The sequence below is a fragment of the Nelumbo nucifera genome, chromosome 7 (assembly GCF_055504915.1).
Source record: "Nelumbo nucifera cultivar China Antique chromosome 7, China Antique-T2T, whole genome shotgun sequence".
Classification (NCBI taxonomy): domain Eukaryota; kingdom Viridiplantae; phylum Streptophyta; class Magnoliopsida; order Proteales; family Nelumbonaceae; genus Nelumbo; species Nelumbo nucifera.
The window spans coordinates 47100607-47172695 of record NC_142655.1 but is presented as its reverse complement, the minus strand read 5'-3'; the positions used below and the strand labels follow the sequence as shown (position 1 = coordinate 47172695).

Below are 72089 nucleotides of genomic sequence, written 5' to 3'. Positions count from 1 at the left end.
ATTGATTCGTCACCCTCCTACTCACCTTTAAGACAATCACCGAAACCTTACCTCTACTGCTCTTCACTATCCTATTTCTTTTATACTACTCTTTCTCCCTAGCACCTTGTTTTCACAATATGACATAAGGCAATGGAAACTAAAACTAAGGCTCTTAAACTTAATAATACTTGAACTATTGTGTCCCTCCCTCTTGGCAAAACCCTATTTACTTTCACAAGGTCAATAAGATTAAGTACAATATTGATGGTTCAATTAAGTGTTATGAGGCTCGTCTTGTTACTAAGGATTGTAATTAGGTTGAGGGTACTGATTATAATAAAACTTTCTCTCCTATTGCCAAAGTAATAGCTTTTCATTGATTACATTCTTTTGCTAATATTCAAGGTGTTTTTATTTTACATGGATGTTAACAATGCTTTTCTTCATTTGATCTTGATAAGAAGGTATGCATGAACTTGCTATTTGGTTTTTCACAAAATTAGGAAAATCTTGCATGTCATCTTCACAAGTCTATTTATTGAATCAACAAACAAGCCTCTTGAAATTAGTTTGACAAATTCTCTTTTTCCTTAAAATATGGTAGTTTCAAGCAATCCTATGTTAATTACTCCTTGTTAATTTTTCTTATCTTCTAGTTCAAGTATCACAATTATTCTTGTTTATGTGGATGATGTGCTCATTATTGAAAATGACATAAATGCCATTGATTCCTTAGAACAATTCCTCTACAACAGGTTTCACATTAAAGAGGAAAAGCGAAATATTTGTTGGGCATTGAAATTGCTAGACCACACAAAGGAACATTCTTGTCTCAAAGAAAGTATGCTTTGGAAATTATTAATGTTGCATGATTAATTGGTTCTAAACCAATTGAGACATTGATAGAATAGAACATGAAGTTGTATATCAAGAATGGGGAACTTCTTTTCAATCCTTTTGAATTTGGTAGCTTGATTGGATATCTAATATATACCCCAACATTGTTTATGATGCTCAAATTTTCAATTAGTTTAATGTTGCTTTTTGGGTTCAAAGGTATTTGAAGTCCAGTAGGAATGGCAACAGGGTGGGGGTCATTTTTCTCGTCTCCACCCCCGATTTTGAAATTAACCCCCATCCCCATCCTTGATCCCCGTCGGGGATAAAATTTGTCCTCCATCCCCGATCCTCGTCAAGGATAAAATTTGTCCTCCATCCCCGATCCCCGACGAGGATGGTTCCCCATGGAGACCCGAATCCCCGAAATTGTTTTAGATAATAGTATTTTTTTTGAAAATAAATTTACTTAAAATAGATAAAAAAATTAAATTATAATTAATGTTTTAAATATGTTTTGATATATATATATAAATAATATGCATTTAATATAAATAACACTTAAATATATATATATATATATATATATATATATAATCAGGATCGGGGTAGGGCAAGGACCTCAATCCCCATCCCCAACCCCGACCTCGATTAGGAATTCCTATTAATCCTCGTCCTTGTCCCCACCAAAACAATCCCCATCCCCGACCCCATCGGGTTGGGGAAGTCGGGTTCCCGTCGGGGATGGGGAAAACTGCCATCCCTAAAGTCCAGTCCAGGTAAAGAAATTCTTATGGCTGCTAATAGTAAACTTATGCATGTCAATGCTTATTGCGGTTTAGAATAGACCACTTACCCAAACTCTATAAGATCTCTCATGAGGTATTATACTTTTATTGGTCATAATCTTGTCTCTTGGAAAAGTAAGAAGCATACTACAGTTTCTCATTTACTTGCTGAAGTGGAATACAAATCCATAGTTATTGCCACCTGTGCATTGATTTAGTTGATGCATCTTTTGCAAGACTTATATATCTTTTATTCTCAAACAAGTAGCTCTTCACATTGTTATTAATCTTGTCTTCCATAAGAGAGCCAAGCATATTGAAATTGATTGCCATGTTGTTCGTGAAAAATGTTGGGCAAGACTCATTCGTACTACAATGTATTTTCAAAGAATCAATTAGTTGATATTTCTACTAAGGCCTTGGGTCGTGTGAAGTATAGATAAAGGCATTCATGATATTCATGCTCCAACATGAGGGAGAATGTTGTCATATACTCGAGTTGGGTTATACTCATAATGAAGGGATGAGAGATCCATCATATGGATAGCCAAACCCTATAGGTAGGTTGGGCAAAATTTCTAAAATTTCTCTCTCCCATGTTGGAATCACATTCCCTATTTTAGAAAACTACATTTTCAATGATCAATCTTGAACCCTAAACCAGACCAGATCTGAAACCAAAAGGTTAGAAGAGGGATATACCTGATACAGAGTAGTAGTAACTCCCAATGAAGGTGTTCACGCCCAAGGAGATCACCAAAGACTGCTCTCACTGAAGATGATACAACGTAGGGTGGAGCAGAATCAATAGGGTGGTTCTTCTGCAAGAACCTGATTCTTCACCAAGAATTTGATGGAGGGCAAGTGAGCAAAACTTCAGATCAGTTTTTCTCCAAAAACTAATATCAAGAACCTTTCTTGATCACTCCTACAAGTGGAGATCGAATTGGCTATGGCGGCAGCAACAGGAGAAGGCAAGAGCAGAAGATGGCGTCAGTCCAACTACAGTTGTCTTCTCTCTTGTATCAGTAATCTGATTGGGGTGAATTGGGGTTTGCCCTTCTCCTCTATTTGTAGCCTTAAAGAGAGGTTCTCCTAATCCCATTAGGAGTTTCGTAATCCAAATCTTGTATTTGGATATGGACTCTCTTTAAAAGATAAGGATAACCCCTTATCTTATCTATAGATAAAGATCAGCCCTCCTAATCTAATTAGGAGTTTCCTGATCCAAATCTCTATTTGGATCTGGACTCTCTGAGTGGATAGGGACAATCCCTTATCTTATCTATTGATCTAAATCCCAGAACCGCCCCTCTTTAATTAATCATATTAAACAAGTTCGAATTGGGCTTTAGGGCTATTAAGTCCATGTGCTCACTTATCCTCCAAATTGCTGCCCAGTTGGGTATCCTTGTATGACGTGGGACCCAAACATTGATCTACACATCAGCCACATGGGTTCAGCCCAGCCTCTGTTACAAGGCCTGGATGAATTCACTGTAGGAAATAGTGAATCCCTGAGTCCATCACCATAGGCTCTTAATGGGCCCAACATTTACACTAAATGGTCCTTGGGTCAAACCACCTTATAAAAATCCAAGGACTGTGGGCAGATGCAAGATTAGCCCATCAGGTATTACCCTCAATGGTCTTACACTTAACCTCTCAGTCCATAATGATCAAACACTGCTCGACAAAAGAGGACCTCTCCCTCGACTGCAAGGAACAATGTTGCACTCTCTACTCACATGGATTCCGAGAATTAAAACCTTTTGCAAACATTTTGAAACCATAATATATTTGTAAGATCTTTATATAAATATATTTTGCAAAAACAAATTTCAACGATTGAAATCGGCTTTCAGCAACTTTGGTTTCCATCAGAGAGAGTGCATCCTCGATCATTCACTTTGTTCGACAAAGGGGTTGATCCTGTCACTATGATCACCCACTCAAATGAATTCTTAGACTGTCCCAACATACCTAGGTTTTGACCCCCTTTAAGGATCTCACTGTTTGGCATATCAAAGACAACCCAATTCAACACCTAGTGTAGTATCATAATCGAGTCTAGGGGCCAGGTGTAACATTCCGCTTTTGCCCATCAATCTCCAAGGTCCAGGGCAATACTGGAATTCTGGTCCGGTTCAGGGTTTCAAGAAAACCCACACTGCATGTACCTCAGGTCTCACCCTGGCAGCTGAAACAAGGCACCCCAACCAACTTGGTAGCACATCAGTGTCAGCTTTGGCAGGATAAATCTCTCCAGATCTATCCAATAGCTATGAAGATTCTAAACTAACACGAATCTCATATGTGTCCAGTTTAAGGGTATTACACAGAAACACACCACAATAACATGAATCAAATATGTACTTTGCTCATTTACATTAAATGTCATAAGGTACATCATTCTGATTGGAGCTAAGGGCATACACTGTCTAACACATAATTATGACCGAAGTGTGTTTTTGAGATCAATTCTCTTTTCTCTCTTTTAGGTTATGTTTGGTTTGAAGTAAAAAATAGGGAGAAGAAGGAAAAGATAGAGAAACCTATATAAAGTTTGTAAAGAATTCCGTACATTTCCCTACTTTTTTCTTCAAACCAAACATAGCATTAGGGTTTTTTTACATTTAAGTTGTAAACTTGAGAATAATAGATTAATCACGAAAACAGCTTTTCACTACCATGAATGTCAAGATTCATGACTGAACCATGTAAATCTTGTCTCTCCTCTGTTCTCTTCTAGTTCTTGTTTCTTGTTTTCTTTGTTTACATCTCCAAACTATGAAACTTTGAGATTCATGGAATTGAAAATTCTAAATGACCTGGAAATATAACCGTTCTTGTCACCAGTTTTTGGGTTGATGGTTCAACCATCCAGTTCAAAAGGATGGCCCATTTCTGACAAAAAATAAAAAAAAAAATAATTAGAAATAAAAAGCAGCCAAAAACCATTAAATGGGTTGATAATTCGACTGCCCGAATCAATTGACCGTTAACTGTTGCCTGAACAATTTCTAGGCCAAATTGTCCGACTGTCTGGTTTAATGACGGTTCGAAAACCATGACTGTAGTAGTCAATTCCCTTTAGATCCTTATTGCATAAAACATAAAAGAAGGAAAGAAAAAAATGTAAGATGCGGCTAGATTCATATCAAATGTGATTATGACTAGCAAATTAATATCCTATTAAAATGGGTAAGATATGCTCTATACCTTTCCTAAAGATTAACTTAAGTATGCCAAGATCTGAGAATTAATTGCACCACTTCAGCATCTTCACGTAAGTTAGATATTTTCAACAGATCTTGTCTGGTTAATAGGTTGAATGTCCTTATCAACGGTGCCTTTCTCTTTTAATAAAGAAGTGATCCAATGAACACACTCTCATTGAGTAAACCATGAGTACCCTACAGTGGTTTTGTCTAGGAATTTTTGGAAAGTGATTAGGGCACATTCTACTTTTGATAAAGCAAGCACATTCCTATTGAAAAGACTAAAAGCCCTGATTTAAGAGGACAAAAAGTCAGGGCATAGGGGTGTTTTCGACTTTTACAACATGCACTCTTTCAATAATGATAATAATGATTTAAGGGTGCTCCCTCTTTATAAAAAATGGAGTTTTCTCAAATCACTGAACTTTACCTTTTGATATCTGAAACTTCAACCAACCGAGTGACAAAGGTACAGTTTGGTGCTCATGATTTAGTAAAAGCATGCTCACTCGGACTCAAGTCTTAATAAATATATGATATTCATAAGGGTCCCTTCACTTTCCCCTATTTCTCTTTACCCTGACCTTTTCAAAACCTCCAAAAACGGAGATTGGCTTCTATCAGAGAAAATCTGTACCCACACCAATCTAACAGACTTTTACATCTTGCATTGGGAATATCTCCTTATAAAATAATGTATACAAGTACGAAGATATTCTCAATGCAAGACAATAAAGGCTGCTTGAATGGGCTTTGCCCTGACTGAAACGGAACTCCCAAAAACCCCTCATTAAATAAATGAGTTTTTGCAAATTTGAGTTTGTGTGATGATAAAAATATTATATTATCTGAGATTTGGAGTTCTATCTCTTCATCCAAATGGATTTGGGACCTTTGGGTTGGAGGACAAAAGAAGAAATGTTTTTTCTTTTCCATTTTATTTTTTAATGATAATTTAACATTGAATCAAGGTTAGTTTGGTCATTAAAAATAATTAATGCCCTAAGTGAAAAATTAATATTTATTAATGGTCATTGACAATGACCTGACGGAAGGTAAGTTTTAGATAACATAAGTTCTATAACCGGGGGTTCAATGCGGACTTTTGAAAAGTCGGGGTAAGTTTAAGAAAAATAGGGAAAATGAAGGGGAGTTTTAGATAATATACAAAGGTGGTCTTTAAAACTTGGTTTGAGATAAAACGAAACTAGTTATTTGAATGGTTCCCGGTCCAAATGGTCGGACCGTCCAGTTCAATGAAAGTTCGAAAACATTGCTATTTACTAGTTTAAAATCCTTTCGTTTTATTGAATTTTTAACCTCTATTATTTTCAAACAAAAATGATAAACTTAAAAGGATGACTTTTTAAGTGAGAGTGGTCATGAAAATTTGCTCAAGAGCAAGACTGATTTACAGACATGAAATCCTATAGGTACACTATCTCAGCATGTGAGATATCAAATTCTTCTGTTAGGGAATGGGTTGCCATCTGCTAATAACATGTCATCTATATAATGGGTCTAAGATATCAAATAATATAGCTGGAAAATCTGTCCAGTTAGACTATTTGTATCATCGATAGTTTGACCATTATTGATTTGATATATAAGCATAAAATAAATCTCTATTTGTTGACTGATTAATAGGATATATATCTCCATCAAACTGCTTTATTCATATTGATGAAATGGCCCAATCATGGTCCAGAGCTCTGCCTGCAAGTGTTACAAGTGGGCAAATGGGTGATTCCTATATTGCGAAATAAACTAATCAAATGTTTCCCTTGTTCAACTTTATTCAACTAAAGAGGATCTAAGAACCATACTCAACCCTGTCTTGGATGGTTCCTGGAGTCAAAAGCACAAGGATCAATACACACTCAATTGAGTTAATAGTGTAAACTCTATAGAGAGAAACCATCAATGGATGTGTGAACTTTTATTACATAGTGAGAGGTCAAGCCAAGCCAAGCCAAGAAGCCTAATGCTCCTTTTTTTTTTTTCTAAAGTAGTAGCCAAGAATTGCCACAAAGATTTTTACTGAGGTGACAAAGAAGTAGCAAGCCAGTAGAATGCAGTTTCAATTTGGGTAAATTACAGTCATCCACCCTATACTTAGGTGGTAGTGACACTTAGCCACCCGAATAAAGACCCCTCTGAACTTTTGGATTCTACCACTTTGCCCCCACCACTAGCAATTTGTAAGTTAACTTCATAAAGTATTCTGTTAAACATTTCTAAAACCCCAGATCACCATATGTTATTTTATGAGACCATTTTATCCTTTTCAAATTAATTTTTCTAAAATTCCAGCTCTGAAACTTGTTTCTCTCAACTTTCCTTTAGTAAAGTTCATCCTGAAACCACTTTGAGAATGGTTGGTAAATCAACACCTTGAGAACAAATTTGTACTTTAAAATGGACAATTTATCAATTTTACTTTCATCTTCAACATGTTAACAGGTCAGAGGGCAAATTAAAAATGCTGAAATCCAGAAGTTATAGGGATAAACAAAGTTCAGGGAAGTTTTACCAATCCTCTTATGCATTAAAAGCTAAATAATATAAAAAGAGGTAAGTGATATATTATAATTGAGAAAAGTTAGATAAAAACGAAACAAATAAAAACAAAATAAAATGGTAGGGACAGTATGCAATGGTTTTGTCGAGGGAAATCTAATCAAGCCCTTTCCTTTAGGGTCCCACCGAGAGATATCACACACTCCCAATAGCTTTATATAACACCCACCACCACTCCCTTCCCCATCCTCAACTTTTCTCTGTCCAACCGTTCCTCTGCTTTTGTTATTCTGTGACTTTATTCTTTCTTTCTTCTTCTTCTTCTTCTTCTTCTTCTTCTTCTTCTTCTTCTTTCACTTGCTGCTGCTACTGTTGCTAGCAGTAGTACTGGTCTCTTTGTAAGCTAACGACAAAGCTGCCCTCCCCTGAAAGGGCAGACTGTCTCTGTAGTACTAGAGAGTACCCATACTTACAATAATGAAGGAGAGTGGCAGGAAACAAGGGGCCACATCTCCATGTGCAGCATGCAAGCTTCTACGTAGGCGGTGCGCGACGGATTGTGTCTTTGCACCTTATTTTCCGGCCGACGAGCCACAGAAGTTCGCTAACGTTCACAAGGTTTTTGGTGCCAGCAATGTCAACAAGATGTTACAGGTTCATTTCTCTCTCTCTCTCTCTCTCCAAGCATGGAGTATTTCTGATCTTCTCTGCAAGGGCATTCCGGTAAAGGCCTGAAGTCAGAATAAATACAGAGGACTAGACCCAATTCGCTCGTCCTCTGCAAAATTGTCTAAAATTCCAGGAGTTGCTAAGCAAATATTCATCCCTCATCGAATGCCTTTCGAATTCCCAATTCCCAGTTCCCAATTCCTAACTCCGACGGATTTGGGATTATGCTGGAAACTTATTCTACTCTGTTTATCTTATCGATTCAAGTACTTAAACAAGGGAAGTTTGGCAATTTTCTGTTACTCTTTCCAAACTGAACCTTAGGCTGTGTTTGTTTGCAATCTAAATTTATTTGCATTGATACAAAATCATGGTAGTACAAATGATTTTGGTGCCTAATTATGATTTAGTTTTATTTTAAAATTTACTTTATTTTATTTAATTACAGCACAAATAAAATATAGTAAAATATGATGCGGGATAAAGTAAAACCCAATATAAAATTAAAACAGAATTTACATTCTTTTCATTTGCACTCCCATGCATTTATACTAGTGCAAATAAAATTTCACTGCAACCAAACACAGCTTCCTTTAATATCAACCTATCACTCTAATTAAGTTGAATTGGCTGGTAGTGGATCTAATGATTAAACCAAGAAAATTACTGATAACTCCCTTGACATTGATTAATGCTACTTGTGCATTTAGTCATTTCAGAGCATTTTAAATATTTCTCACAATAACAAAATTTAAGAAATTGATTCCTCTTGAGAATTATATAGTTGCAGGAGTCTTCGAATTTCTTAGAAAAGCATTTTTTTTTAATTTAATAACTTTTTAATAACTTTCAGAAACTAAAGGATGCATTTATTGATTGGGGAAAAATAATTGCTTAATTTCTATTTTTCTACTTTCTATTTCGTGGGTGCTGATTTTAACCACCCCATTTCTTTAATAAATGGTTTCCTAGTTGCAAAAACAAAAAATAAAAAACAAATAAAACCCAATTTATTTAAAATAATAAAAATGTTTTTTTTTTTCCTGGCCAACAACTAAGATATGGCCCTTTATGAAAAACAGGATCTACCAAGATCACGACATTTTTTTGTAATAGTTAAAGGGTTTGTCGTCATGACCTTTGCTTCACAAGATAGCATATTTTCTATATTAATTCCAATAAAAAGAGTTGATGGATCAATTTGCACTTTTTTCTTTTTAAGAAACAGGACCTGTGGGTAGGGATTAGTACCCTATGATGGGTCAAAAGAAGGGTGGGTGGCAAGTAGTTCACACAAATATTAGCCATTTGAGTCTGCTTCCGACCTCACATAACGTTAATGATGCAATCGTGATGTCACTTTCCAAGTCATCCCTAAAGAGTCTATCCCTAGACTCTTAGCTTAGGGCTCAAATCCTACAACAAGTCTCCCTTCTATTCCACGACATATCATTCAGCTAGCTGTCAAGTACTTCATTCAGCCTAGCATCTTTATTTTGAGACTAGTGGTGAAATAGTTGAAACTGCTCAACAAATTTTGCTCATGCAAATCCTCAAATTGAATGAAGTTATTCTCTCATTTAGCAAAGCTCTTTGCATTTGTAACTTAGGGTCCGTTTGGTTTATTGGAATAGGGGTCTAAAATTGGAATTGGAATTGAAATTGGCTATTCTGATTCCAACTGTTTGGTTGGGCGGAATCAGAATCTTATTCTTATTCTTACTGGAATGGCATTCCTCCATTTGAGGGAATGGCCATTTCTTACCCTTCTCTTGGGAATAAAATCCCATTCATACTGATTTTAATTCTCATTTCCATTCATGTCTGAATCAAACAGAATATGAGAATGGACCATTCTGATTTCAATTCCAAAGAATTTTAATTCCAATTCCAACTAGAAACCAAATGGATCGTTAATTTGGATTACCCTTGTAGTATAAACAAATTAACATGTGAACAAGATTACAACTGTTTTAACTTTTAAACTACAAAGAACAGTGGTGGCTTGGTGGGGCTGGTTCATAATCTGTGGTTGTTTGAGTGTGAAGGTCAGAAGATCATTACAGGAACATGTTTTGGCCTTTATGGAATAAATGCATGGTGATCCTGTTTTGGTCGTATCCCCTGTCCATTAGCGAAAACTAATGCCAAGAGTGATCATGGGCTGGGCCTGAACCGGGTTTTGCACCTATTATAAGAGTTTATAAGGGTTATAATCTAGTCCTTGGTCCCGTTTATAAATAAAATAGCATATATACATATATATGTGGGCTGGGCTGGACTGAAAATGTTCAAAAATGTTCAGCACTACCCTAGATATAGTGGGGTAAAGAAAATTTTGAATTTCTGATGACTTTGAAAAACCTATGGGTAAGAAGAGCCTATCTCTATCGTTTTTCTGAAACATGCAGGAGTTACCAGTGCACCAGCGTGGAGATGCTGTGAGTAGCATGGTTTATGAAGCAAATGCAAGGGTTAGGGACCCAGTTTATGGGTGTGTTGGGGCCATATCATCTCTACAGCAACAGGTCGATGTCCTACAAACCCAACTGGCCCTGGCACAGGCGGAGGTAATCCACATGAGGATGCGCCAGGCGGCATCCACATCCAATCTCACAGTTGGCTCCAGTGATTGCACCTCACCATCACCCAACAAGCTTGTAATCCCTCATTCTAAGTCCTTCTTTGCCCTAGATATGGTGGTAGACCAGACCAGTTTCGGAGAATCCTTGTGGTCTTGCTAGCTTTAGCTTTTCATAATTCTGCTGTTCTGGACCTTTATTTTTATTTATTTTTGTCTTTTACCTTGGCTTTTTGTTACTTCTCTGTTATAAGCATCCTAACTTCATCCCAATTTGACTGGAGATGAATGTTGTGATGATGACCCTCTTTCTATCCTCATGGCTTGAAGTAGGACTTCTATCATTAACCATATTGATATAACATTATAGTGTATATAAATATATATATATTAAACTGTTGATTAAAGTTATTAGATGGTTAATGTAGGTGATGAATATTGCTGCTTTATGTTCCATCTTTTCTATATCTAATCCTCTGTTAAACTTTGTTGAATCCAAATGTAGCCATTCATGCGTGTATTTGACCATTCCAACACGTTGAATCAAGTGGGTGTTTGCATGGGAATTTGAGTGTTTTAAACCATCTCCACATGTAGTACTGGAATTCTATTAAACACATTCATGCTGTGTTTGGGGTGGCTTTTAAAAAGCAGCTTATTGTACTCGGAAAGCTAGAAGCACCCAAAAACACATTTGGTGAAAAAAGCAGTAAAAGCCCATTTCCTAGAAGAAAAAAAAAAAAATGTTTGGATAAAATACGAAAATCTGCCCTGAAGTTTCTGACAATAATAATAACCTCCTCTGATGTTTCATTTTAACAAAAACGTCTTGTAGTTTTACAAAAACCTGCAGTTACCTCCTTTACTTTTAAGTGACGAAATTATCTTTATAACTTATTGGGGCATCTTTCAACATAATTCAAAATGTCAGATATGCCCTTTTAAACTTTACTAGATTTAACGTTTTTATAGAGTAAAATTATTTTATTCTTTTTAATCTAATTTAAGTAATTTTTTTTAATTAAAAGTGAAAAATTCTTTTAAAAGTTTTTAATAAATTTCCATTTGATCTGATAGATAAAAATTAATGCTTTTGGCCAACGTTTTTATGATCGTCAGAAACCTCAGGGGAGGTTTTTATATTTTATCCAAAATGTTTTCTTCATTTCCAAGGAGCGGGTTCGGTAAAGAACAAGATGTTTGAAAAAATGCCTCACCAGTCACCAAACACCCAGAAAAAGCTCTTACTCGGGAAGTGCTTGTTAAGAACCCCGTTTAAGGAGGAAAAGCCCCTCGAAGGTATACTTGATGCATGCAATCTAGCGATTGATATCTTCCCTTGTTTGAATAGCCAACTAATTATCCTCCTTACACTCTTTTTGACGAATTTCTTTTTTCCCAAAAAGTAAATTGGATCAAGTGGAAAACAACCTGTTACTGGATTCAAAATGTTGGCTTTTAGAGGCCTATCAGAAGAGGACTCAAGCCCATGTTTCAATGGAACCCCCTTCATCCCACCCTAAAGAACAATAAAAGCACAGTAACAACATGGTTCATAAGAGATTATTTTGCTTGGGCTTTACATTGCTTCAGCACAATTACTGGGTAAACCCAACCCAATAGCTATTAAAAATCTCCTGGACCTGTTTGGTTTGAGGGAATAAGGGTCTAAAATTGGAACCGAAATGGGTCATTTCTAATTTCAATTGTTTTGTTGGGTAGAATTGGAATTACATGCTCATTCCTGGTAAAATGGCAATCACCCATTTGTGGGAATGGCCATTCTCTCCCCCTCTCTTGTTAGTGAAATCCCATTACAGCTGATTCTAAATCCCATTTCGATTTCTGTCTGAGCAAACAGACTATGGAAATAAATCATTCCAATTTCAATTCTCAAGGATTTTGATTCTAATTCTGATTCCGACTATTAACCAAATGGACCCTTAATCTAAAAAGCCCAAAAGACGTTCAAGAAAAGGATTTTGATTCCCATGGACTCTTGATAAATATCATGATGTCCAGTTTATAACAAGCCCAAAAGACATTGAAGAAAAGGAAGTGAATCAATCTATCGGTCTTTATTTGTTTGATTGTTTTAGTGTGTGTAAGAGAGGGAGAAAACCCAGATCAGCTCAGATTCAATAGGCTAGTATGAATTGGTTTTCGGAAATGGGCTCAGCCCATGACCACTAGATGCTACATATTATAATGTTCAATTCATAACAAGCCAAGTCTCGGACCAACCAGATGTAGCCTCTCCATCCACTTTCCTGGCTAATAACCAGGAAGCAGACACACTTGCTAACTAGGGTTACAACAACGAAATAGAAATTAGAGAAAATATAGAGGCCTTTGTGGAATTGGTTATATGTGAGGATTTATAGATCACTCCTCATGTACCTCCTTCCTTCTGTCTGCCTGAAACTGTACTCCATCTAGGATTCTAGGTTAGGAATTTGGACCGTGGTGTAAAACAAGTTCACATCGGTGGAGAAAATACAATTTGATGTTTGAAAGATTCATGAGCCCACATTGGAATGATGAATCAACTCCTAACCCAAAATAGGTAAATAAATAGGAAAAATTAATCCAGGGCCCATTAACAAACTCACTTAAAACCTACAAACTATAAGAACGTTTTAATTTATGTTGGAATTTTCCTTGATATGGTCTATTAAAGAGAATGGGATTTTAAGAGGTTTAAATTGCTTTGTACATGTTTGAAAGGAATAAGGTTTTGTTTGGCATGAAAAGATGTAATCAAATTTGATGGATTTGGACAGAATATTGTCATATCCTTTGCTAAGGTTCAGTTTGGAAGGAGTACAAATTCAAATATATACAGTGTAAATATATATAAAATAGTATAAAATACAAGGTTTTGCATTTTATATATTTGTATTTATACTCCTTCCAAACTGAGCCTAATGTGCATATAATTTGCTCAATAAAGACATGTCTGTGTCAAGTTTATAAGGCTGCTTGTGTTATAGTAATTTTTGTGAATTTTCTATAATTTCTTTTAATATTTATTTTTGGATTTTTCAAAATTTTCAGTGAGTTGCTACAACATTTCATCAATCGGAAGGTTACTGATGTGGCCATTGGGGTCCATTCGATAACTCTTAATGTACCTCTTATCTCTTAACATTTTACTTTTGCTCAGGGGTTTGACTATGATATGGAAAAGATATGATATCTGAAAAACTTCTGATCAGTCAAATGGAATCATAAACATGGTAGCCAATTAGGTGTTATTTATCAAAATTCATGAGTGGGTTTTGATTGGTCAAAACTCTTCCCATATCATATCTTTTCCGCATCCTAGATTTTGCCTTTGCTCATAATTAATTTTTTTCGTTCATATATGCCCTCTTACTACATCCTTTACGACTTTTACTGGATTTTTTGTGTAACAGTTTTGCCCTCAACTAATGACCCTAATTTTTATTTAACTAATGTTATATTCAATAGTTTATTATTGGTTAATGAGGAATATTAATTAAGTATTGATTATTCACTTGTGTTTTAGTGAATTAGTAATTAATTTATATTTATTTAGTGTTTTACTGTTCTATTTTTGATTAAATAATTAACTTATTATTCACTATTATTTTAATAATAATTAACATTTCATTACTCAAATTAACTACAATTTTTAGTTAAATAGTATTTTCTATTAATTATTAATTAAATTATTATTTTTTATTTATTACTTGATTAGATAATTATCATAAGATATGTTATTAAAGATTTATTCTATCATTAATATTTTATACATATTAAATAATTAACATTGTTAATTAAATAACCATTTAGTTCATATTTATGAAACTTATTTATATTTTTCATATTTTTATTTAATCACTTTTATTATTTATTGTTAAATTTTGGATAATTAATTAGTATTTTATTATGAATTAATATTTAAATATTAAATACACATTTATTAATTTTATATTCAAAACATATTAATTTATTTCTATTATATATTTAGCATTTCTAATTAAATAATTATATATTTAATAGTTATTAAAGTTATGCATTAATTAATAGTTCAATTTTTAATTCTCTATTATTAGTTAATTAATATTTTATAATAAAATTCTGATTAATTAGTTAATAATTTTATTATTAATTAGTATTTAATTATTTAATTATTAAGTAATCATGAATTAGTTAATTATTGTTTAACTAATTAATTTCTTACTTTATGAAATTAATTTCAAAATATTTAATGTTTTAGTTAATTTAATTTGAAAAAAAATTAATTTAATTTTTTTATTAAAATTAAATTATTTAGTATATTTTATTTAATTAATTTTAATTTTTTAATTGAATATTTTCTCCAATTGAAATAATTAATCCATTTTTTATACTTCAAATGCATCTTTATGGGCAAAATTATAAGGTAACCATCATTGAGAACTTAGTGTTCAGCATCTAGGCCAAGTTTGGGAATCGGGAGTGCTTAAAAATAAGTGCTTATTTGAAAAAGTTGTTATTTTGAGTTGGGACCACACCAATAAGCACTTATTAACATTTGGGAAATAAGCTTGAAATAAGTGCTTATTGAATAAGCCCAAAATTCGATATTTTTTAAGTGCTAGTACAATAGGCACTTATTCAAACTTGTGTTTCCAATATTGACCCTGACTAGATTTCAAAATTCTACTTGTGCCCTTCGATCGATAAAAAACATAGGGTTTGGCTCTTCAACACTTTCTTTTCCATCGTCTTCTCCAAGTAGCGGTAGAATGACAAATTGATTGATTTAAACTAGTAAAGTGCTTTTTTTGGTTTTTTTTTTGTTTCTTTTTTTGTTTTTTATGTTTCATTTCACTCTTTGAACTAGAATAGTTTCTTCTCTATTGTCTTCTCCAAAAACTAGTGGTGGAACTACAACTCAAACTGACCAACTAGGTAAGGTATGCTCTCTTTTCGGTTTTTTTCGTTTTCTTATCCTCAACTGATCAACCAAGTGTTTGTTTTTTTTACCATTTAAAAATCTATTAAATCATTGTACATGCGGTACTCTTAAAAACAGGGGTTAAAGTTGTATTTTTAAATGAATAAGTGCTTATTAGAGTAAAAGAGCACCAAACACCCAATATGGAATAAGTGCTTATTTTTTAAAATAAGCATAGAGGTGTAAAGTGGGTCGTGTTAGGCTAGCAGGACAGGACTTTGCGGGCCACCAAACACCCAATATGGCCTGACTCATAGGCCTAAGTGGGTAGTGTCTACCTAGCATGAAACCACTAATAGGTTAGGCTTGGCACAACCCATGGCATGAGCCCAAGCGGGGTTGGGTCGCTTCATGGGCCTAGGTCAAGTAGGGCTACAGGCTAAGCTGAGCCAATCTTTTCCTTTGTTTTTTTTTTTTTTTGACATTTCTATTATTTTTTTTTTCATTTTTTGCTAAGTATATTCTAAAAATGATACAAACTTTGGGAAAAATAAAAATTTAACAAAAATACTTAACAAAATACAAACTAGACAACAAATTGAAAAGAAAATTTTAGAAATTTTATATCATTTGAATTTAATGAGTATAAAGTGAAAACAATATAATACAATTGAAAATAAAAAAAATACAATGGTATTGAAAAAATAACAAATAATTAAAATAAAATTAAAAAAAAAATGACAATAATTTTAAAAACATTATACAATTATTAAGTATCAAAAAAACTATTGACTTCATTATTTCCTTTAAGTTCCACCTCCATCTCCTTGACCTTGATCTATATCTTCTTCTTTTGGTGAAACATCAAGTGAAGTTTCATGCCTTCTTTTAAGTTGTAGTCTATAATTAGCATCTAACCAATCTTTCAAGCATATGCACATCTACAGGCTCTCATCATTCATGCAATTTCTTTTGTCATCCAATATCATTGTATCTATAGTAAAACAAGACTCCGATAGAATTATAAACATTGAAAGGGTTAGTATATCGCGTTCGTGGTAGCAAAAATTGGATAATTTTTTTCCATGTTCACTCCAATAGGCTAAAATATCAAAATTACTTAATTCCTTGGAGTTGAGGGAATTAGTTAAAATAGAAACATTATCTTGTAAATAAGAATTAAGTTTAATAAATGAACTTGATGACGAAGTGACAACGAATTTCTACATTTTTTTATTAAAAACCAAAATTTTTGTCTTCCACTACTAGAATTAGATTTTTCAGAAGTGGAAGTTGCTGTATCTATACAATTTTTCCTATGCCCTAATAATTGAGACTCATGTGAACTGTACATTTCAAATAATTAAGTATTAATTTCCTTTTTTTAGTTCCAATTTCAGTTCTCATATTTTCACAATAAGATTCAAGTAAAACATCTAAACTATCATTCCTAATCCTAGGATCTAATATTGTAGCTAAGCAATATAGAGGAGAAATGTTTTCCCAATATATTTTAAATTTAACTTCCATTATTTCAATAATACTATGAAAATTTAAATTATTTCTATATTTTGAAAAAATATTCACTAATCATAAATAAATGATTAACTAAAATACAGGAACATATGTAATAAACACCTAAAAATTCATTAGCTGCATCATAAAAATTTGTAAAAATCCTTTTATATATTGCCATTTCCCAATCATCATCAATTATAAAATCATGTGGAATTTTCTTATTATAAAAATGAATAAGAATATCTTTGTATGAAATACAACTTTCTAACATAGAATAGGTGGAATTCCACCTATGTTGAACATCTAATACAAAACGTTTACATTTTAAAGCATGTTTTTTATATAAATGTTTAAATTCTTGTTTTCTTATTCTAGATCTTCTAATATACATAAGACAATTTCTAATTTTAGAAATATAATGAGAAATAATATTTAAAGCATCTTGAACACATAAATTAAAGATGAAACATGCATATATAATATGAAACAATTTACCATTTAAACATGGTTTTAATTAATATTTTAAAATATTTATTATTGAAACACTTTATTAGCATTATCAAAACTAATAAAAAAAATTGATTTTCAGCTTCATAAGTATGTAAAGTATTTAAAATACTTGCATTAATAGTTGGGCCAGTATGTAGCCATTAAAGTAAAACTCAAAATTCTTTTTTGTAAAAGCCAATGTTCATCAATAAAATGTCTAGTAATACAAATATAACTTATATTATATTTAGTGTTGAAAGGGTTAGGATCCATCATATAGATGGCCAAACCATGCTAGATGGGTGGGCAAATTTTAAAAAATTTACAAATCCTTCTAGGAATCAAATTTCCTCTATTTTGAAAAACTGCATTTTCCCGGATCAGTCTTATAATGAATCGGACCATATTTGAAACCAAAGAAAGAGGAAGATATATACTTGATACTGATACCATAAACGTAGATCCCAAGGTGGAAGTTCACTCCCAAATCAGTCATAAAACAAACCTCCACTGAAAATGGTGCAATGTATAGGTGAAGCTGATTCAACAACACAATTTTCAGCAAAACTACAACCCAACTACTTGAATCGAACTAGGGAAGGCGAGGCTGAAATTTCTCTAAGTTTTTCTTGCAAAAATCAGAAGAAAACTGATCTCTATCAATACTTGAAAGCCTAGGCCATGATAGGGTTTCTTGAAAGACAAAAGAGAAGAAGAGAGAACAAGAGAGAGTGGTCTTCTAGTCTAGTTTGCCCTCTTCTTCTTTTATCTCCTTATGGAGAACTCTCCTAATCAAATTTGGAGATTATCTAAATCTAATTTGGATATGGACTCTATTAAGAGATAAGACTTATCCTCTTAAGAGGATGGGTGCTCTATACCCATTTCCAAACCCAGATTTGACCTAGAGCACATGACAACTTACTTAATTTTATTAATTATGGGCTTTAGGCCCATTTCTTTCAAAGGTTCATGACCCAAGATGTTGCATGGCCAACTTAAGCCTGATTTGTATGGTGTAGGACCCCATAGTGACCTCACATAAGTCCAGATGGGTTCAGTCTAGCATCTATGGAAATGCTTAACCCAATTTACTAGTAAATGCAGTGAACCCCTGAGTATATCACTATGGATTCAATATGGGCCCAACATTTACACCTAAATGATCATTGAATTCAGCAATCCTATGAAGACCCAAGGATATTGAAATTAAGTAAGATAAAGCCCATCGGATAATCAGCCCTATAATAGTCTCTTACATTTAACCTCTCGGCCCATAATGATCACAATACTACCCGATAGGGAATGACCTCTCTCCTGGCTGCAAGGTATAGTGTCACACTCTCTGCTCAAATGGATCCTGAGAATTAAAATGTTTTGTAAACATTTTCATAAAACATTAATATATATATGCAAAATCAGATTTCAAAACATTGTTGAAATTCACTACTGGTAGTTCAGGTTTCCATCAAAGAGTGTAAATCCTATCATTCACTTTGTCCAACAAAGGGGGCGATCCTATCACTATGATCACCTACTTATGTGTAACCTTCCAATTTTTTCCATTAATTTGCAAGGTCTAGGGCATAATTGGAAAGTGGTTCGTGTTCAATGTTTCATCTAAGCACACACTACATGTGCTTTGGGTCTAACCCTAGCAGCTGTGACAAGCTATCCCAACTTCTTTGGCAGCACATCAATGTCAGTCTTGGGAGGATAAACTCCCCAAGTCTATCCAATGGCTGAGAACATTCTAAACTAACACGAGTCTCATAAGTGACCAATTTAAAGGGTAATTTCATAGAAATATACCAATATCAACACAAAATAATAATATACTTTTATTCATTTATAATAAATGTCTCTGTACATAGGGTTGTCAATGGACTGGATTGACACGAGTCTCATAAGTGATCAAATTGGATCCCATCTGATCCATACCCAATTCAAACGGATTGGATGGTCCAATGAGACATAATGGAGTGGCCTGGTCCAGACTTAAAGACATCATCTTTTCTCTTCTAGTTTGTGTCTTCGTTCTGCTATTGTTTTACATAATTAATAGAGAACGTTTTTTTATGGATTGATCTAGTCATTCCAAATAGGTGTGTCAATTGGACCAAAATTGGTCCAATCTGATCCAATATGAGTAGGGATGCAAACAGATTAGATTATATTCGAATCAGGGTATATCCAAATCCGATCCGATAGCATATATTCAAGATTTGATCCCATCCAAAGATTTGATTGAATCTCACAAATGGTGATTTGAATCTGAATATGATGTGATCCTATTCAAATTATGAAAAAATAATAAATTAATAAAAGAAAAAAGCATAAAAATTTATATCAAGAAAAACAAAAAATATGAATATTTTTCAACTATTTTCATCATATATATTAATATATACATGTCTTTTTATAAAAATTTACAAAAAATGCAATATAAATATATTAATAAATAAATATGTTAATAAATATATTAATATATGCATGTCCTTTTATAAGTAAATATGTTTATAAATATATACATATATAGGTCGAATTGGATTGGATAAGGATGGTCTGAATCCAATATGAAAATTTGACAAAGGGTTATCTAAATCCGACAAAAATAGGGTTGAAAAATATGATCAAATTCAGATCAATTTGGATCATGATCCGATCCATTTGAACCCCTAAGTATGAGTCTGTTATAGATGGATCAAGTCCAATCTAATTCAATGAATACTTTTGACCATTTTGAACCAATCAAATTTAACTTCTAGACTGTCTAATGTGTTCAAATTGGTTCTAATTTAGGTTGGTTCCAACCCAAACCCGGTCCATTAACACCTATATTCTTATATTCTATTAATGGGATGAATATTGATTGGTTCAATCAGATCCAATCCAATATAAATCCATTATGAATGAACCAAGCCCAATCCAATCCAATGAATACTTTGGACCATTAAGTCTGGATTGGTCCAATTTAATGTCTTATTGTTCCATCTAGTCCATCCAAATTAATTTTGATTTGGACGGGTCCAACCCAAAACCGGTCCATTTACACCCATAGTTCCAAGAAATCAAATTGAACCACACCTCATTCCACTTTATAGATTAATTCTTGGAAACATAGTTTTTTTTTTTTTTTTTAAGCCTGGGTTTTTATTTTATCCCATGGTTCCAAGAAAATCTAGGTGGACTTTATGTGATTTATTTCTATAGCTTTTTATATTTTCTAGATTTTTTATAGTCTTTTTATGTTTCATACTTTCATTCAATTTGGATTGGATTGGACCCCAACTAGTCCACTTGCATTTCAGTTGGATTTGTTTGGATTTGGTTTGTATGAATTTGGACCGGATTGGGTCAAGTCCATTTATAAATGGGCCCATGTTGGATTGGATTGGATTGGACCAAATCTAGTGCAATTGACACCCCTATTTGTACATCAATCTAATTGGAGCTAAGGGCATACACTGACTAATAGCTCCCACTTGAACTTAGGTTCAATTAGGTACAAGCCTTAGTTCCTTACTGTCTACGTGTTTCTCAAACACTTTCTGTGCAGTGGCTTAGTCATTGGGTCTGCCACATTTTCTGATGATGCTACCATTTGAATCTAGATGTCTCCTCTACCAACAATCTCCCATGGAACCTGTGTTGTCATACAACAGTGGAATGGGTGATGTGGTATGATTCCAAATTCTCAGACGAATTTCCTCATCCATACTACTTATTTGGTAGCCTCACTTATGACAATGACATTGGCCTTGGTCGTGGACTATTTTTCTACTACTTAGGATCCCAAGTGTATCCATATATAAATTTTCTATCATCTGGGTTTGGTTGGAAGTTGACATCATTATAACCGACCATCGTGAACTAGCTTTTTTCATAGTCGATTCCTTCTTTTAGAGTGTACCATTTCGCTACAAACTGAGCTTTATAGGTCTCAACTTTTCCATTAGGGCCCTTCTTCCTCTTGTAGATCCACTTGCAACTGATTGCTTTCACCTTAGGGGCGAGTCTACGAGAGTCTAGACTCTATTGGTTTTCATCGAGTCCATCTCGACTTTCATGGCATCTACCCACTTCAGGGAGTCACGGGGTCTTCCTCACCGTCCATAGTTTCCCTCAAGTAACTTTCTTGATCATAGTCATAACAAACCAGAGGTCTAGAAACCCAAGTAGATCTTCTAGGCTAGATAATATTTGGAATCAGTGGATTATCTTCCACTACTCCTGAGCTCTCTTCATCAAGAAAAATTTCCTGATGATGATTATTTAGGATGTAGTCATCCTCCAAGAAGTAGGCATTTCGACTTACAAACACTTTTTGTTCTTGTGGGTTATAGAAAAGATACCCTATGGAGTCCTTGGGGTAGCCTACAAATAGGCAATGACTGGTTTTGGATTTCAATTTGTCTGCACTTGTCTTTTTGACGTGTTCTAAACAACCCCATATTTTCAAGTATCTTACACTTGGTTTCCTATCGGTCCATAGCTTGAAAGGAGTCTTAGGAACCAACTTGGTTGGAACCTGGTTCAACACATAAATTGTAGTCTCCAATGCATGCACCCAAAAGGTTATGGGTAACTCTCAATAGACGAGGAGTGATTGCAGCATATCTAACAGAGTCTATTTTCTTCTACCACACCGTTTAATTTTGGTGTATCAAGAGGAGACAACTGTGATATAATTCAATTATTCTTTAAGTAGTCCCTGAATTTGTCAGAGCGATATTCACTTCCTCAATCTAATTGAAGGCTTTAATTAGTCTCCCCAACTGTTTCTCGACTTCTTGTCTAATGTCCTTGATTTTTTCAAAAGATTCAAACTTATGTCTCATTAGGTACATGTAACCATACCGAGAATAATCATCAGTGAAAGTTATGAAATAACAATGTTGGTTTCATGTCCTAACATTCATGGGACCACATACATCAATATGTATAAGGTCAAATGTGACCATACGTCTTTTAGGCTTACCTGTAAATGGCCTTTTTGCCATTTGGCCTTAAAGGAAAGGTTCACAAGTTGGTAGATCCTCCATAATGAGAAAATCTAGAAGACCATCATTTACCAATCTTGTGATATGTTCTATGTTAATATGGCCAAATTGGTAATGCCACAGGCACATGGAATTAACTATATCACATGTTCTTTTCTAGAGGATATGTTTCGATACGGTTTTAGTCACATTTGTTTCTAGAGAAGGATGGAGAACATAAATACCATTCTCAAATTCTCCGTAAGGAAATTGTTATTCAATTTAATTGTAATCTTATTACTAAATAAAATAGAATAACTATCCTTATATAGCTTAGAAATTGAAATCAAATTCTTCTAAGCTACAGAACATAAAGACAATCTTTTAATGTAATTATTCATTTTCTAAAACTTAAATCTACCATTCTAAAACTGTAACAGTTGTATTTGTCCCCAAATAAAAGCACAACCTCTTCATCATTTAGTCTTCTACTTTCCTTGAACCCATGCAATGTATTACATGCATGGGTAGAAGCCCTAAAAACATCAGGATGCAGAAATGACTAACATATTGGTCTCTATGACAAAAGATTCGAAATTACCTTATTTTTTCTTGTGGGAGCCAAAAGCCTTGTCTCTCTCCTGCTTCTTCGGTTTGCCTCTCTTTTTTTGAGGACTCTTCTTACCATTCTTTTTCTTCATGCCAGATTTGCCACTTTCAACAAGCATGGCTACTGACTTATCATTCTTAATCAGTTCTTCAACTCTTTGCAACATATTGTTGAACTGTTAAAGCAAACTTTTAGCTTGATCATGTTGTAGTTCATGGCAAACTAATTAAAGGACGAGGGTAGAGAGTTCAGGATGGCATCGGTATTGGTGTCATCATCAAGTTGGGAGCCAAGAGCCTCCAATTCATTTATATAACCTATCATCCACATGACATGGTCATGAACTAGTTGGCTCTCGGTCATCCTTGTGGTCATCAACAATTTGATGACCTTTTGTCTTGTAGAACAATTCTGCTCCACATACATGGTTGTAAAACTATCTAGGATATCTTTGCAGATATCAATTTTGTCAAATTATCTCTATATAGAATAATCTAAGGAGGCTATTACATAACATCAGGCAAGAGAATTCTTCTCTTCCCATTCCTGATGTTCCTTCTTTCTTACCTCAGAAGTCCTATCATCTGGATGTTTCGGTGTTAGGTTTTTGGCAACCTTATCTAATTTCGGTGTTAGGTTACGAAACCAGTTTGCATAGTTGGGTCCTTTCAATTTGTTGTCATCTAACAATTTAGCAAACTATCTGTGTGCAATTTCTGATAAAAGGCACGAGTAATTAGTGACGAGGACATATCCATGCTCCATATCCATTTGTTCATTTTTGAGATTTTCCTTCTATATCAGTGATGAGGACATAGTTCATGTCCTTGGAAATGTGAAAAATTACATAGGTGCATGGGGCCAACTATTTCAGATGCATAACCCCATTACTTTCTGTAAAAGATCACATATCCACCAATCCAATGTGCTTTCCCTTTGGCCTCCATCAGACAAGGTTCATTACCATTTTAGATTAAACCTTTCTAACTAGTAAGTGCAGACAAATCATATAGGGTGCCTCAAGGTACAGTGGAAGAGTGTTCCATTTTATGATAGGTCCCTTCCATTAGTCTATGATGCCCCATCATCTTATGAAGCAATCCTAATGACTGTCTCAGTAAAATAGATAGTCTGATTTTATGGTGCATCTCCACCCACCAATTCAGCCCATTTTTATGCTAATGGCAGAAGGCTTTTATCGATATCATCTTATGATATTTCCTATCTCATTGCACTTATATTAATTATGAGGGAACGTGTATATCAGTCCCTAGGTCTGATTTAGGTCATACCATAGTGACTCCAACTGACCTTCATAAAGTCAAATTCAAAAGGGTCCTTTATGGGCTAGGGTTCTTGTGAGGATCCTCTTACGGAGGAAGCTATTGAGGGGGCCCATTATAAAAAGAGATCATGCAATGATCCATGGGCATCATGAAAATGATTGGTACTCAGCCATGATGTTCATGGAGAGTCATATAAATCAATACATGGGCCAACCACTTATGGCCCATGAACGAATCACATCCATTCAGCACATCACATACACATATATAATTGATCCATATCAATTGAAAATTTGTAAAACCCAGATCCATTTATATTAACACATGATCAACCCATCAATGGACCAAATTATCTAATAATTTTGTCTTGGTATATGGGCTAAACTGCAAAAAACATTTTGGCTCATATAGTAGTCCCTACTGAAATGGGCTAATCTTGGTTTAATCTAACGTAAAAGGGTTTTCAAGTATGGGCCAAATTGGTCCATGTAATGGCCATTAAACGCCTGGCCTAAAATCGATTTTGGGTCATTTAAACAGTGATCCAAGGGGCTGTGATTAGACCCCAAAGAACCATAGGTTCGTTCCAACAACATTAAACCAAAACTAGGTTAGATCAGCCTAGGGTTTAGTGTCCAAAACAAGCATCAACTCACATAAGTAACGATATGAAATTCTTAATTATGATTCACAATCACATCAGAAAATAAATAGAAAATAATCAGAAATAAATGGCTAGGGCTGATAGTGTGATGGTTCGAATCCAATTTGGACAAAAACTGCATCCCTGCGAAACAACAATCTACAGATTGATCTCCATTTGCGATCATTGTCTCCTCTGCACGCTCCAATGATTTCTCCAATGTAAAAAAATAAAAAAAACCTTAATTTCTATTGCTTACATCAGAAAGACATAATACATTCTTTATAGAATAGAAAAATAATTAATTACAGACCACATAATCAAATTAATAAATTCAGTGTGCACAAATCTTGCCATCATCAAGAGTCTGATCTCCATCGCACTTTCAGCCCAAGATTTCAAGAATCCATAATAGAATAACTCTATAATATATATATATATATATATATATATATATATATATATATAAATTGTTGATCATTGACCCACTCTGAGAACCAAATTCGTAAAGATTTTGAGAATTATTATATATATATATATCTGCTAACTTTTCAAATCGGCTAGACTAGTTCTTACTGATTTGAGATTTTGTTGAAATTTGGTTTGGTTTAGTCCAAAGGCTGAACCTAGTGCTCTGATACCATTTATGAAAGGGTTAGGATCCATCATATAGATGGCTGAACCATACTAGATGGTTGGGTGAAATTTCAAAAATTTCTTAGTCCTTTTGGGAATCGAATTCCCTATGTTTTGAAAAATTGCATTTTTCCGGATTGGTCTTGCACTAAACCGGATCAGATTTGAAGCCAAACAAAGAGGGAGATTTATACTTGATATGGGTGCCACAAACACAGATCTCAAGGTGGACATTCACGCCCAAAGTAGTCCTAAAACTGACCTCCATTGAAGATGGCACAGTGTATAGGTGAAGCTGATTCAACAACATAATTTTCAGTAAAACTACAACCCAACTGCTTGGATCGAAGTTGGGAAGGTGAGCCTAAAATTCCTCTAAGTTTTTCTTTCAAAAATCAAAAGAAAACTAATCTCTTTCAGCCTTGAAAGCCTAGGTTGTGATAGGGTTTCTTGGAAGACAAAAGAGAAGAAGAGAGAACAAGAAAGAGTGGTCTTCTAGTCTGTTCACTCTCTTCTTCTTTTATCTCCTTATGGAGCACTCCCATAATCAAATTAGGAGATTATGAAAATCTAATTTGGATCTGAACTCTATTAAGAGATAAGCCTTATCCTCTTAAGAGGATGGGTGCTCCATACCCATTTTCAAACCTAGATTTGGCCCAAAGAATGTGACAACTTACTTAATCTTGTTAATTATGGGCCGTAGGTGCATATCTTTCAAAGGCTCATGATCCAAGATGTTGCATGGCCAACTTAGGCCCGATTTGTATGGCGTGAGACCCTACAATGACCTCACATAAGTCCACATGGGTTCAGCCTAGCCTTTATGAAAATGCTTAGCTGAATTTATTACTAAATGCAGGGAACCCTTGAGCACATCACTATGGGCTTAATATGGGCCCAAGGATAATGGACTTAAATAAGATAAATCCCATTACAGCCTAGCCCTGTAATGGTTTCTTACACATAACCTCTCGGCCCATAATGATCACAACACTACCCGATAGGGAATGACCTCTCCCCTGACTATAAGGTACATTGCCACACTCTCTACTATGTGTCTCAGGAACTAAGTAAACATTTTCTTAAAACATTAATATATATATATATATATATATATATATATATATTGCAAAATCAAATTTCAAAACACTATTGAAATTTATTGCTAGCATTTTAAGTTTCCATCAAAGAGAGTGTAAACCTTATCATTCACTTTGTCCGACAAAGGGGTCGATCCTATCACTATGATCAACCACTTAGATGAATTCTTAGACTACCCCAATCCAACACTTAGTGTAGTACCACAATCAAGTCTAGGGGTTATGTGTACGTTTCCAGTTTTGCCCATCAATCTCCAAGGTTTAGGGCATAACTGGAAAATGGTCATTGTTTAATGTTTCATGTAAGCACACACTACATGTGCTTTGAGTCTAACCCTAGCAGTTGAGACAAGCTACTCCAACTTCTTTAAGAGCACATCAATGTCGGCCTTTGCAAGATAAACTCTGCAAGTGTATCAAACGACTGAGAACATTCTAAACTAACATGAGTCTCATAAGTGTCCAGTTTAAGGGGTAATTTCACAAAAACATACCAATATCAACATGAAACAATAATTTACTTTTGTTCATTTACAATAAATTTATCTATACATCAATCTAATTGGATCTAAGGGCATAACTGTCTAACATTTAGAAGTCCAAATATCAAATATAAGTGTTCAACTTTAGAATTAAGTGTTGATAAGGTAGAAATTAAATCTTGTTTATATGAATGATTTTTTTTTTAAATCATATGTTCTAATAATATTTTTAGAAACTTTTTTAAATTGGATATTTATAGATTGTTGTAAAAATCTTTCTAGCCTACGATCTTAAACTAATAAAAATGCTTATTCAGCATGTACAATTTATTTTGCTATTTTTTTTTTGCATTTTTCCTGAGAATAGTGAAATTACCAAAAAAATCCACCCCAATTTGTGATTGATTATCACTATCTTTATTTTTTTTATATGAGTGGCCATATGTCTAGCCAAATGGCTAGTACTACCCTTGCTACTATAACTAAAATCACTTTTGCATTTACTACAAATAACTCTGCCTCCCTTCTCCTCAAGATTTTCTATGGTAAATATATTTTCAGATTGGGCTAGTTAACTTAGTGGTCTTTTTCTTTCCCCTAGTAGCAGTACTAGGGGTGGTAACTCCGACAATATCAGCAATAGAAGCATTAGCACCCATATCGGAGCTATCGTACTGTGACTAGTAATCATTGGAGGCGAACATGTTGGGATATTTATTTTGAGAGGAGCCAACAATTTTTAAAAAATTATAATATTAATACTTAACAAAATGAAAATTAATTTAATTATAACTTACCCAATTTGTGAGTTTGGAATTTCAACTATTAAAGTTTCCAAGCCACCCAAATTGCTAACTTGAGATAGTATAAGAATTAGTGTGATGGGAATGATGGAGGGTGAGGGTATTTATAGGAGTTGGAATTAATTTAATTGACCAAAATACCCTTAAAAATTAGTCATTTTTAGTTTTTAAGAGGAATATTTTGGTCTTTCAAAAAGTTATTATCACTTTACCCAAATGCCCCTACCAAACTAGCTATTATATAGCTGTTGGGGTGACAAGGCCCACTTTACAATTCAAAATAAGCACTTGAAAAAGCTGGGTGCCAAACACAAGTTTTTATTCGAATAAGCACTTATTTCTAAAAGAATCACTTCCGAACTTGGCCTTAGAACAATATTCTATACTTTCAGTCATCAAAGAAAGCAAAGAAAAATTAAACTTTTACTTTTTATTTTTCTCATAACTTTTTTGTTATTCAAAATTTAGTGTTTAGTGTTAGTGCATAACACCTTACTCACCCTAACCATTCTAGGCCTAAAATGCTAAGGCACTATATTGTAAACAATTTTTGTTTACCTTTTTAAATTTTTATTGCTAAAGAAAATTTACAAAATGTGCATAATTGGGCCACTCTAGCCTATTTTTAAGATCTAGGCTAGATATAACCATTCTAGGCCACTCAGCTAAGTTGGTTCAATTGCTTTGAAGTGGTCTAGATAAGCTACTAAAAGATGTTAAAGCAAACAACCATTCAAATGAATGAACAACTGGTTTGGGCTCTCTAGATTTCACAAAACATAGTTTACAGGCTAGTCCAGTGATTTGGTCACAATTAAGTGCAAGTAAAACATGCTATTTTACAAAATCCATGGACCTAGGCAATCGAACCATTGATCCATCAGGCCCATTCAGCAAGTTACGTGGTTGTTATATCATTTATTATTTTTTGGGTAAATAGTTGAATCCTTCCCTGAAGTTTATGATTGTTATTGAAACCTCCTCTAAAGTTAGGTAATTGCAATCACCTCCCCTAAACTTTGTAATAGATGTAAGTGGACCCCCTCTATTAGAATCCTCTAACAAGAGTCATGAAAATGTCCAAAATATCCATGTAGTTACTTTGGACCAAAATGTTTATTTTCCAAATCTTCTCTTCATATGAATCATTACCCCAAACCTTTCCAATCTCTTTTCTAAACTTGATTTATTTTCCAAATTTTCCCTTCATATCAATCGTTCAAAGGTAAAGCTGCAAGTTTAAATTCTCTTACTTTTTTTGTTGCTCATAAAGTTTGTATTGTTTTTTTTTTTTTCTGTAGAAATCAGCCTTAATAGTAATTGCATGGGTATTTTGGACATTTTCATGCATCTTGTTAGAGGATTCTAACAAAAGGGGTCTAATTGCAACTGTCAAAAAGTTTAGACAAGTTGATTGCAAGTACCAAACTTCAAGGAAGGTTTCAACAGTGGTCAGAAACTTTAGGGGAGGTTTCAGTAATTTACCATTTTTTATATTCATAGCGTCATGGTTGACTTGTTGACCTAGAGATAGGGGTGATCATGGCCTGGCCTAGGTTCCAGGCTAGAAACATAAGCTCAAGCCTAGGTTTACATGGGACTGGGCTGGGCTTTGCATTTATGATAAGGACTATAGCCTAGGCCCGAACCTAAGCCTATGTCTTTCATATAAAACATTACATATATATAATATTTAATATTAAATGACATATAACATGAATACAAACTTATTTTATGCATTATATAATATAAAATATTATATATACTATAAATTATATATGCCATATTATAATATTTATATATATAATATATAATATAATGTAATATTAAATAACATGTGTACATATTTATACATTATACATAAAATGTGCATATATAAATATATGCAGGCCAAGCCAAGCTTGAAGTATTAGGCCCAGATCTAGCCCTAAAATTTGTAAGCCTGATGTGGGCCCAGGCCCAGGATGGGCCTGAACACAAAACCCAGGCCCAAGCGCAGAATTTCTGGGCTGAGCTGAAATGATCAGCCCTACATGGAGAGTCAAACTGATTATTGTTGGCCCAATAGGGAGAATGGTTCAAGCTCCATGTTGGGTTTTAAAACACTGCACATAAGTATTAAAAAAAAAGTCTGGTGTTCCCAGTATCCCAAGACTGAAAAAGCAAATTATTATGGAAAATTTAGAAGGTACACAACAAAATCATAATTTATAATAAAAGCTGCAGCCTAGGAGCCATAACATTTATCTTCAAATGCTGATTAAAATTGCAAAAGAAATTACTACCAAGTGCAACTAACTATACACCATGCCGTAGATGTGATAGGCATCTAAGATTTATTTAATTCTTTTTTCTTGTAGAAAAGATGGGAATATATTAAAACAATAAACCATACAAACAAAACATAAGTTTCTTTTTTCTTTTGTTTTTCTTACTTCATGGGTTTAGAGTCAAGACCAATGAAGAGAAGCCTTAGACTGCAGCGCCTACATCACCAGCAGGGAGTCTGAACATATTAAGATGTGCTCGCTTCCAAGATGTCTTGCTAGGGTAACTCCTTGGAATATATCCTGCAACTCCGCCTCCTCTATGGTACCTAGGGGTGCAACTTGGGCGGGCCTAGCCCGGGCCTGAACTAGCCCAGTCCAAAATTTACATGGGCTGGGGTTGGATTTTCGGTCCTTAGGTCAGGTTTGTATCCAAGAAGTTGGGTTTTTACATTTTGGGCCAGATCCGGGCCTAGCCCTTTGCTATCCCAAGTCCAATCCAACTATACACATTCATACATACACACACACATATATATAGTATATAAAGTTTGCATACATATTTGCATAAATGCATCTATCATCTAGGCTCGGGTTGGGAAGGTCAGGCTTGACCTCGGACTCAGGCCTTAAGCCCAAATTTAGGGTCAGGCCCAGGTTGACCATAAACCCAGCCCAACCTGCCTGACTTGCACCCCTAATGGTACTCTTACTATGAGCCTTCCCACCAACTATACCTACACGGGACAGAGAATTAGTCACACAAATAGCACCAAATGAACATTCAAAAGAAGAAATAACCCCAACATAAAAAAATAAAATTAATTAAACAAGGGGAGAGATTCTTAAGGAGGTTTCTCTCCCAAATTTACATTTCCACTACTTTCCCAATCTGGAATTTGAATTGAGTTAACGAGAATTTTGATTTTTCTAACAATCCAAAGAATTTAGACTTGATAATCCTAGCAAACCAAATATAATATAAAGCTAATAGAAACGAGTTAATCAAGTTCTTGTCTGTTAGGTTATGGAGAAGAGTTTCCAGACATTGGAGCCAAGAGGATTGAAATAAGAATTGGAGGGGAATATTCCAAGGGGAAACAAAGAGCCCAACTTTAGCAAATAGGTAGTGAAAAAAAGAGGGAGTTCATTGATTCAGGCTCTTGGTTGCAAAGGGTACAAGAAGCATCTTGAGGGTTTAAGAAGATATTTGCTTTCACTGGGACATAGTTGTTCACTACCCTCTAGAGGAAAAGTTGGTATTTGGCTGGGATGTTCAGTTTCCAGATTTTCCTAAAGCACTTGCTCCATGATTGAGAGTTGGACATTTGAGAGACCCGCCAATAGAGAGTAAGCTTTTTTTTGTTGAAAATTGCCACGTTGGATGAGGAAGCCAAATCCATGATGTAGAGTTTTCAGTTGGGTAGATCGGGCTATTAAGAATTCTCTGAAGTTTGAAGCTAGAAATATGGTCGTGAAGAAGTGTATTATCGTTCCATTCTCCATTTTGGATAAAGTCAAATATAGGTTTGTTCCGAAGATTAGTTAAATTTGGTGTTGGAATTGCACAGTGGAAATAATGTAATCTATACGTGCATAGAAACAGACAAAAGCAGATAGCAATAAAGAAAGAAAGAAGAGAGAACACCAAATTTACATGGTTTGGGCAAATTGTCTACATCCATGGGTAGTAGGTCAGCGATTCCTTCTCACTATAAACATGAGAAAATACAAAATGACCTCACCGGAATCACACCCGTACCCAGCACCCAATACACCCAACTCAATACTCCTCTCAACACACTGTATACACTATACACTGAAATGAAATGGAGAATGGAATGAGTAATAACATAGGAGGAACCCCTATTTATACTTGAGCTGAGGGGTATAATGGGTATTTATGAAAATTTTCTTCATGGCTAAGCGAACCATAACCGGTGGTTTGCAAATGGTGTGCCACCGAATAAATGGTGGGCTCAACTCGGTGGGCCACCGATTGTAAATTCGGTGTCATTGATTGGCCCACCTTTTTGCTTTTCAACATTCTCCCACTTGAAGACAATTTTCATAGTGAAAAAACCCTCTCGAGAATAGCTGCCAATCATCTCTTACTATGTGGCTTCAAGTTCTAGAGAAGTTCTGCACCAGATGAACTTCTCTCTCATCATTGGCTTTGTCAGCATATCAACAACGTTGTTGTTAGTGTGGATCTTCTATAAGATGAACTTCTCTCTCATCATTGGCTTTGTCAGCATATCAACAACGTTGTTGTTAGTGTGGATCTTCTGTAACAAGATTTGCCCATCTTCAACTACCTCACGAACAAAGTGGTACTGTACATCAATGTGTTTAGTTCATGCATGAAAGACAGGATTTCTTGCCAAGTGTAATGTGCTTTGACTGTCACAATGAATAGCCACCACTTCTTACTTGATGTGGAATTCTTCAAACAACCTCTTTAGCCAAATACTTTCTTTAAATGTTTGTGTAGCTGACATATATTCTGCTTCTGTTGTAGAGAAGGCCACTACAGATTGCAATTTTGATGCCCAACTCACTACACCATTAGCTAAAGAAAACACATAACCAGTAGTTGATTTTCTATTATCGCAATCTCCTGTATAGTCTGCATCCACATAACCAACTAGTTTTAAGCTTTGCCTACTATAACAAATAGAGATTTCAGAAGTACCATTCAAATAGCGAAGGATTCTCTTCACCATAGTCCAATGATCTCTTCCTGGATTTGCCATAAACTTACTGGCTGCTCCCATTACTTATGTAATGTATGGTCTGGTGCACACCATGGAAAACATAAGGCTCCCTACTATTGATGAATATGGTATGTGGGACATCTCTATCTTCTCAAATTCAGCCCTAGGTGATTGTTCCGAAGACAACTTGCAACTAACAAAAAATGGGATACTGACTAGTTTGGAATCTTGCATGTCGAAGCGCCGCAAGACCCTTTGAACATAACTCTTTTGAGTTATCCAGAACTTCTTGTTCTTTTTGTCCCTATATACCGTCATTCCAAGAATCTGATTAACCGCCCCCAGATCCTTTTTGTCAAACTCCCTAGCTCAAGAGTTTTCAGTGTTGAGATACTTCCTTTATCAGTACCTGCAACTAGCATGTCATCAACATATAACAACAAAATGATGAAGTGATCATTACCAAATTAAACGATCTGCTTCGCATTTGCTAAATCTCAAGCTCACAATGAAGGAATCAAACCGCTTATACCAACACCGTGGTGCCTGTTTTAGATCGTAAAGTGATTTGGTCAGTTGATAAACCAGATCCTTTTTGTCATTCTCGACAAAGCCTTTAGGTTGAGTCATATAAATCTCTTCTTCAAGATTACCATGCAAAAGTGCAGTTTTAACATCTAACTACTCTAGCTCCAAGTCAAGTACTACAGCCATACTCAATAGAATATGAGTAGTACTTAATCGAACAACATGAGAAAATATTTCGCTGAAGTCGATACCTAATTTCTAAGCATATCCTTTTACAATTAGTCGAGCTTTGTATCTTTCGATATTCTCGCTAGTGTCCTTTTTGAGTTTGTACACCCATTTACAGACAATGGCCTTTTGATTCTTAGGTAGTTTTACTAACTCCTAAGTTTTGTTTTTCTTCAGAGCTTTCATTTCTTCCTGCATAGCCATTTTCCATTGACAAGCATTTGGACATTTGCATGTTTCCAGGTATGAACAAGGCTCGTGCTCTTCTGTAATGCAAGCATAAGCTGTTACATAATCCTGAAGCCAGACAAGAGGTTTTGTAGCTCTCCTCGATCGACCTTGATCACCGTGAGTCTCTCCTTCAAAATTTTCAACATGTTCTTTAGGTACATCAATAGTTGTATCAATATGTTGCTCTTAAATCATTTGAAAAGATTCCACTTCAACTTTTTCTACTGTCTTAGAGCTTGATTCTTTCTGTATAGTATCCCACAATCTGTATCCCTTTGTACCTTCTGCATAGCCAAGAAAAATACATGTTTTGGGCCTTGCCTCTAACTTAGTCCTCTGCTCCTTAGGAATCCAAACATAAGCATCACAACCAAAATACATAGGAAAGAATAATCAACAGGGTTTATTGATCATACCTCTTCTGGAATTTTGCAATCAAGTGTCGTAGTGGGAGAGCGATTTACTAGGTAACATGCCATATTGATTGCTTCTGCCCAAAAGCACTGCTCCAGCCCAGTTGCACTCAACATGCTTCTAGCTCAATCCATAAGTATACGGTTCATTCATTCAGCAACTCCGTTTTGTTATGGAGTTCGAGGAACTGCATGCTGTCTTGAAATGTCGTGCTCACTGCAAAAATCTTCAAATTCTTTTGAAGTATATTCTTTCCCATTGCCGGTTCTCAGACACTTAATTATTTTCCCCTTTTGATTTTCAACTAGAGCTTTGAATTTCTTGAAATAAGAAAAAGTATCACTCTTCCGTTGGAGCATATATACCCATACTTCCTGGAGAAATCATCAATAAAAGAGACAAAGTATAACGAACCTCCAAGAGATTCCATAGTAGCTTCCCACGTATCAGATTGTATTAGATCTAATACCTCTCTACTCCTAGCTTTAGACTTGGGAAAACTAGCTTTGTGGTGTTTCCCAAATATACAATCTTCACAGAAATTCAAATCAATAGATTTTAAACCAGGAAATAGATTTTGATCAAGAAGTACCTTAAGTCCTTGTTTGCTCATATGACCCAAACATTTGTGCCAAATCATAATGAAATCGGTCATAGCATTTGCAATGATGGCATCACCAACCATGGTATCCCCGATCAAGTGGTATAGCTTCCCTTGTAATTTGCCTTTTGCAATTACCATAGCTCCTTTACTGATCTTCAATTGGCCTTTTTCTCCAGAAAACTTGTAACCGTCTTCATTAAACTTTACCAGTGACAGGAGACTCTTTCGCAGTTCAAGAACATACCGTACACCAGAGATTGTATGAGTGATGCTGTCAAACATAGTATTTCTAATGTCTCCAACTCCCACTATTTTGCATGTGCTATTAGCGTCCGTGTAAATAGTCCCACCATCGCACGATTGGTGTGCGTAGAACCAATCTCTACACGACGTCATATGGAAAGAAGCACTGGAATCTAATATCCAGTTATGCTTTAAATTTTCACAAGAATAAACAAATAGTACTTCACCATCTTCTGATGAATCACTTCCTTCTATGATGTTTTCTTGTGAATTATTTGAAGCCAGATCTTTGTTAGAGTTGGGCCGATTTTGCTCTGGTTTGGGTTGCTAACAATCTTTTCGAAGGTGCCCCTTCTTAACGCAGTTTCAACACTTGAGTCCTTTCTTGTTGCCTCTTGACTTAGATCTCGTTTGATTTCTGGTAGAGCCGTTTCTCTCATTCGATTTACCTCGTACCATCATTGCATCACCTGAAGAATTCTCACCAACTTTTCTACGAGATTCTTCCGTAAGCAACATAGAAATAGTAGATTCTAATGACAGATCTTTAGTATTGCTCAAATTCATTATCAAACTATTCCAAGAGTTTGGCATAGAGCAAAGAAAAAGAGCAACATTTTCTTTGTCATCAATATGTACCTCTACAGCTGCTAATTTGCTTACTATAGTGTTGAACTCATTCAAGTGTACTTGCAGAGAGGCTCCATCCTTCATCCTCAAATTATAGAGTTGTTGCTAGAGAAAGATTTTGTTGGACATCAATTTCTCCTCGTAGAGATTCCACAACTTATCCCATAAACCTTTGGTAGTGGTTTCCTCGGGCACGTTGAATAGAACTGAATATTCTAAAGCAAGAAGAATATTAGCCATGGCTATTTGTTTTTTCTTCTCAAAATATTCGTCTTTCATATCAACAAGCTTATTCTCTTTTCCTTCTAAGGCAATTGCACAATCTTCTTTCACCAACATAGCATGCATCTTCAGCTTCTAGATTGCATAGTTGGATCCGTTGAATTTCGGTATGTCGAACTGGGTAGAGCTCGAACTCGCCATATTCAACACGTGCAATACTGGAATAACAAATACAAATTTTGGCAGAATCCCGAAACAGAACTGTGTGGCTCTGATACCAATTGTTGGAGTTGCACAACGGAAATAACTTAATCAGTACGTGCACAGAAACAAATAAAAGTAGAAAGCAATAAAGAAAGAAAGAAGAGAGAATACCAGATTTACGTGGTTTGGCCAAATTGCCTACATCCATGGGCAACAGGTAGGAGCTTCCTTCTCACTATAAATAGGAGAAAATACAAAATGACCTCATTGGAATTACACCCGTACCCAGCACCGAATACACCCAGCTCAATACTCCATTCAACACACTGTATACACTATATACTGAAATAAAATGGAGAATGAAATGAGAAATAACATAGGAGGGACCCCTATTTATATTTGAGCTGAGGGGTATAATGGGCATTTATGAAAATTTTCTTCATGGCTAAGCGAACCATAACTGGTGGTTTGCAAATGGTGTGCCACCGATTAATTGGTGTGCCACTAAATAAATGGTGGACTCTGCTCGGTGGGCCACCGATTGCAAATTCGGTGAGCCACTGGCTGGCCCACCTTTTTGCTTTTCAATACTTGGCTGAGATATCAGGAAGAAGTTTGTATTTTCTTGGATCCAAGGGACACTATTTTGGAGAGATAGGGCTAATTAGAAATCCCACCTCTCCAAAGAGGCCTTGTAACAGGGGCCCAACAACTCTCCAAATGGCAAAGACTAAAGCATAGATTGGATTAAAGTCTTTTGGACAACTTGACTTAAGGCTGAGGCTTTCCAATTATTCAACTTGGAATTCATGCTTTCCAATTGTTCAACTTGGAACTCCAAGGTACTTTGTTCTAGGATCTAAAGGTTTCATGTTAATTCGGTGTCTCATCATTCTCTGGAGTCTAGGGTGCATGTTCTTATTGAAAGAAATACTAGACTTTTCAAAGTTGATGCTCTAACCAGACAAAGACTTGAACTGTTCAAGGATTTCTTTTAAATTTTCTATTTACTCCCTATGAGCTCGCATAAAAGGCATGATGTCATTAGTAAAGAAAATATGAAAAATTTAGGGGCCATCAAGAGACATTTCGATTCCTTGAATCTTTCCTTCAATTTCATATTTCATTAACAACTTCGATAGACCTTCCATGGCTAAGACGAAAAGGTAGGGGATAGAGGGTCTCCTTGCTTAAGGCCTCTTGATGGGTTAAAATGACCTTTAGCTTCTCCATTAATAAGGACAAAAAAGGAAACTAAGGAGACACAATTTTTGATGCGCTAGCAAAAGTCCAGGGAGTACCCTAAACATCTAAGGACTCCGATGAGATAAGACCACTCTAATTTATCATAAGCTTTATACATGTCCAATTTTAGGGCTACATCATACCCCTCTTATGAGAGTTAAGGAAATGAAACATCTCCGAAGTAATAACCAAATTGTCCATCATCTGCTTTCCAGACTACAATGTGAGTGTGTATATTATACATACTAATGTTAGCTAAGTTTGACCCATCATAGGATATATTGATCACTATTAGTAAATAAGATCACTTAGGTGCAAAGACTTTTTTACCCTTGGACTTTAGGAATCCTTAGGATTGTAGTATGCCAACATACTCAATATATAGGGAGGTTGAAAGTGATACTACAATTTTGGGGATTGCCAATAAGGAATTTGCACCCTTAGATAAGAGGAGAGTGTTACATCTAAGAAGTTGGTTTGCATTAGGATTCTGGTTGGGAGTTTAGTTCAACTAGAATTATAACAATAGAGTCCTAGTGAGGGTAGAGCTCATTATAAGTTCTTTGAGTAACACTGGGATGGGTATGTGTGGTGTGGCTACCCGACTCGGAGGGGGGACGGAAAAATATGGATATGGAGTCGCCACCTAAATTTTTGGGAATTGGGAATTTAGGAAAACCCAAGATTTTTTAAGTACAGAATTTTTTTTCTTGAAAACTCATTGCCTAGTGGGATGGAGATTCTTTGAGTTCGGGGACCAAGATAGGATGTGGAAAGGTGTTAGGCACCCCACATGCACCTGGCTAAACTAGCCTCTACTTCACCAATGTTCCAACGAATATTTAGTAATTTTGGGCAAAACACACACTTTAATAGTAATAGAGGAACAACATTCAAACTATTAAAAGAAAAAACCTATAAATTTTAGACTATCTAATCTAAGAAGCTGAAACATTGCAACAGAAAGGTATCGGTTGGGTTAGAGCTATAAATACTTAGTTATTTGTAAAGTAGAACAATACCTTTAATTCTGAAAATGTGGAAACCAAATTTCAAATTCTAGAATCCTGATTCACCTTAAAATGGTGAAAGCAGAGAATGATAAGAAAGGGGAAAAAAATGGAAATTGAGGTGAGAATGGTTGTTTATGTGATGAGATATGTGGCCAATTGGGAACTCCTAATTTCGACATGATGAAATGAATTGTAAAAGTAAAACTACTGAAAAAAATGAAAAACCATATGTTTTTCTCGTATCTACTAGCTATCTATTTCTTTGAAATGATGAGCTTAATTTACACAACCAGTAGTGTTGAATAGATGGGAGCTTTATATGTTAAAAGCATCCCGAGGTTCCAAATTGGGTAAAATAAGGATTCTGATAAGTGAATTTAAGCAATTCTTCATCGTTCCATGTATTACAGAAGGTCTCATAATTGACAAAAAGATCTGTTACAGCTTTATGCAAATCTGTTTCCTCCATTCTTCTGTATGTGTGAAGTCACAGTTATCTCCCAAGGCCAAGACCCCAGAAAGCTGGAACCAACACTGGGTAATGGTCTTTTCTGATGTTGGTCATTGCTCTCCAGGGTCTTGGATGGTGTGGACCAAGTATGGACCTAACCTTTGACTTCTACTTTATTCTCAAACTTGAAGCTGCTCTCAGGCTTGTCAGCCCAAGCAATGGCCCCTTAAGCTGTAACTTTGTGCATAACTCATTCATTAGTAAACAAGTTCATTGGAAAATTAAACCATACTGATCAGGTTGCTTGTTCCATAAGGCTTAATACTGCAGAAAATCCTATATAACTAGAACTGTCATTAATGAATGCACCATATGGGGGTTATTGGCTGATGAATCTGACCTCAGATGCAGAGAGAAGATTGTTGGCTGAAGTAGGTTAGTATCAAAGCTGTGGATAATCAAATTAGTTATTGATTTGTTGACATTACTGATTTATGGAGATTGTAAGGGTCCTTTCTTATTGCTTTTTCAAAGAAACTGTGTTTCTTTTCTTTTTTTTCCCATTTGTATTTCTCTTTGGCATTCAAATAAAGGAAAATGGTTTCTCTCACAAGTTTGAATTCTGATACAAGCTTTTAAATATAAATTTTGAAAGCTAGTTTCATGGCATCTGTTAGGAATGCCCTGTAATGACATTGAACAGAATGGAGTGACAAAACAGGATTCAGTTAGCTGACCCCATATACTCGGAATGAGGATGATGGTGATCCAAACATCCCAAGAAAAAAAAAAAGAACCAGACTTGATCAAGCTTCTTTAGGGAGCCCATGACTCATGTCCCCTCTCTCACTAGAGTGGTTTATGTCTGTACTGCCTCTAAGTTGACTAGTTTGTCACCTTAATTAACATTTTCTTCACCAAATTTTCTTTGGATTCCTCTTGATTTTTTGTTGCTTTTGTAGATTATTTCCATAGAAAGTATAGTGCCTTAATATTCAATTTTTGGGTAATGTAGAAAGCTTTCTTTTGCCTAAGGTTGAGTTTGTTTGGCATCTTCTTTAATTTGCTGCAAAGAATAACTGAGGATGAATACTGAGGCACTTTCCATTCATTTTTCTAATGAAGTGCCAATGGAGGAGTTTATTTGCTCAACTTGGGTGGATTTCATGGATATAGAAATATCTTCTCAGCCACCATAGTTCGCGCTCTTCTACAATTAGAATGGCTCAAAGTGTATGAATGCAGTTCCGTGGAAGAAATTTTTGAGGATGCTGCGGATAAGATTGCAATAATATTCCCTAAATTGCAGAGGTTGGAACTTGCGTTTTTGCCATCCCTCACAAGAATCTATGGACATAACAGCAGTAGTGATCTTTTTCACTGTCCCTTGTTGAAATATGTGGACATAGTGTCACCCATCGTAGGTTAGACGGGGCTATAAGACAGAGAGGATGAGCTTGAAAAAGAGATGGAGTAGCAAAGCCAAAGGGAGTTCTCAACAGCCTAGGCCAATAGCTCACTGTTAAGAATCTTACATTTGGGAATAATATTACATCCTTGCCTTCCTCTTTATCAACAATTTCCTCTAGCAGAGGGCAACCTTCTTTCACAAGTGTTTCCAATTTTGGAGCACCTAGACCAAGGCATTTGATTATGGGGAATGAACGGATTAACAGCTCTTTAAGGCCAACCAACTGCAAATGCAACTGGGGTGGATCATGATGAGTAGTACATAAGTCAGCTTCATCCTCCTTGCCCTTGGCAATAATTTCCTCTAATTTTTGACAATCTCGAATTGGAAGACATTCAAGTTGTGCAAGGCTTGGAATCATGGCAACTGAAAAAATGCTTCTCAACCTTTGGCAACCATTCAAGTGAAGGGTATTTAGGGCAGGTAAATTCACGAGAAGCTGAGGGGAGCCACTCCATATGCTTGTCAATTTCGGTAGAGATGTCAATTCCAAATAGTTTAATAAACCATAACTGAGCACAATTGGATCTGCTGCTTGTCCTTGATGATGATCATCAGAAAGGATCCGTACAAAGTGGAATATCTCTTCTAGACTGGAACAATCATTCAGGTAAAGAGTCTCTAAATTGGGAGCACCTTGATATGAGGAAAGGCATTTTAAACTTGGGCATGAAAAGATGCTTCTCAAACTTTGGCAACCATCCGGGGCAAGGGTATTTAGAGCAGAAAAATTCCTGAGAAGCTGAGAGGAGCCACTCCATATGCTTGTCAATTCCGAAAGAGATCTCAATTTAACCTCTACTAAATCATAACTGAGCACAATTGGAGTTGTTGCTTGTCATTGATAATGATCATCAGAAAAGATCCCTTCAAAGTGGAATATCTCTTCAAGATTGGAGCAATCATACATGCTAAGCCTCTCTAAATAGGGAACACCTTGATATGAGGAAAAGCATTTTAAACTTGGGCATGAAAAGATGCTTCTCAAACATTGGCAACTATCCAGGGTAAGGGTAGTTAAGGCAAGAAAATTCACGAGAAGCTACGGGGAGCCACTTCATATGCTTGTCAATTTCGGTAGAGATCTTAATTTAACCTCTACTAAATCATAACTGAGCACAATTGGAGTTGCTGCTTGTCCTCGATAATGATCATCAGAAAGGATCCCTTCAAAGTGGAATATCTCTTCTAAACTGCGGCAATCATACACGCTAAGCCTCTCTAAATTGGGAACACCTTGATATGAGGAAATGCGTTTTAAACTTGGGCATGAAAAGATCGTTCTCAAACTTTGGCAACCATCCAAGGCAATGATATATAGGGTAGGAAAATTCCCGAGAAGCTGAGGGGAGCCACTCCATATGCTTGTCAATTTCGGTGGAGATCTCAATTTAACCTCTACTAAATCATAACTGAGCACAATTGGAGTTGCTGCTTGTCCTTGATAATGATCATCAAAAAGGATCCCTTCAAAGTGGAATATCTCTTCCAGAATGGAGCAATCATACACGCAAAGACTCTCTAAATTGGGAGCACAAAATTCACGAGAAGTTAAGGGGAGCCACTCCATATGCTTGTCGATTTCGATAGAGATCTCAATTTAATCTCCACTAAATCATAACTGAGCACAATTGGAGTTACTGCTTGTCCTTGATAATGATCATCAGAAAGGATCCCTTCAAAGTGGAATATCTCTTCTAGACTAGGGCAATCATACACGCTAAGTCTCAATAAATTGGGAACACATTGATATGAGGAAAGGCATTTTAAACTTGGGCATGAAAAGATGCTTCTCAAACTTTGGCAACCATCCAAGGCAATGGTATTTAGGGTAGTAAAATTAACAAGAAACTGAGGGGAGCCACTCCATATGCTTGTCAATTTTTGTAGAGATCTCAATTAACCTCTAATAAATCATAACTGAGCACAATTGAAGTTGCTGCTTATCCTTGATAATGATCATCAGAAAGGATCCTTTCAAAGTTGAATATGTCTTCCAGACTGGAGCAATCATACCCGCTAAGCCCCTCCAAATTGGGAACACCTTGATATGAGGAAAGGCATTTTTAACTTGGGCATGAAAAGATACCTCTCAAACTTTGGCAACTGTCCAGGGCAAGGGTATTTAGGGCAGGAAAATTCACGAGAAGCTGAGGGGAGCCGCTCCATATGCTTGTCAATTTTGGTAGAGATCTCAATTTAACCTTTACTAAATCATAATTGAGCACAATTGGAGTTGCTGCTTGTCCTTGATAATGATCATCAGAAAGGAACCCTTCAAAAATGACTATCTCTTCAAGACTGGAGCAATCATACACGCTAAGCCTCTCTAAATTGGGAACACCTTGATATGAGGGAAGGCATTTTAAACTGGGGTTTGGAAAGATGCTTATCAAACTTTGTCAACCATTCAAGGCAAGGGTATTTAGGGGAGGAAAATTTATGAGAAACTGAGGGGAGCCACTCCATATGCTTGTCAATTTCGGTAGAGATCTCAATTTAACCTCTACTAAATCATAACTGAGCACCATTGGAGTTGCTACTTGTCCTTTATAATGTTCAACAAAAAAGATCCTTTCAAAATGGAATATCTCTTCCAGATTGGAGCAATCATACATGCAAAATGTCTCTAAATTGGGAGCACCTTGATATGAGGAAAGACATTTTAAACTTGGCCGTGAAAATATGCTTCTCAAACTTTGGTAACCATTTAGGTCAAGGGTATTTAGGTTAGGAAAATTCACAAGAAGGTGAGGGGAGCCACTCCATATGCTTGTCGATTTCAGTAGAGATATCAATTTAACCTCTACCAAATCATAACTGAGCACAATTGGAGTTGTTGCTTGTCCTTAATAGTGATCATCAGAAATGATCTCTTCAAAGTGGAATATCTCTTCCAGACTGGGGCAATCATACACGCTAAGCCTCTCTAAATTGGGAACACCTTGATATGAGGAAAGGCATTTTAATCTTGGGCATGAAAAGATGCTTCTCAAACTTTGGCAACCATCCAGGGCAATGGTATTTTGGGCAGGAAAATTTACGAGAAGCTGAGGGGAGCCACTCCATATGCTTGTCAATTTCGGTAGAGATTTCAATTTAACGTCTAATAAATCATAACTGAGCACAATTGGAGTTGCTGCTTGTCCTTGATAATGATCATCAGAAAGGATCCCTTCAAAGTGGAATATGTCTTCTAGACCGGAACAATCATACACGCTAAGCCTCTCCAAGTATTTTAAACTTGGGCATGAAAAGAAGCTTCTCAAACTTTGGCAACCATCCAGGGCAAGGGTATTTAGGGCAGGAAAATTCACGAGAAGCTAAGGGGAGCCACTCCATATGCTTGTCAATTTCGGTAGAGATTCCAAATTAACTTCTACTAAATCATAATTGAGCACAATTGGAGTTGCTACTTGTCCTTGATAATGATCATTAGAAAGGAACCCTTAAAAAATGACTATCTCTTCTAGACTGGAGCAATCATACACACTAAGGCTCTCTAAATTGGGAACACCTTGATATGAGGGAAGGCATTTTAAACTTGGGTATGAAAAGATTGTTCTCAAACTTTGGCAACCATCCAAGGCAAGGGTATTTAGGGTAGGAAAATTCATGAGAAGTTGAGGGGAGCCACTCCATATGCTTGTCAATTTCGGTAGAGATCTCAATTTAACCTCTACTAAATCATAACTGAGCACAGTTGGAGTTGCTGCTTGTGCTTGATAATGATCATCAAAAAGGATCCCTTCAAAGTGGAATATCTCTTCCAGACTGGAGCAATCATACACACAAAGAGTCTCTAAATTGGGAGCAGGTTGATATGAGGAAAGTCATTTTAAACTTGGGCATGAAAATATGCTTCTCAAACTTTGGTAACCATTTAGGTAAAAGGATTTAGGTTAGGAAAATTCATGAGAAGTTGAGGGGAGCCATTCCATATGGTTGTCGATTTCGATAGAGATCTCAATTTAACCGCTACTAAATCATAACTGAGTACAATTGGAGTTGCTGCTTGTCCTTAATATTGATCAATAGAAAGGATCCCTTCAAAGTGGAATATCTCTTCTAGACTGGGGCAATCATACACGCTAAGCCTCTCTAAATTGGGAACACCTTTTTATGAGAATAGGCATTTTAAACTTGGGCATGAAAAGATGGTTCTCAAACTTTGGCAACCATCCAGGGCAATGGTATTTAGGGAAGGAAAATTCACGAGAAGCTGAGGGTAACCACTCCATATGCTTGTCAATTTCGGTAGAGATCTCATTTTAACGTCTAATAAATCATAATTGAGCACAATTCGAGTTGCTGTTTGTCCTTGATAATGATCATCAGAAAGGATCCCTTCAAAGTGGAATATGTCTTCCAAACTGGAGTAATCATACACGATAAGCCTCTCCAAATTGTGAATACCTTGATATGAGGAAAGGCATTTTAAATTTGGGCATGAAAAGATGCTTCTCAAACTTTGGCAACCATCCAGGGCAAGGGTATTTAGGGCAAGAAAATTCACGAGAAGTGGAGGGGAGCCACTCCATATGCTTGTCAATTTCGGTAGAGATCTCAATTTAACCTCTACTAAATCATAATTGAGCACAATTGGAGTTACTGCTTGTCCTTGATAATGATCATCAGAAAGGAACCCTTCAAAAAGGACTATTTCTTCCAGACTGGAGCAATCATACACGCTAAGCCTGTCTAAATTGGGAACACCTTGATATGAGGGAAGGCATTTTAAACTTGGGTATGAAAAGATGCTTCTCAAACTTTGGCTACCATCCAAGGCAAGGGTATTTACGGGAGGAAAATTCACGAGAAGCTGAGGGGTGCCACTCCATATGCTTGTCAATTTCGGTAGAGATCTCAATTTAACCTCTACTAAATCTTAACTGAGCACAGTTGGAGTTGCTGTTTGTCCTTGGTAATGATCATCAAAAAGGATCCCTTCAAAGTGGAATATCTTTTCCAGACTGGAGCAATCATACACGCAAAGAGTCTCTAAATTGGGAGCACCTTGATATGAGGAAAGACATTTTAAACTTGGGCATGAAAATATGCTTCTCAAACTTTGGTAACCATTTAGGTCAAGAGTATTTAGGTTAGGAAAATTCACGAGAAGTTGAGGGGAGCCACTCCATATGCTTGTCAATTTCAGTAGAGATCTCAATTTAACCTCTACTAAATCATAACTGAGTACAATTGGAGTTGCTGCTTGTCCTTAATAGTGATCATCAGTAAGGATCCCTTCAAAGTGGAATATCTCTTCCAGACTGGGGCAATCATACATGCTAAGCCTCTCTAAATTGGGAACACCTTGATATGAGGAAAGGCATTTTAAACTTGGGCATGAAAAGATGTTTCTCAAACTTTGGCAACCTTCTAGGTTAAGGGTATATAGGGCTGGAAAATTCATGAGAAGCTGAGGGGAGCCACTCCATATGTTTGTCAATTTCGGTAGAGATCTCAATTTCAAATATTTAAATAAACCATAACTGAGCACAATTGGAGCTGCTGCTTATCCTTAATGATAATCATCAGAAAGGATCCCTTCAAAGTGGAATATCACTTCCAGAGTGGAGCAATCATACACGCTAAGCCTCTCTAAATTGGAAGCACCTTGATATGAGGAAAGGCAGTTTAAACTTGGGCATGAAAAGATGCTTCTCAAACTTTGGCAACTTTATAGGTGAAGGGTATTTAGGGCAGGAAAATTCACGAGAAGGTGAGGGGAGCCACTCCATATGTTTGTCAATTTCGGTAGAGATGCAAAATTCAAATATTCTAATAAACCATAACTGAGCACAATTGGAGCTGCTGCTTGTCCTTGATGATTGATGATGATCATCAGAAAGGATTCCTTCAAAGTGGAATATCTCTTCTAGACTGTAGCGGTCAATCACGTTAAGTGTTTCTAACTTTTGCAAGCTCGGGTATAAGTTGGGGGTGACAATATTGAGTAACCCAGGGCATCTAAGCACATGTAAATGTTTAAGTTTGGCCAAGGACTCAAGTGGGAGTGGGCCAGCTGCAGGACAGATTATTCCTTTGAGGACTTGCATGGATTCAATATGTGATTTCTCCAAATTAGTGAAGACAGCCAGCTGTGAAGATTTTGCAATGATCGAAATGGGATGAGTGGGCCAGAGATATTCCACCTCATTGCATCCGCATATAGTAAGAGCCTCCAAACAATTAAACCCCATCTTATCATCTAATTCCTCCATAATACTTCTTACACCTTTGCAATCATACAATTCCAATACTTGTGTTCTTTGTAATTGATTGGAACATACAACTTTGGTTGTTTGGGCTGGCAGGTTTTTGAAAACTAACCCTTTTACTGGGCTGTTTGAAAACCAATCACCACCATAATAATTCATAGTACCATTGGCATCATCACCATACATTACTATAAAAAATCTTTTCTGGTCATGGAAAACAAAACCATCTGGCAAACTTTTGGAAGAATTTTTTACCTCTACCATTACCTGTAGAGTGGTGAGGCCATGCAATGATTTCAACTCTGCCAAACTAGCTGCTGCTCTCTGCTCTTCTCCCGTTGTGATTCCTTGAACCTTCTCCCACTCGCAAAAGCTCCCAAACAGGTATAGTTCTTCCAGATGGGACCAGCTTGATATCACATTGGGTGGTATAATCAGACCTTCATTGTTTGATAAATCCAGCAGCCTTAGCTTGGTCAACTGTGCCATATCCGGCGGCAACCTTTCGAGATTACAGCCACTTGGTCTGAGAATCACAAGTTGCTTCAAAGATCCAAGTACAGATATCTCTTGTTGTAACCCCGTGCATCCTCCTAGATTTAACGTACGGAGATTTGTCAAGCACTGGATCGGTGATAGGCTGCTGGGACCAATGATATCATTCTTACTCAGATCCAGTGTTGTAAGTGATTTGATCACCCCTCCAAAGAAAGTATTTGGAATTTCCAATTCTGACTTAAAATACTTTTGCAACAACAAAGTCCTTAGCCGCCCTGAAGATGATGATTCCAATAATCCATCAGCTGCAGGCAGCTTCTGTATATCATTATTCATCAACGAGATGGCTGTGTAACCTGCTGCAGCTTTGGTAATCCCGGATTCCATTCTTGGCCACTCCGTCAGTCCTTTACCAGCTCTGACCATGAATAGTTCATCATGATGAGATCTATTACCAACAGCAACACACGGTGATACGATTGAGATGGCCACATCACGAACTATATCATGCATTTTGATGAAATCCGGGCTCTCTCCTTGCAACAACAGAGAAGACGCTTTGAGCTTATTCACAATCCTACGAGTTCTGCACCTTTCATCTTCAATTGTTTCAACATTTACAAATACTCCCGCTCCAAAACAATACCACATCATTTGCTCGATTTCGATCTCATAATCCTCAGGAAACAGACAACAATACAGGAAGAAGCGTTGGGTTTCCACATTGTCCAGATAATCGTAACTCCATCTCACACATGTGTACACTTGTTGGTCTATTCCCTGCACAGACTGAGGTTCAACCCTTTTAAGTCCCTCCAATGCATCCTTTCATTCTTGTAAATCTTTCTTGTGTCTTAGTGCTCCAGCAATTGTTACAATTGCTACAGGCAAACCCTTGCACTCCTTAACCACCTCCCTTGCCATTTATGAAAATCTCCCTGTTCCACCCCATCACCCACTTTCCTTTTAAACAAACCCCAAGCTTCCTCTTCTGATAAGATGTCAAGGCGAATAATTGCGTTCCTCTCCACCATCACATCGCATACATCTTTGCTTCGGGTTGTGAGTAGGATTTTGCAGCACCCCCTCCTCTCCCTCTGTTTGTTGTCATCCAAATCCAAAGGGATCCCCAATTGCTTCAAATCTTGCTTGTCCCAAATATCATCTAAGATAACAACAACACTCTTCTCTTTCTCCTACCTTCCTGATAGCATCTTTGCTCTTCCGAAAACACTTCCTTCTCCATCCAATTTCAAGCCTAACATCTCCGCAATTTGACCTTGAATCTGTTTCATGTTTGGATCTTGAGACACCACAGCCATCACGACCTTGTCGAAAAGCTTCTCTCTCTGCAGTTGGTCACCTATTTCCTTTACCAGAGTTGTTTTGCCCACACCTCTCATCCCATAAATACCGACGACATGGGTGTTTTCAGATTTTAATGCCTCTATGACTTCCTTCCTTGCCAACTCTCTGGATTTAAACATGTGAAAATCACTATCACGCATATATGCCATATCAAGAGGAGGAGTTGGATCAGATACAACATCAAACATGCCGCTTTGTTGAAGCTCTTTAATGCGGTTCATCATCTCCCCTGCTTTCTTACTTAATTGGTAGCGTGAGCCACAGTTAGGATACAAGCCCTTAAAGCAACTGCCATTCTCCATAGCATTACCAATGAAAATATTTGTTTCATTTATAACAGACTTCACTTCTTCAAGCCATTTCATAACATTTTCCTTGATGTCTTCTCCTTTCTTCTCTGCTTCCCTTTTCAAGTTTTCAACAGATTCTTTGGTTTTCTCCAGTTCACCGACTTGCTTCGTGAGCTGCTCAATGTTTGCCTTGACCTTAAACACACAATTAACATGCTGCCCAACTACTTCAAACACTGGTCCCAGCAAGCATCCCCTCTATATTTAAATTATTGATAAAAATGAGGACAAATAGGATAATTGGTGATTGATATTAAATAGTTGAAAAGTCATATATTCAATTCATTCAATTCCCTCTCATTAAATCCAACATTTAAGGTATTAACTTGCATTTGCCTTCATTGAATCATATATTTAAGGCATTTTTGTTTCTCCTCATCATTAAATTCTATTAATTAAATCTATATATAATAAATTAATAATTCCAATAACATAAAAACTTATACTTTTAAATCTACTTGAAAAAGTAGTGTTTTCATCTAGTGGTGGTAAGAGATCAAACCATTTTAGGTCAAATGGGCCAATCTATTTTTCTACAGTTAAATCACAAAATTCAAAATTAGATAAGATGCAAAAAATATAAAAAATTAAAAACTGGGATCCGGACCCGTTTCACCTCAAAACCACCTTTTGTCCAAAAACTGTTTTATTTGGTTAGCGAACCACTGACCTGGGTGGTCAAACCATCAACCCAGACAATAGTTTTTGGCCTTTTATTTGTTTTTCTAATTTTTATTTTTTTGTCAAAGCAGGTCATCCGTTTGGATTGAACAGTTAGACTGTTCGACCCTAGAACAGGTCTCTATTTGGGCCAATTTTAAAAACCTTGGACGGGGAGTGGGTGCCTTGCCTTGAGCTTGGCTTGGTGTGTGGCATGGCCTGGCCCAAGGCCCGACCTGTGGCACGACATGGGTCGTGGACCATGCCAAACCGTCCCCCCAAATTATCCTAGAAGGAGGGAGGCATGACCCGAGACGCCTCGTGGACCAGCATGACACAACTCGCACTTTGTGTGAGCCACATGCGGGTCGTGTCGTACTGACCCAGCACGACCCAATTTACAGCTCTACTTGAACCCCCCCCCCCCCCAATACTGGGGACAGGTAGGGAAATTTGAAGATTGCTCATCCTTGATGAGGAGTGGGGTGCCTTGCCCCTGAACTCGCCCAACATTGAGGAGTGGTTACCTTGCCCTAAACCCTCGTGACACTAGGGACAAGGCGGGGATGGGGTAGAGTGTCTTGACTATGGGGCGGGGAAAGGGATGTGGTGCCCTGCACTGAACCCACCCCGTTGTCATTCCTATATAATTGTTAATATTAGTGGAATTAATAAAAATGTTAGATTTTATAATTATTTTTATTTGTTTAAATTTAATCAAAATTTTATTTAAAAATAATAAAAAGAATAAAAAATATTAAAACTAATATAAATTATTAATAAAACTAAATTTATTAAAATATATTTGTTCATATTCAATTAACAATAATTATTTTTTATAAATCAACATTAAATGAAAAATAAAATTATTAAATCTTTCAGATTTTCCCGTGCATCACATGGGTCTCTACTAGTACAATATATTTCTTTGTATATTTAGCAAAGTAGTAGGACTTTAAAAATTGAAAACATTCTAATTAGTAGGTACTCCATGTCTCATTTTCTTAGATAAATGGAAATGCTATATTTGGTTTCAGTTCTACTTTGAATAATCATTAGTTGAGCAATGAGTTCTAAGAAAAAAATTATTATATTTTAATCTATTCATGGTGTTTTCACGGTAGACTCCTGGTAGTCGGTTAGTCTCCGAAGGTCTGGAGATGGCGACAGGGATGAGAGAGGAGGTGGAGAAGAGAGGAGAAGAGAGGAGAAGAGAGGAGAGAGGGGAGAGTCCCCTTGTGAGAAACCCTAGGTCCAGGCTGTATATGTCTCCCCTTGGGGAAGAATTTCTCTCTCTCTTTTATAGAGAGAGTTAAGACTATCAAGGAAGGAGTTCTATTCTGTTAGGAAAGATGATCTTTCTGGTTAGGGGAGGAGATCTTATTAAAGGATCATTATGAGAGAATCCAATCACTTTCGGATTCTCTTTGTATGTGACCCTGTTATACTGATGTGGCATGGGTGACGTCATCATTTGGTGGGAGTACTTTTATTGAACCTACATGCATAATTTAAATATACACGTGTATCCAGCATTTATTCCCAATATATCGTGATTTTACGATTCTATAGTGGTGTCGGGTTCATTGCAAGCCTGCGTGTGTCTTAGTTTTATCGTAGATTCGTGCTAGACGAAGTTCATTGTTGCCTGTCCGGGTATTAGTTCATTGCAATCGTGGATCTTGTGATGAACTCATCACAATCATGTGATGGGTTTAGGGTTCATTGCAAGCGTTCTTATAGTGTTGGTTTGACACTTTCTGTACTATGATGGTCTTACTGACCACCATGTATCTACATGTGGAACTAATTCCTAGAATTAATTGAAGAATGAGCCTAGAAAAGGGATTGGAATAAATTCAAACTTAAATATGATACTTAGTGCCTAAGTTCATGATAATAATTTCTGTTAATGCGTAATAAACAAAATGCTAATGTCATTGTATTTATGTGATAATTCTTTTGCACAAGGATAAGAGGAGAGAGATAAACTATATATTTCCACTAGCACAAATATAGATATAGATAAAGATATCAAGGAGATAAACATGAAAGATGAGGAAACTCTTTAGACTTACGGTGTATCTTAGTTGGCTTCTCTCAATTTTCAAAATCAACACAATCAACAATCGTTACAATAACTTGTTCAATCTCTTTGCCTTAGCTTCTAGATATCCAACACAATTATCACTGAATAATGAAAAGAAAAAATTATTAGGAAAACACTCCACGTGGATAAAGCCAATGAGTTATCATTCTCTCTCTCTTTCTCTCTCTCTCTATTACACACTAGTCGGGACTCATGCTATGCATGTGTTTTATTAAGAAAAATTGAGAAAGGAAATTTATGACATTTCCAATTAAACATTATTCATTTGAGTCCAATTCAAGCATTTTTTGGATTATGTCTAGTTCATTTAATCACAATTCAAGTAACACTTTAATGAGAGTTGAACCGTTTACTGTGACTTGGAGTTAATAACTATTCAGCTTCCATGCATATCGATTTTTAAAACACTGGGTTTTATTTGTTGAGTGAATTAAATAATATTCATCCTCAAATATAAATTTATTAATTAATTAACTTAAAAATTAATTATCTTTTAAGTTGAAGTGCATTATTTGGACTAATAATGTATCATTGAATATCTTCATTTCAATATAATTATTTTTTATTATTATAATTTAATATAAATATACCTAATGTATGTAAAATTATAGTTAAGTTGAAATGGATATAGATATAGATAAAGAAAAAGTTGTTTTTGTTTCTGGTTTCAAAAACATGATTTTCACTTTGGTTACTTAATATTATATTATCATGTTGCATAAATCATATAATTTCTATATTAAAAAATTTGTTTTTGTTTTAAAATCTTTTATTTCGATGGTTCCAAAAGCATGTATTGTTTTTTGAAACAAAACCAACTTGCCACATTCAGTTGATTTAGCCACTTCAGTTGTAGAACGCCTCCTAAAATAAGTGAAAACAAATCACCTCCTAAAATAAGTGACTCCAAAAATAAGTGAAAACAAAAACATTCATATTGTAGAATGCTTCCTAAAGAAGAAAATTCCAATTATATTTCTCATTTTGCCACATCAGTTGATTTAGCAAATCACTCAAAAACCAATTGGATAGAGGAATTGGTGACTTCATTCCATGTTTAGGGACAATATTCTAAGCTGGGGATTTAAAAGTTAAAACATCAGGTCAGCATTATTAAGAGAAAATGCATTTCACTAAAGAGACCAATAATTAACCAAATGCCAAATATGATTTACGGTTGTATAAATCAAGGCTTGGGCTAATGGTGGTAGTATCAATTCTTTGGCTCTCACAATTTTACCAAGAATGTGGTAGTAGGGTTGAGCAAATGGGTAGGTTTTACCCGAAATTGAATGGAACTAACCACAAAATTGCCTTGAACCGACCCTACCCAATATGTTATAGGGTAGGGTCTAGTTCCAAACTCTTAGAACTGACCCCCACCCAATATAGTTAAGGGTCTAGGGGTTTATCCTACCCGAACTGACCTGACAAATCGACCTTAATTGGAATTGGCAGTGCTGGATTTGGAACCGAACTTGCATTGAAGTAAACCAGCCCCAAAATAGTTTTGAGGATGTAAAGATTTGAACCCAAGCCTCATGGTTACAAAGGGCATGGTCTCACTTGACCACCATGTTAATTGATTTGATCATGTGTTTTCATTTTAACTTTTGAATGTGTATAATAGTTAAAAGGTAGTATTTACAAAATTTAGAATATAATGATGACTTTTGAGCCATACATCAATATATTATGCTAATATACATATTATATTACTCAATTTAATCAGTAAAGATGTTTTAAATTATATGTTATATTTATTGGGAATTAATTAAGATTTTAAAGAACATGTTTCATTTTTTAAAGGGGAGAGTGACGAAAGAACATGTTCCCTAGGTAGACCCTAGAACTGACCCTAATATGCCAAGGCCAGAACCAATCCTAGAACCAATGTTCATTGGGTAGGTTCCGGTTTCAAAAAAAACCAACCACAACAAGGTAGGTTCTAAGTTCTGTCATGGAACCAAATTGAACCGATGAACCATGGTCATCCCTATCTAGTCTCCACTAGTTTGATTTGAAGTGGTAGTAATTTGGATATTGTGGGTTTGACTTCTACTTTTACCAAATTACTTCTGCATTTTTATGTTTTCATTTTTTTCTTTTTTTGATAATGAAAATATTGGTAAGGTCTCTGACTGGTTGTAGTATTGGAGAAATATTAACCTCATGTCCATACTATCGCTAAATTCTAACCCCATATGTCGACCAATGGCTAAAATAAGCAAAAGACGTAGTTATAGTAGAATTACACATAAGCCCCTCTATAACCTCCAACACCCTCGTTGAAAGAAAATACAACTGGGTTTGACTATAATAGTGGAAAGACATGATAGTGGAAAAACTTATAATCAACCAACCGATGTGATAAAATGATAACTAATCAGGTGGATTTTCATCGTAATTTAGAGTGGGGTTTTGATTGGTCAAAATTCTTCTGGGATCATGTCTTTCTAGCATCCTCAGGTTTCTTTTTCCAACCCAAATACTACCAAAAATGTCTCTACATATTCAACAAAGTAGTGGAATTTTAATTAACTACATCCTAATTAATTAATGGGTACTCCATGTTTCACTTTGTAAGTTAAATGGATATAAATATCAAGGAATTTTAATTATCTACACCCTAATTAATTAATGGGTACTCTATTTTCAATGTATGATAAATGGATATAAATATCAAGGAAATAGAAAAAATAAATAAATAAAGAGAAGGCCAGAGAGAGTCTTTATTAGAGATTTGTCAGCGTACCTCCATTGTTACTCACAAGTCTAAACAACACAATCACCTCTTCAGTGGATTCAATCTCTCTGTCTTTGGCTTCCAAATGTTCAACACAGTGCTCACTGAATAGAAAGTGTTGTATTAAGAGACACTCCACAAGGACTTATATATATTATATATATATACCCAGTTGATCTACATGCGTAGTATGCACTCAACCACCTTTTGCCTTTTGCATTGGTCATTCTAATTAGGTGTATACGGCATTTCGTATTTACCCAAGGAGATCCATCAAACTATTTTTTTTTTCTCAACATAATTAAAAATATGATCCTTTCATAAATGTGTAAAATGAAGTAGTGAATTAAGGAACATGGCTTCTACGTATAGGGTGGATGTTGGAATGATTCATGTTCAGGAATCTTTATACCTGAACCTAACAGGACAAAAGCAGTAAATTAAGCAATTAAGGGCCAAATTGTGTAATTTTCCCTTCATCAATAGCAAAGTGAAGGCAAAGAATCTTCTTTTTATCGAAGCAAGGAAAAGCATCCAATTTAGTACTTTTCTTGTGCAGTCAAATGTCAAAGTTCTGATATTCTTTCCCTAAAGAAATTAATTCCGATAGAGAGTAGTACTTTTATTCTCCTAACTGTAAGAAAAGAATCCAATAGGAGACAAAAGAGGCAAATTAATTCTAGTTATTTTATTTTGAGAGTTCACATCTCCGCCCCACAAGGAGCCGCCCCACAGCACTTCTCGGCGGTGTATTGAGAACATCTCCCAATGATAGTACCACTGACAATGATATCATCATCGAGTGATATTCCCAATGTGGTTGTGGGGTGGCCCCTTGTGGGGCGGAAATGTGATCTCATTTTGATAGGTAGGCAAACTCTAATTATATTTCTCCTTTTGCAATATGGCTGATTCAGCAACTTACATTTATAAATCACTCAAAATTCATTAGGGTAGATCAATCTCTCTTGTTTTTCATGTTCATGGAGGACTTTTCAAGCTTAGTATGTGTTTGGAAGCGTGAGTTTTTTTTTTTCAATAAACGCTGCTTCAGTATTTTCCCTCTCATGCTCTTCTATATGTATCGAGAATAACAAAAGATGACTTTGGTTTCCATCCATGCTTACCATTTAGAAAAGTTATTTTTGAAAGCTTTCCCCTTATGGTTAATTTTTTTTTTCACTGTTATGCTGATGTAGTGCCTAGTGGTGCATAGTTGTCATAAACGGTTGCAATTATTACCTTTCTCAGTTTTGCAAGCAAATAAAGTACAAATCATTGAATGAAAAAAAAAAAAAAAGAACCACGCTTCCAAACACATAGTGAGAGTTTGATAAAGTGTTTTCGGATCTCTGCTGACCATGACACCTTGTTGGTCCTGTTCATTCAGTCGCACATTGGGGATACCTCTTCTACTTTTTTTTTTCTTTTCCTTACAACAGCAGAAAGAAACAAGAATACAAGAAAGAAAACAGCACCAAACAGAAATAAATAAAGAAAACTAAAACTACAGCAAAAGAATTCCAAGAAAACATGCCACAGAGACAAATACACAACGCAAAAACCTGCAGCCACTTTTCAACAGAGATGGGGGATGGTTCATCCTCCGTCTCAAATTGAAGCTAACTCTTGTCAAAGCATACAAATCTGAAGGGATGAGAGATCCATCCTATGGACGCCCAAAGATTGCGGAATAAGGGGCGAATTTCACAAATTTTATCTCTCCCTTCAACTGGGAATCGTATTTCCCATTTAGAAAATCATATTTTCAAGGATCAATCTTGAACCATAAACTGAACCAGATCTGAACCAAAAGGAGTGGGAGAGGATTATACCTGATACGGAGAAATACTATCTCCCAATGGAGGTGTTCACGCCCAAGGAAGGATCCAAAATCTGTTCCCACTGAAGATGGCGCAGTGAAGGATGGAGCAGAATCAGCAATGTTCTTCAAAAGAACTTGACCCTTCGCAAGAATCAACTGGACGGCTTGTGAGTACAGCTCCAATCAATCTTTTCCCAAAAGATTGAAATCAAGATCCAATCTTGATTGCTCCCAAGAACTGGAGATCGAACTGAAGGAATGGCAATGGCAGGAAGGTGGCGGCCGGAGAGAATTCGCAGTATGCAGGAAATCTCTCAATCTCTCTTTCTTTAAGAGAAGAATGCTGTTGATGATGTAAAAGGTTGCCGCCCCCTTCCCCTTTTATAATCTCAAAGGGATCAGCTCCTAATCAGATTAGGAGTTGCTAATCCAAATCATATTTGGGTTAGAAGTCCCTTAGTGATAAGGGATAATCCTTATCTTATCTGCAAATCAGATCAGCTATCTCCTAATCTAATTAGGAGGTTTCCAGATCTAAATCTTATTTAGATCTTGGACTCTCTGAGTGGATAGGGTCTAAGCCCAATCCTTTTAGCTAACCCACTTCAGAATTCGCCCCCTTTAAATGACTGATCAAATCAGCCCAGTTCGAAATGGGCTTAAGGCCCATTAAGGTTATGTACTCAAAAACCTTCCAAATTGCTGCCCAGTTGGGCTTCCTTGTATGGCGTGGGACCCAAGCATTGATCTACACATCAACCACATGGGTTCAGCCCAACCTTTGTTACAAGGCCTAGCCGAATGCACTGCTGAAGACAGTGTACCCCCTGAAACCCATCAAATGAGCTCTATGGGCCCAACACTTACACTAAGTGGTCCCTGGGCCAAGCCACCTTGTAACACCCAGGGACTGTGGGCAGATGCAAGATTAGCCCATCAGGCATTATCCTCAATGGTCTTACACTTAACCTCTCAGCCCATAATGATCATACACTGCCCGACAAGAGAGGACCTCTCCCTCGGCTGCAAGGAACAGTGTTGCACTCTCCACTTATATGGATCCCGGGAATTAAAACCTTCTTGCAAACAATTTAGAAACCATACATATATACTTTTATATCTTATATAAAATATATTTTGCAAAACAAATCTCAACGGTTGAAATCGGCTGCCGGCAGTCTTGGTTTCCATTAGTGAGAGTGCATCCCCGATCATTACCTTTGTCCGACAAAGGGGCTGATTCTGTCACTATGATCACCCACTCAGATGAATTCTCGGACTGTCCCAACATACCCAGGTTTTGACCCCCGCTAAGGATCTCACTGATTGGTACATCAAAGACAGCCCAATCCGACACCTAGTGTAGTATCATAATCGAGTCTAGGGGTCGGGTGTAACTTTCCAGTTTTGCCGATCAATCTCCAAGGTCCAGGGCAATACTAGAAATCTGGTCCAGTTCAAAGATTCAATTAATCCTACACTGTATGTGCCTAGGGTCTCACCCTGGCAGCTGAGACAAGCCACCCCAACCGACTTGGTGGCACTACAGTGTAAGCCTTGTCAGGATAGGTCTCCCCAGACCAACCCACTGGCTGTGAACATTCTAAACTAACACGAGTCTCATTAAGTGTCCAGTTTAAGGGTATTACACAGAAACATACCAAGGGAACATGAATCAAATATGTATCTTTATTCATTTACAATAAACTCATAAAGTACATCATTCTGATTGAAGCTAAGGGCACACAAAACTGTCTAACAGCTCCCACTTGCACTTAGGTCCAATGGTATAAATGCATGAATGTGCTACATTCAACCAGCAAAACACTTTACATTAGAAGCAAGATAATGCCCTCCCCTTTTCATATGAGAGAGAATTGATGTGAGAGGAAGCTAAGGTGGTGCAAAATTTGTATTATTAGTGAATGCAAATGAGACAAAAAATATAAATTTTGTTTAAGGAAAGAGTGCAAATAGATGCAAAACTGAACTGCATGCAAAATTTGTGTCCGGTTCAAATTTGCACTATAAACAAACAGACATTGTTAGCAAGCTTGCAAATTGACCTGGGATAGGTCCAATCTTTTCATTAACCCATGCTATAAGATTCCCCTAAATCAACAAATTCACCACCACATCATGCTTTAGTTAGTTACTTGTCATAATTATATGATTTCTAAATTTTAACTTAATTACATTTTCTCTTCTTTATGATTGTTTATTAAGAATAAAAAAAAGTAATTGATTATTAAAATTGATATATCAAATACTTGTAATAATTCTATTGGTTCCTAAGAATTAGGATATACATGGATATGTCAGTTATTGTTTTATCGTTTTTAGGAATTCCCAAGTGTCTCCTCTTACTTCACACTTCTTTTTTTTTAGCGTGATGAGGCAAATTCATTAGTCATATGCTTTGGTCACAGTCCTCAATACAAGAGAGTAGAAAGGAAGGATAGAGACTCCAGGCCTGAATTTGAGAAACAGATAAAGCCAAACGCGTTATACAATGAGCAGCAGACTAAGTAAACCTAGGAGCATAATGAACTGAGCACTGAGAGGTTTGGTTCAAGTAAGGTCTGCAACAGCAATAACGTTTAGTAGTCGCCAAGGAGGAGATTTGTCAGTCTCCAACAAAGATTGAACAATTTGAAGTGCATCCCCCTCAATTTCGACCAAATTCAACTCAAGTTCTAGGATGAATTTTAAGTTTCAAGTAATGCCAAAGCCTCTGTTTCAGTTAGGGATGGCAATTTTTTCCATGCCTGATGGAGATTTGACTTTCCGATCCGATGGGGTAGGTGATGGGGGTTGTTTTGGTGGGCGGGGATGGGGACGGGGATTAATAGGACTCCCTTATCGGGGTCGGGGTCGGGGATAAAGATTGAGGTCACCGCCTCGCCCCAATCCTGATTGTATGTATATATATATATCTTTAAATGTTATTTATATTAAATATATATTATTTATAATATATATATATATATATCAAAACATATTTAAAACATTATTCGCAATTTAAAATTTTTATTTATTTTAAGTAAATTTATTTTTTTAAAAAAATTACTATTATCTACAAAAATTTCAGGGATTCGGGTCCCCGTAGAGAATCCATCTCTGTCGGGGATCGGGGATGAAAGACAAATTTTATCTCCAACAGAAATTGGAGACGGATATGATGTTAATTTCAGAATCGGGGGCAAGAACGAAGAATATAAAACCCGCCCCATTGCAAATATTCCTAATTTCAGCAGTGTAGCATCGTGGTTTTTCATTGCTCTTCCAAACACAAAAGCACCATTAGGATCTCGTATAAGAAAACCTACTCAAGAATTAGCATCTCCTGTAGCAGCATCAAAATTTCGTTTAAACATGTCCATAGGTGACCTTGTCCTGTTACGGTCATGGGTTAGAGAGTGCACAGTTAATGGATTGATATTGCTTTGATTCATTTGTTGAATTTGTTCCTCAATTTGTGCATGGACCAGATTAATGATAATTGGAATACTGACCACCGAATTAGCCAATGCAGCCTTGCACCTGGATTTCCAAATGTACCATAAAATGATTGAACATTTGGAAAATAAAGAAACTGTTGAGGAATTAAACACACCAGTCATGAAAAGAACGGTCACTGCTCTCATCAATACGTAGCCTAATAGAAGAACCAAACCACACTTCATGAGAGACGCTACATTGAAGAAAGAGGTGAATAATGGTTTCTCCATGTAAACCACAAAATGGGCAAGAATTATCTACTCGGAGTGATTTTTTCGCCAGTGCAGGTCTCACCGGTAGCAAGTTATGAATCCCACGCCAAATAAAATAAATAAATGTACACGAGGTGGTAGATGTTTGATATGCCAAAATTGTTTCTAAGTAATATTTCCAAATGAAGGTAGAGTAGTGGAGGCCTGAAAGATGTAACGCTTTAGGCTGCAGCGGTGGTTAAATCTCCCCAGGCATTTTTGGTCCACACTAAACAATCCTCTCTATAGAGTATATCTTCTGCGAGGCGAATTGATTTCACCCATTGCATAATATTATTCCAATACATTATCTCTCCACTCATGAGTGTGTTTATCTATTAGGTGGACCACCTTGGTACATTGGGTATAATGAGCTTGGATTGCATCCATTACTGAATTTGAAAAACCTGGTATCCATGGATCAGACTGTATATATCAATGCTCCATCCATTGTGTCGACATTTCACCATGTTGCGCCATACCAATGAAGCATTTTTCTTGTATTTTCCAGTCCAGAATGTACCACCAATGCTGATATATTTAGCCCATGAGATTTGGGTCCATAAAGCATTAGTCTTTAAGAATCTCCAACATAACCTCATAAGTAAAGTTCTATTTTGTAGCAAGACATTTTTAAGGCCAAGCCTACCCTCTTCCTTTCCTTAGTCATAAGATTCCAGTTTGTTAAGTATATTTTTCTCTTGTTGTCCTCGTCTCCCCTCCAATAATTTAGTGCATGTCTATTTGTCAAATAATTTAGTGGCCATGTAATAAGATGGGATGGCAGCAAAAGTACTTTTTAATAGAACAGTTTTCCCTGCATGTGAGAGGTATTGAACCTTCCAACCTTGAAGTCGTGACTTGATTTTCTATTCGACCATCTTCCTTAGGCCCCGTTCGTTTTTTGATAAGTTACTTTTCCGAGTAAATGCAATTACTTGGGTATGTTTTTCTTAGGAAATACTTATCTGGGAAAGTGCATTTACCCAATTTCTTTTATTTCCTAGGTAAATAAGGTAATGACCATTTTAGCCATAAAAATCCATTATTAAAAGGGGCATTTTTGTCCCATTCAAGTGTTAGAAACTTTCCCCCTAGGTGGGAAAGTTATTTACCCACCTAGGAGATAGGTATCACTTACTTGGGTAAGTGATACCCAAGAAAATAAACTTTCACTGGTCCCCACATAAATCCAAAAAATGAACATGGGATTCTTAATCAATGGGAACCAAAATCCCATTGACCAACTTTCCCCCCTCAAAATCCAAAAAAAAGAACACCCCCTTAACATGAGTGTTTTTACTATATAACAAGGAAGACATAGTGAAATTGACTTGCTGTCTGGACATGTCACCTAAGAAGGTCAGAAGGTCCTTCACATATAGGGCCTCCACAGGAGTACTTCTACCAAATAACAAAATATCTTCAGCAAACATGAGATGGGATGATTTACACCCGCTACTTCCAATCTTCAGACCATGTAAACTATTAGATTCCATCACCCCTAACATCATTTTTGAAATGATTTCTGAGCCAAGAATAAAGAGGTATGGTGACAGGGGACAATCTTGTCTTAACCCTCTTTGAGGTTCAACTGGGATAGAAGGAATCCCATTGATCATGAAAGAGAGCTTTACTGTAGAAATGCAACAAGATACCAACTTACAGAAATTGGGTGCAAAACTTTGAAGCTCAAGGACATAAATCAAATAAATAAGCTCATTTCATTGTTTCATATGCTTTTAATAGATCAAGTGACGCAGCGTGGAAGCAATGAGAACCGGAGCTGGCTATGCAAGCACCGGGCGTTCGCTAGCACCTAGCGAAGAACACCGATTTCTCTAGGAGAGAGAAAAGGTGGCGAAAACTCAAAGAAAAAAACTCAAGAAAATCTGAAAATCTGAAGTATGAATTGATCATTAACTGGAAAATAGCAGTATTTATAATACATCTGGAAATTGTAAAAGAACTAGGAAATAACAACTAGGATAGATATCAAAACATCTAATATGCTAGGATTCTTCTTGACTTGATCTCCACCGTCCGATCTCCCTGGATCTTATCCATGCATGAGTTATCCTAATCTTGGTATGAATCTTGGATTATCTTGAACTCTTGGTTTCTTGGATGATCTTGGATTCTTGAATTCTTGATTTATCTTGAATTCTTGAATTCTTGATTTATCTTGAATTCTTGAATTCTTGATTTATCTTGAATTCTTGATGTATCTTGGACTCTTGAATTATCTTGGATTCATTGAGTACTTTGGCTTATCTTGAATTCTTCCTATGAGTTGCCACCCATATGATGAGATGGGCCTCCTTGATGAGATGGGCCTCCATCATTCTCCCCCACTTGGAAAAGACTCGACCCCGAGTCGTGGCTAGGATATGCGAGGGTCGTCTCTGGTAGGTAGTGATGAAGGTCAGCAAGTATTAAAGCATTGGGAATTTGTGTAGTAGATTCCCCTAAGAAATTGTTAACATAGATTGCAGACGCTCTCTTATCACATATACGGTAGGCTGACCAACATGGATGAAGTGTTTTGGCCGCTTGCTCAACATCAATTCCCTTCCCTGATTCTGTCATCCAATAAAGGGCTTGTTTCTAATACGGCCTTAGATCACACGCGAGTGTGTTTGGGGGATCTATTTCCTCCAAATTGTATGTATCTGCAGTACCAACAAGTTTATTTAGAGCTGACTCTGGGATAACTTGTTCATCGTTACTTTGCTCAGTATGTTGGCCCTCCTTTCTTCGTTTCAAAAGAGGCAAAAGTGCTGCAGTTTCATCTGAATCACCCTCTAGGTTTAAGGAACGTTTTCGCTTGTCAAGATCCTCCGGGGTAAATTCTGCCTTCTGATATGGCTTACGTTTCAGCAGTTTGAGAAGAGTAGGAAGAGGATCGAAGTATGAAGGAACTTCTAACTTCCATGAAGACTTATTACCCTCAGTAAAAATAGAATTGTGAATGTAAAAGCTTACATACAGTACGATTTCTTGCATCAAACTAAGGTTTTCTAGCATAGCTACACATCGACCACAAACCTTATCCATTGAAGAATTTACAAGGGGATTTATGATTCTAGCCCAATCCGTTGGCAGCCTCCTTGTCGCAGCATACAAAATTACGATTCTAGCACCAGGAACAAAATCAATGTGATGTTGTATACCTCGCATAGGTGGGAGTTCATTTGGTAACTCATCTAGAACTAAGTCATGGAACTCATCAATTAGTCCCTGCACTTCCATTGGAATTTTATTCTCCTCCAGTGTTTCATTCATATTTTCTCCCTTCCACAAATGTACCTCGCGGGTATCCTTACATTCATTTATAAATTTTGCATGATGATGTGTAATAGTAAGGAAATTTTCCTCATTTGCCTTTGGAGTATTTGTAATACTTTTTTCTGCTATGGGTAACAAAGTATAACGTGTACCCTCTTTTTCATGTTGGTAGGTATTCTTCCTACCCATGTGCCTTGCATCTATATCAAACTGCTAAGGCCCCCCTAACAAAATATGGCAAGCATCCATATCTACAATATCACAATATACTTCATCATGGTACTTACCAATTGAAAAAGGTACCTTGCAGCGTTCTTCCACTCGTACGCCGCCTCCTTCCTTGATCCACCCAATTGTGTATGGGTTGGGATGTTTTTCAGGAATCAGCTATAATTGTTGGATGGCATCCCTACAAATAATATTTTCTTGACTACCACTGTCAATAATTAAATTAAATAATTTTCCCTTGACAGTACATCTGGTATGAAATAATCTGTGCCTTTGAGAAGTATCCTTATTTTTCTAGGACAACATTAATTTTCTTACCACACAAGTATACTCCTCATGTTCATATGGACCCTCTTCATCCTCCCCATCAATTCCACAATATACTTCCTCCTCAATATCTTCTTCCTCCTCCCTTTCTACCATATTAACTGCCTTCCTCCTAGGACAGTCACTGGATCTCTGTCCAACCTCATTACATTTAAAACATTTAATAGGAGCAGACATTGCATAAGGGTTACTGGATTTAGGAGGATTGGAAGGATTACCTCAAGTATGTCCTCCTGTAGTAGCCTTACTGGCGTTACTTGTACTTGCCGGGTGAGAAGGTTGTACTGCCGGGACTGATTTGTTCCTGTCGACAGTTGCCGGTCTGTTGTCGCTCCCGCTGTACCGACGATAATTATCACTGCGTGCCTTGTCCTGGAACATTAATTCTGCTTTCAAGGCTAGGTTCCATGCTTCCTGCACACTAAGAACCATTTGTACACCAATTTTGTCTCTGATGGACGGTCTCAAACCGCTTAGATAACGGGCTGCCTGCTGGTTATCACTTTCAGATAATCTCAAAAATTCAGATGTATATTCGTTAACACTACAAGAACCCTGCGCACACCTCTGATAAGATTCAAACATATATTGTTCATAGTCAGGAGGTAAAAATCTACCTCTGATTAATTGTTTCATGCGCCTACAGGTTCGAACAGGACCCCTTCCTTCTCTCATCCGGGTCTCTCTCATCCGTTCCCACCAAACAGATGCGCCTCCCTTTAATCGGAAAGCTACTAATTTTACCCTTCGTTTCTCTGGTATTTACATGTAATCAAAGAACCTATCGACTTCTGTGATCCAATCCAGAAGTCCCTCTATACCAAGATCTCCACTAAAAGTAGGAATATCTACCTTGAATTTAAATTCATCATTATTCCTACGAGGATTGAAATTACCTTGATTATGCCAATTTCTACCGTTTCTGTCGTTGCCGGGAAGAACTGGAGCACCACCAAATTCGAAATCATCATCACTGTCGTTGTCAACAACTGGACGTCGGGACGCAATAGCGACAAGTGGTCTGTCGTGGTTGTCTCCTTCGATCTGCTGTGGATTTTCCCGGTTCCGTGGGACAACCTCCCGTAACAAGGTTCACAGTTGTTCAGCCATCTCTGCCAACTGCTGCTCGATGTTACGTGTGGCTGTACATTGTTCTTCGATTGCTCTCCAAACAGCTGGAAACCCATGATCTCCGTCACGGGATGGGTTGCGACTGCTACCGTCTGGGTTGGACATGACTGGGCAAATTCCCTGCTCTGATACCACCTGACGCAGCGTAGAAGCAATGAGAACCGGAGCTGGCTATGCAAGCACCGGGCGTTCGCTAGCACCTAGCGAATAACACCGATTTCTTTAGGAGAGAGAAAAGGTGGCGAAAACTCAAAGAAAAAAACTCAAGAAAATCTGAAAATTTGAAGTATGAATTGATCATTAACTGGAAAATAGCAGTATTTATAATACATCTGGAAATTGTAAAAGAACTAGGAAATAACAACTAGGATAGATATCAAAACATCTAATATGCTAGGATTCTTCTTGACTTGATCTCCACCGTCCGATCTCCTTGGATCTTATCCATGCATGAGTTATCCTAATCTTGGTATGAATCTTGGATTATCTTGAACTCTTGGTTTCTTGGATGATCTTGGATTCTTAAATTCTTGATTTATCTTGAATTCTTGAATTCTTGATTTATCTTGAATTCTTGATGTATCTTGGACTCTTGAATTATCTTGGATTCTTTGAGTACTTTGGCTTATCTTGAATTCTTCCTATGAGTTGTCGCCCATATGATGAGATGGGCCTCCTTGACAAGATGGGCCTCCATCATCAAGTTTCAATAAAAAGGCACCATACCTGTCTTTCTTTCTATGAAGAGTGTGTACCACCTCATTTGCAATGATTCTATTGTTGGTGATATTCCTGCCTGGTATGAGTGCATTTTGCAAGGGGCTAATCAGTCTGGTCTGAATCAAGGTTCAAACTACCGACATGTATCAGTCCATATCGGCCATATGTATCATTTTGAGAGTTCCCCGGTATGCCCCTATAGAAGATGTATCGGGGTTCTGACCGGTTCAAGGGGTGGAAGAACCTTAAACCGGCCCCTACCAATGTATCAGGCGTATCAATATTTAGAACCTTGGTCTGAATAGTGCGGGGTTGACGTGCCAAAATCTTCACAATAACTTTCTAAGAAACATTACCACAACCTATGGGCCTAAAGTTAATTAGAGGCCACCTCTTTAGGAATGAGAGTGACATGAGTGTTGTTGATTTCGACAATCTCATCAGGGTTGACCCATAAGTGTTTGACGAAATGTACAAACTCTGCACCAATTGTATCCCAACATTGTTGGTAGAAAATGGCAGGCCTAAGGACATTCCAAGAAAAGTGTTGGTTAGGATCGAAAGATTATTCATTCCAGTATGGCTGTCTTCCTCCATTGAAGATAATATGTGGAAGGAAACTCGCCAGGAAGAAGATGAACAGGTGGAAATCAGGACTTTAGCTGGCAACTCAGGATTGGTTATCCAAAAGCTTCTGAACCTTTAATGAAAATAGACAAGCAGTGGGGGAACAAGCAAAAAAGTGTGAGTAGGCTGGAGAGTCAAAGCCGTGAGACACAAGTTTCAAGTCTAAAGAAGGGCTGCTCTTGCTTCAGATGCTAAAAGATCAGGCCCTTTTAATTTGAATTTTGCTTCCTTAAAAGGAAAATAACAAGGTCTGACTAAGGGTTCCCTATCAAGATTAGGGGTTGAATTGCCGGTTGAACCTGTGAACCAGTTGGAGGGGAAGTCCCACTTAAAACCTCATGTGACCTGTCATGTGAGTTCTGTTGGGCCTAAATCTTCTGGGCCTAATGTTCTCCTATTGTTAAAAGGCAGTGGTGGTCCTCCAAGTCTGGGACATTACATTTTAATAAAGAAGCATGTGCCCCTTTAAACAAGCATGTGACTGGGGCAGGACCTCTTCTAGACGAAAGCAAATGTCTACCTTCGTCTTACTCAGCACAGGTCGCTATTGTGGCTTCTAGTGGCTACTCTGTTAACAGCTCGATGAAATGGATACCAGTGGAGAAGTCTCTTCGATTGTCACCTGAGAGACGAGACCCTAATGTTTGCAACATAATGAATCAGAGATGCAAGACCAGATAGTTTCAGAAGAGAAAAATTCTGACGATGAGACAAAATCCGATGATGCAACAAGCATCAGTAGTGTGGAGTTGCAGGCTCCCAAGGATCCACTTGAGGAGGGAAGTTTAAATACTAAACAATTCTTCTTGGAAGAGGAGACATGTGAGCACATTGGTGACGAGATTAGAAAATCACAGTTGATTGTGGGTGAAAGCCAGTTAGGAGCAATTATTCCGAACCCTGTTCAGATGGAGAGCTTTTCATTCCCTCTCTTAGCCGCTAGGGAAGAAGAAATGTGGCTAATAAACTTAGAGGCCACACAAGTTCCCTCTCTTCCTGCAAACAAGTCCCCCAATAGAGTTCAATCAAAAATGGCTATTGATTTTGAAGGGTAGGACCTTCCTTTACAGTTTTTTATAGAGGCTCCAACTAGGAACAATCTATGAAAGGTTGATTCTACTTGTAAGTTTGACAAAGAGTTGTAAGTTTGACCTCCTCCTTTAAGCTCTCGTGGAACCATGTATACTTGTCCATTTGGTTTTTATTTTCATCATATATATACATGTTTTTTATAAATCGGCAACAATTATCTACTCGGTGTGATTTTTTTGCCAGTGCAGCTCTCACCGGTTGCAAGTTATGAACCCCACACCAAATAAATAAATGTGCACAAGGTGGTAGTTGTTTGATATGTCAAAATTGTTTCCAAGAAATATTTCCAAAAGCAGGTAGAGTAGTAGAGGCCTGACCTTCTCAAAGATGTAACGCTCCGTAGGCTGCAGCGGTGGTTAAATCTCCTGAGACATTTTTGGTCCACACTAAACAATCCTCTCTGTGGAGTATATCTAGCTTCTGGGAGGCGAATTGATTTCACCCATTGTATAATATTATTCCAACACATCATCTCTACACTCATGAGTGTGTTTATCTATTACGTGGGCCACCTTGGTATATTGGGTATCATGAGAGTTTATGAACCTGAATTGCATCCATTACTGAATTTGAAAAACCTGGTATCCATGGATCAAACTGTGTATCAATGCTCCATCCATTGCCTATTACCCAATGGGCCCCCATACGCAAATCATGTCACATTTCACCATGTTGCGCCATACCAATGAAGCATTTTTCTTGTATTTTCCAGTCCAGAATGTGCCACCAACGCTGAGATATTTAGCCCATTAGATTTGGGCCCATAAAGCATTACTCTTTAAGAATCTCCAACATGACCTCATAAGTAAAGTTCTATTTTGTAGTAAGACATTTTTAAGGCGAAGCCCACCCTCTTCCTTTGCTTTAGTCATAAGATTCCAGTTAAGTTTATTTTTCTCTTGTTGTCCTCGTCTCCCCGCCAAAAGTTCCGCTCTAGAGAGTTAATCGTGGTGCATGTCTGTTTGTCAAATAATTTAGTGGCCATGTAATAAGATGGGATGACAGCAACAGTACTTTTTAATAGAACAACACATGTGAGTGGTATTGGACCTTCCTTGATGTCATGACTTGATTTATTCAATCACCATTCGATTATCTTCCTTAGGCCTCATTCGTGTTTTTTGTTAAGTTATTTACCCGGGTAAATGCAATTACATGGGTAAGTTTTGTTTTGGTAAACACTTACCCGAGTAAGTGCATTTACCCATGTTCTTTAATTTCATAGACAAATAAAGTAATGACCATTTTAACCATAAAAAACCATTATTAAAATGGGTATTTTGTCCCATTCAAGTGTTAGCAACATTCCTCTTGGGTGAGAAAATTATTAAACCACCTAGGAGATATCCCAAGAAAATAAGCTTTATCTGACCATCACATAAATCTTAAAAATGAACATGGGATTTTTGGTCAATGGGAACAAAATCCCATTGACCGCAACTTTCTCCCCTCTCAAAATCCCAAAAAAAAATAAAAAAAAAACCAAGAACACCCCCTTAATAGTATTCAGCTCCAAAAGATGACAACCAAGCTACTTTTCTTTGGAGTCCATAATCCACACACCAAGAGTGGTTAATACCATGTTTTGCATTCTGCGGTGAGTGTTTTTACTAAGTCTCAGTTTGAAAAGAGTACAAATGCAAATATGTAGAGCGCAAATACATACAAAATATATAGTTTTACACTCTACATGTTTCGCATTGACTTGCAGTCCACACAGATCATCAAAGAGGGTCAGAAAGTCCTTCACATGTAGGGCCTCCAAAGGAGTACTTCTACCAAATAACAAAATATCGTCAGGAAACATGAGATGGGTAATTTACACCCGCTACTTCCAATAATATTTCAACCGTGTAAGCAATTAGATTCCATTGCCGTCAAGATCATTCTTGAAATTATGTCTAAGCGAAGAATAAAAACGTATAGTGAGAGGGGACAACCTTGTCTTAACCCTCTTTGAGGTTCAATTGGGGTAGAAGGAATCCCATTGATCATGAAAGAGAGCTTTACTATAAAAATGCAACAAGATAACAGCTTATAGAAATTGGGTGCAAAACCTCGAAGCTCAAGGACATGAATTAAACAAGCCCATTCCATTTTATCATATGCTTTACTGTAAAAATGCAACAAGATAACAATTTATAGAAATTGGGTGCAAAACCTCGAATCTCAAGGACATGAATTAAACAAGCCCATCTGAATAGTGCCAAAATCTTCAAGCCTATCTAAATTTTTGGCCGTATACTTTTATATTTCTTTATATCGTCCAAGAGTACTCCGAGCCTATCTAAATTCAGGTTGGTTCTAGCTTTGGCATACTAGGGTCGGTTCTAGGGTCTACCTAGGGAACATGTTCTTTCATCACACCCCCATTTTGAAAATGAAACATGTTCTTTAAAAACTTAATTAATTCCCAATAAATATAACATATAACTTCAAATATCTTTACTGATTAAATTGAGTAATATAATATGTATATTAGTATAATATAATGATATATGGTTCAAAAGTCATCATTACAATCTAAATTTTGTAAATACTACCTTTTAACTATTATACACATTCAAAAATTAAAATCAAAACACATGATCAAATCAATTAACTCGGTGGCCAAGTGAGGCCATGCCCTTTGTAACTATGACGCTTGGGTTCAAATCTTCACATCCTCAAAATTATTTTAGGGCTGGTTTACTTCAATGCAAGTTCGGATCCAAATCCAACACTGCCAATTCCAATTAAGGTCGATTTGTCAGATCAGTTCGGGTGAAATGCATTTTCTCTTATTTGGCATTTGGTTAATTATTGGTCTCTTTAGTGAAATGCATTTTCTCTTAATAATGCTGACCTGATGTTTTAACTTTTAAATCCTCAGCTTAGAATATTGTCCCTAAACATGGAATGAAGTCACCAATTCCTCTATCCAATTGGTTTTTTAGTGATTTCTCAAGTGATTTGCTAAATTAACTGATGTGGCAAAATGAGAAATATAATTGGAATTTTCTTCTTTAGGAGGCGTTCTACAATATGAATGTTTTTGTTTTCACTTATTTTTGGGGTCACTACATCAGTGAAAAAAATGTTCTTCAACTTTGTTTTTCTTTTCTAAGGGAAAAACAAGTTGATTTTGTTTCAAAAAAACAACACATGCTTTTGGAACCATCGAAATAATAGATTTAAAAAAAAACAAATTTTTTAATATAAAAATTATATGATTTACGGAACATGATAATATGATATTAAGTAAACAAAGTGAAAATCATGTTTTTGAAACCAGAAATTCAATATCATGTTTTTGGTTTCAGTCATAAAAACAAAAAACACATACACATCGTAGGGCACATTAACAATTTGTTTCCAAAGCAGATGGTTTAGATTTAATTTGGAACTAGCAACAAGAAAAATGATTCACGTTGTAGAACGCCCCTGACTGCTATATTGGATTCTTTACTTTTGTAGAATGCCCCTTACTGTTATATTGGATTCTTTACTTTCATTTTTCCATAATAGAAGTACTACATTTAAACATCTTCAGGGATAAACATCTAGAAGCCAAGGCAAAGAGATTGAACAAGTTATTGTAACGATTGTTGATTGTGTTGATTTTGAGAATTGAGAAAAGTCAACTAAGGTACACTGTAAGTCTAGAACAGTCTCCTTATCTTTCATGTTTATCTCCTTGATACCTTTATCTATATCTATATTTGTGCTAGTGGAAATATATAGTTTCTCTCTCTCCTCTTATCCTTGTGCAAAAGAATTATGACATAAATACAATGACATTAGCATTTTGTTTATTACACATTAACAGAAATTATTATGATGAACTTAGACACTAAGTATCATATTTAAGTTTGAATTTATTCCAATCCATTTCTTAGCTCATTCTTCAATTAATTCTAGGAATTAGTTCCACATGTAGGTACATGGTGGTCAGTAAGACCATCAGAGTATAGAAGGTGTCAAACCAACACTATATGAATGCCTGCAATGAACCCCGAACCCATCACATGATTGTGATGAATTCATCACAAGATCCACGATTGCGATGAACTCATACCCGGACAGGCCACAATGAACTTCGTCTAATACAAATCTGCGATAAAGCTAAGACACACGTAGGCTTGCAATGAATCCGACACCATTATAGAATCGTAGAATCACAATATATCGGGAATAAATGCCGGATACACGTGCGTCTTTAAATTATGCATGTGGGTTCAATAAAAGTACGCTCGCCAATGATGACGTCACCCATGCCACATCAGTATAATAGGGTCACATACAAAGAAAATCCGAAAGTGATAGGATTCTCTCATATGATCCTTTAATAAGATCTCCTTCCCTAACCGGAAAGATCATTTTTCCTAACAGAAAAGAACCCCTTCCTTGATAGTCTTAACTCTCTCTATAAAAGAGAGATAGCAATTCTTCCCCAAGGGGAGACATATACAGCCTGGACCTAGGGTTTCTCACAAGGGGACTCTCCCCTCTCTCCTCTCTTCTCTCTTCTCCACCTCCTCTCTCATCCCTGTTGCCATCTCCAAACCTTCGGAGACTAACCGACTACCAGGAGTTTACTGTGAAAACACCATGAATAGATTAAAATATAATAATTT

General features: G+C 36.5%; 1 protein-coding gene and 1 long non-coding RNA gene across 2 annotated transcripts; one reads left to right on the top strand and one right to left on the bottom strand.

The window, feature by feature from the left end:
- The first annotated feature begins 7593 nt into the window (after positions 1–7593).
- Positions 7594–11048, top strand: LBD4 (LOB domain-containing protein 4). The gene is made up of 2 exons (XM_010275787.3): positions 7594–8002; positions 10429–11048. Exons 1-2 carry the CDS (start codon positions 7826–7828, stop codon positions 10759–10761), a joined length of 510 nt encoding a protein of 169 aa, XP_010274089.1. The 5' UTR covers positions 7594–7825; the 3' UTR covers positions 10762–11048.
- A 19341-nt stretch (positions 11049–30389) lies between these two features.
- On the bottom strand, positions 30390–54599 carry LOC104609502 (uncharacterized). Its single transcript, XR_016078413.1, has 3 exons — positions 54493–54599; positions 51706–51817; positions 30390–31063 (listed from the first exon to the last, which is right to left on the bottom strand). It is a non-coding gene; the product is annotated as an uncharacterized LOC104609502 (long non-coding RNA).
- Positions 54600–72089: the final 17490 nt, after the last annotated feature.

Coding starts and splice junctions, on each gene's coding strand:
- LBD4 (XM_010275787.3), top strand. CDS start 7,826: ATGAAGGAGAGTGGCAGGAAACAAGGGGCCACATCTCCATGTGCAGCA. Junction 8,003..10,428: donor ATGTCAACAAGATGTTACAG/GTTCATTTCTCT, acceptor TGAAACATGCAG/GAGTTACCAGTGCACCAGCG.